The sequence below is a fragment of the Neopelma chrysocephalum genome, unplaced genomic scaffold (assembly GCF_003984885.1).
Source record: "Neopelma chrysocephalum unplaced genomic scaffold, ASM398488v2 Primary Assembly neopelma1_65, whole genome shotgun sequence".
Taxonomy (NCBI): domain Eukaryota; kingdom Metazoa; phylum Chordata; class Aves; order Passeriformes; family Pipridae; genus Neopelma; species Neopelma chrysocephalum.
The window spans coordinates 5,934,852-6,004,422 of record NW_020897722.1 but is presented as its reverse complement, the minus strand read 5'-3'; the positions used below and the strand labels follow the sequence as shown (position 1 = coordinate 6,004,422).

The following is a 69,571-nucleotide window of genomic DNA, read 5'->3' as shown; positions in this document are numbered from 1 at the left end:
CCACTCTCTCTTGCTTATAAAGCAACGGGATAATTTACACACTTCAAAAATCATCCTCATCCCTGTATTTTGCAGAACTACCCTTGTAGAGGGGCACCATCTCTTCTTCTCTGAGGAGCCGGCACCTGCCAGCTCTCACCTTACACTCAACCACACCACCATCCTTCTCTGTGTTTGTACAGTGCTTAGCACAGCATCACCTTGACACCCTCAGACTTTCACCAGGGAAAAGCCAGGAGAGCTGCCTCGGAGTTGGTAGAAATATAAAGAGGAACACTGGACAAGGATGTGGGCTGCACTTGGGGGAAAAAAGAACAACGAAATAATCTTCATGCTGGTCTGCATGAGAGAAGCTGAGATGGCAGCTGGCTACCATCCCGACCACACACATGAGCTGGCTCAAATCCTCCCCAGTGCTAAAAGCAGCTTTTGATTTAGCTGATAACACCTTAGCAAGAATAGAGTTTCGATTCAACTGTTTTACTCAGCATGGGTGTCTTGTGTCTCGCCAGCCAAGATGCCACAGGAAGCACCTATGGCACTTCTCCCCACTCACAAGGAGCTGGTGTCACACAACAGCTGTGTATCACCCTTATCCAGTCACTCCCACAGGGCATCTCCCCACCCACAGCACGATGCTCTGACCGTGGAGCAGCTCCAGTGGGAGGGAGAAGCGTCCCACATTAAGACTTGCAGACAGCATAAACCAGCACAAGCATTGATGGAGCAATGCAGATTCACCCCAGCCAAGGCAGGAATAGGGCAGGGAAAAAAAAAAGCAACAACCTACCCAGGTTCCAATCCAGGAACAACCTGCTGCCCTGACCCTGATACAGCTGCAGTGCCCTGAGCTGAGACTGTGCTCTTTCTTTAAACCTCCTCACCAGCATCCTTGGCCCTTTTGATTCAACTCTCCTTCCCTGCAAGGGAGCTGCAGCCGAGCCCAAGCAGGCTGTATTGCCAGGCAGTGATTTATGGGCACAGGTAAGCCTGTGTATGTGAAAGGCTCCTGCAGAAAACAGCCCCTCCTTGGAGCCAGCACACTCTACCACTACCTTATCCCCACCAGTCTGCAGCATAAAAATCTTACTGACTGCAAGATGCCCTGTTCCCTGAGCCTGTGGGCCCTCTCTGCTCTCACCCTCTCTTCTTGCAAACATCCACAGATCAGAAGACCCCACCTGTCCCCAGCCACCCACCATCCCACCCACACAGTGTCACCTCACGTCCTCTCCCCGTGCCACCTCCACCACCAGGTTTTACTGCATGTGCTTGCAAAGTGAAGCGAGGGGATGGTTCTCATGTGGCTTCACACCCTTCTGCATGAGCATCTCCTTAAAGACCACGTGTGTTAGGGGCTTAGCAAAGGGCACCAGGACCAAGCCGATGCTTTATTTCCCTGCTCGGTGCTTCAGGCTCTCTGAAGTGCAGTAAAACCCGTGCCCTTTTAGGCTGCCATTAGCACTGGTTTGCTCTCTGGGTGTGCTCAGCCCTGTAATTTGCTCATGAGGTTGTGAAAAAACACACTGCAGAGATGGTGTTGCTCTGACACACTCAGCTCCCCACTAGCCAGGTGAAATGGGGTAAGAGACAGCAGAGGATGAGGTCTGTCAGTTAAAATAATTGGGTTTTAGCTGCAACACTGCTCACTGTTTTGTCTGATCAGGCTCAAAATAAACTGCATTACATCACTGCAGGTCAGACTGAGCTAATAAGGGTCTCTTCCTCACACTGAGAAAGGACGTTTTTGTGTCCCGTGCATTTTCCCGAGTGCTTTGCAGTCAGAGCTCCTTCCAACTGTGTGAGTGCAGGGAAAAATTAATTCAGACTGCTGCCCAAATTATGCAAGAGCCTCATGGAATGGAAAATGCCTATTAACAGATTTTTTCTATTTTCGGGTGTTCTTTTATGTCTTGTAATTTATTTTACCACCATATTTACAGACAAATACAAAATAACATATAAGCCAAGAAATCCTTAGGGTGCTGACAAAAGACAGTACAAGCAAATAGGTACCTTCAGAGAAATGCTACCCCTAGTAACTACCCGAATAAACCAGAGCTCATCTGAATAGTGACAATAAGGTTGCAGTAACACCATATTATCTTACTCTGCAGCCCAACAGGCCATCCCACCCAACTATGGAACTACCAGTCAAATAATCAGAGAGTCCTTCAACTTCCACACCAAGGGATATGGTTTAAATCTTTAGCTGGTGTAAATCTGGATTCCTCCACCGTTTTCATGGGACCTACGACAATTTATATCAGCTGAGGAGCTCCAGTTTCCCATGAATAAAGAATGAAAGCAGTGGAGCCAAAGTTCAAGGAGAAAACAATTCCTTTTTGCTCTTTCTTGGCCACATCCACATTCCCATTCTCTCGTTCATGGCCTGGGGTGCGTCAGAGCAGCTACATCTTGATCAGTTTATAATATCATAGTGCTCCAGCCCTGCAAATACTGTTGTCTTTTTCTTCCTCCATGTCTCCCTTGGTTAAAATAAATCCCTTTGATTAAGAGAAATCAAAAATACCCAAATGAACTAACTTTCAGCAGGACTTTTGGAAAGCATTGCCATAACTGCTGTCTGTAAACAGCAGGGGAAAACATCCAAACTTTTTAAAACCGATCAAAATATTTTTAAAATTTATCAAACCTTGCAGTTGCCTTGAGATACAGATCCAGACTTTGATGGCAATTACAGCCATCTCGTTTCTAGGAGAATTCAGCACCTGTGCCCCATTAAACTCTGTTAAAAGGGACAATTAGCTGGAGACTGACAGTAATTTCACCAGTTCATTTACCAGAAGGGATAAAGCCAACCTGAAACACGTTTATGTGAAAGTCTCAAAACTGTTATCATTCTGTGTTGTTGTGCAACAAATGTACTGCTATGGGAAAGGATGTGGCCACGGTGTTAATTGGGATTGCTGGGGTGTAAATAATGTTTTGTTTCATAAAGTCTGGCTAGGGCAAACAAATTATTTAGCTCACACTACAGCTGAATGAAGAGCTCAAATGTATAAATGGGTGTATCTAAGAATCGATAGCGGATCACCGAAACATTTAATCACTGTTTTACTAATCTCTCTGCACTATCTGAACTCAAACTGACTCCTCGCACTAAAATCAATGGTGCTGATATACTCATTAACAATGAAACCATCAGAGTTTGAAACACTAACTGGAGGCAGAGGAGCTGAAAGCCACGAATAGCACATGGGCTTGTGCTCCAAGGCTTCCTGGGGGAGCCAGAAACTCTCTAAAAACTCCCTTACAGGAATTTTTACTGCAATGTCCTACCGAGGGTAAGTGGCTGTGACTACATGTACAACAGCACATCCCCAGGACAGGGCATCTGATTTAGGGACTGAACCCAGGGCCATGGATCCTCTTCCCAAGACTCAGCTCAAGAGCTGGTTCCAATGCTCATCACTGCCCACACTGGGGATTTCTGCACGTGGGAAGTGTCTTGGTCTCCCAATTTTGTTTCCCAATTCTGATTCTGCTACCTTGCATCACTCTGTATCTCATGAGGAAGATGTTTCCCAGTGGTTTGGGGGCTATGCAAGGTGCCTTTTGAGGCATCTGTTGTCTTTGCATCCCACACTGCCTCTTATTTATACCCTTCCCCAGCAGCTGAAGTTTGCTGCATCCTCCTGCCAGGCTTCCCTGAATGACTGTCTCAGCTCTGACCTGCACATCTGACACTCCTGTCCCGAGACTCATTTCTCCTAAGTCTGTCAGTTCGGCTGTGATAGCTTCTGCTTGGCATCTTCAGGCTCCAGACAGTCTCTCCCCAAAGGATATTCTGAAAGACACTGAATTTCTGACTGGGGTTTCATCCGGCTGCCTGGAAAAGGATGTTTCTCAAAACTACTCAAATATAGCATTTTCTTATTTTTTATGCAATTATTGAACAAATATCAGAATGCAAAATAGCCCCTGGGATTGGAAAATGGAATTAAATCTTCCAACAAACATGAGAAAATGGATACTGACATCTCTATTAGCAACAAAATGTTTCATGCTCTGAAACTGGTAATCTAATACTGCTCCAGGGAATTCAGAGCAGTGAGAAAAAATGGTCTGAGACAGCATTAGGAAGAAACAGAGATATACACACACTCCAGTGAGACACTGCTGGGTGTGGGGTGGGCAGGAGGGTGCCCTGGTGTCGGTCCCACCTCACTGTGTTCACAGACAGTTTAGGTCAAGAGTAGAAAGCAACAGCTCAGATTCTCTGCTGTTCCTGCCCATGCTGAGCCCTGCATAACCAGGCACAGGAGGTCCAGCCCACACTGGGGGCATCCTCCAAGCTGCTGGTGTGACCACTGAGATGTATCAACCCCCACAAGCAGTGAGGAGAGCAGAGCCAGGGCGTGTGGTGTGGCTTCTGCAAGCACCGCGCTCCTGCCTGTCTTGGAGGGCTCATGGGTGTCACTGTGATTCAGACTGGCTTTGATGGCACCAGTTTGCACCAGCTGGGCAAACTGGTGGTCCAGCACTGCGAATGACACAATGCCAAAACAGCCCCATTTCACCCAAATGATGCAAGAACTGTACCCACACACAGGGGACATGGTGTAGTGAGTGGTGTCCTTGGCAGTGCTGGGTTAACGTGTGGACTCAATGATATTAAGAGACTTTTAAAACATAAATGATTCTGTGATGTTCGCTGTGCTGCTCTCCTACAGGACACAGGATTTTCCCTGAGCTCCCTTCTCAGGAACAACCCTGGAAAACAACCAACTCCCAGCATAACAGCCCAAGAGCTGAAAACAGCATCATCAACTGAGTTGCACGACAGTGTGGAAGAGGGAGCACTGTTTGGCACAGGGTGAAGTACGGGGGGGCAGCTACACTTGGGGGCTGCTGTGGGGCAGCAGAAGGGAAAAGTTAGCACTGGAAGTTTGGTGTGTATTTCCCCAGCTTTGTTTTGTTGTAACACCAACCTAGTCTCCCTAAGGAGGAACCACATGGACAAAGATCCCCTTGGAATTTACTGTCCAGAAGAATCAATGAATGACATCCCAGATGCACAGGTCATTTGTGCAACTCCTATGCTGGATTTTAGCAATGGTGCAATTCTCAAAGACAAGATACAACCTAAAATCACTCAAACACAACCTACACAATGCCCACGAGCCTGTTTCCCTTCCCCTCCTCCTCACAAGAGCACTGCTCACTGAAAATGGCTTACCCCCTTCTCTTCTATGCTGTATTTAATGGCTTTTGAACTTCAAAGAGAGGGGAGAAAACTCTGTCACTTCACCATGCAGTTAAACATTATGCAGCCACATTACTGAAGAACACCTAGAAAATACACTGCTAAAATAAACTCCCCTTTGAACTCTTCTTATAATATCTTTCAGAATGCTCAGAACACACTGCCCTTCTTCCCACACAGCACTGAAGCACCTACTTCACTTTAACCAGGTACACGCTCTTCTTGGAGTTGAAAGGACTAATCACGTGCTTAAAATTATGCATTTGCCTCAAGCACCTGGTTGAATCTGAGCTTTTGTATCTAGAAGTTGCAGGGTAGAAATTAGAAACATTATTCCTGGGTGAACATTATACACACATTGGCAGATACATTCCAAAATTATCTAAGAAATCAAACTATTTATTTTTATTGTTAACAGAACATGTCCAACTCCAGCAAACTGTTTTGAGAAATCTAAAATAAAGATCTGCATAACATTCTCTATATGAATATGGATACTCCCCACACACTATGTGTGTGCCTCACGTATACAAAATAGCAGAGCAGAAATGCTCTAAACATAAATTGAGAATATACGAGATAAGACTTTAATTGTGGTTTTCATATCAGCAAAATGCTGGAGCTACCTGCATATTATTAGTCTTGAAAAGCATCATGACAATAATATTTTAACCTTTAATCTGTAGCACGGTCTTTGCTAATAAAATTATCCCAGAGTCATCCAAGCACATAGCTGGTGTCAACTACTTATTATGCAGAGTAAATTAAATGCCACTTACATATAGCACAGAAATACCCAGCTAGTTTCAAGCACTTTCATGTGGTCCTGATGCTGGTGCAGCCACACAACAAACACGGTTGAGCCCTGGGTCTCCTCTTCAAATCCTGCCCTTCTGCAAGGAAATCATCCAACCCACTGCTCCACCAACCCCCCAGCAAGGAACCCACTGGCACTTTGTCTGACCTGCTGTTGGTGAACAGCCCTTGAAAGCCAACAGAAAGATTCTGATTCATTTCCGTCAGGTATTGAAATTCCCAATATTCCAAATCAAATACAGGGAATACCAGGAGGGATCTTTTGCAAAAAACCCACACTTACTCCTCCTACTTAATGACATACGAGCAATAATCAATATAAAGAACATATAAACAGAGACAAAGAAAATGGAAGGTGCTGGACATCAAAAATCTTATCTGTCAAAAGTGTCTTTCACTACCTGCAGAGTAAGGCTCCTGCTTCTCGCTGTGAATGAATTCTTTTCGTTCATATTTGGCTCTGATCCACTGTTCCCGCAGCAGTCTGGAAAAGAAAAATATAGAGAAAAGGAAACATGGTCCAAGATACACTAAGGAAGAATCCAGAACCATTATTCTTCAATGAAAATACAAGTGTGATTTAGAAGTCGTCTAAAAATTGCATTGTACAGCCTGGAGTCAAGGGTTTCTTCTTACAGTTGGACAATAATTATTCATTTAATTGTATACCCAATTTTATTGGAAACTTATTTAATAAAATGGACAGATTTAGCAGAATAGTCCACTCTCACCCACCCAATCAGACTGTAGAAAAAACTCCCTCAGTATATGAACTATTTTAAACCTAATTTCCTCAGACCACAACAGGATCAGTAAATGAAAACAAACAAACAAAAAACTACAGACAAAAGAGGGATTATTGCCCTGAAGCCATCAATACAGAAGCAGAAATTGGGGATGCCTGGTGTGATGCATGTATGTGATGGTCTTTTGGCAGTCAAAGATGCAGAGAGAACTTCTCCTTGTCATGCATGGACAGCTATTCCAAGAAATTGTGATGTGTCAGGTTAAAATTACACTTGTAATGACCAGGAGATGCCCAGCCCAGGGACGGGTGACACCTGCTGACTTGGTGAATATGGAGCTTGCTGCAGGGTGTTACACACTTTCCAAACCAGGAACGATACAGAATAGTCATATCCCAGGCCCTGGCCAACCTCTTGGAAGGAACAGGGGTGTGTGAAAAGTGAAAAACCCTCAAAAAGGACCAGGAGAAAATGGATGGGTAAAGATGTAAAGGCTGGAACACAGGATCCAAACACTGGAAGTTGGTGAGAACCCACCTGGCCAAGCTCTTCCAAATTCATAGCCTATAGTGATAAGTCTAAGAAAGCAATTCATAATGCAGAGCAGGAGACATGATGATTAAAAAGTCCTTTATTTTTAATGTTGAAATGATACCAATGATTATACACACCAAGACCTTAACTTCCAAAAACTTAAAAATACTCCAAAGATTATAAATACATTTTATGCTATTTTATTTTAGTATGAATGCTGGAACAAATTAAGTAGTTTTGATCTAGAATATGCTAGAAACTCCTTCAAGAACTAAGTGCAGTTAAAAATGGTTTAATTGCCCTAGAACCCTAAATAGCCCAAGCAGGCAGGAATCACACACAGAAATAAAGGCATGTGTTAGCCCAGCTTCACAGCAGACATTTCAGAGCAGCCTACACCAGTAGGCAGTAAATGATCCCCCATCATTGAGTGTGTTCTATAAAACCATTGCACTTCAACACATCAACTTCTCTGCCAATGAAAACTGTTCATATGTTTAATCACCTTTTCTTTTTTGCTGATGCAAACTCAATGGTATCTTTCAGCAGACACATCCCAGAAATGCTCAAAGAAGATAAACATACCAACAGTGCTTATGAAAATTCACCTGCAGGTACAGCAACTGCATTCAACAAATCTTCAAGGCACTATCCAGTGAGAACTGTGGCTGTGATTGGTTTCTTGGCAATAAAGGAGGAAATAATTACATAGACTTTGTTCCACCCACTGTGTCATCTCCTTGGTTGGGGCACCAGCCTTCTACCCCAAGGCTCAAGGAGCATCATCACTTCCCTGCACCCAAATCCCAACTGTGAGCCTCTGCTCTAATAGAAATAATGCACCAACTCTGCCTTTCCCCTTTCTGTTTCTGTTTTCATTACTGCTCTTTAGTTGTTACACACACATCTGCAAGTTTAACAGTGAGCTCTGAAGATGAAGACCCATCTCCTTTCTGTTGCCACCCTGTGCTGTGCTCTGGTTTTGAGTACAACCCATTTTCAGTTCATCTCAGGAGGTGCAGGTAAGCTTTGTAGAATCCTAGAATGGTTTGTTTTGGAAGGGACCTTAAAGGTCATCTACCTCCAACCCCCCTGCCATGGGGTTGCTCAAACCCCATCCAGCATCCAAGGGGGCTATTCTGAGTCAAGCAGGATGCCCCTTCTGGATCTGATTTCCACAATATGGTAGCCTGCAAACATAGGTGGCTGATGACTCAAAAGTTGGCACCAAAATTCCTGTTTCCATACAGTTGCAACTCATCAGCAAAGCTACCAAAATTTAATCATAAAATCAACACAAATACTTAAATTTGCTACCCTTCTTGCAATTTTTCCAGCCCAGCTGCTGTGGACAGCTTGTTATCACCGAATCCAAACTTGGACCTTTTCAACAGGATGATTAGAGACTGAGCTAGGGGGATGAAAATTCACACCACCCTCGGCTCCCGTTGACGTCAGTGGATTCAGCAGGAGCTGCAGCTGCTCCGAGTCTCTGAGAGTCAGCCTTCCAGCACGGATGTTTAAATACAGTATAAATTAAGATTCATGTGCGGCAGTGGGAAAACACTCCTGCTGTATGATGCAGATCTTACAACACACACACCCTGCCGGGCTCACGCCTTGGGGAACACTGCTCTGCAGGGACTGACTTCCCACAGCGCTGCCAACAGTGGTGGTTCAACGTCTCCAGAGCTTTTGTGCAAGACAGCACACATGGGGCATTCTCAGAAGCTGCAAAACGCTCTTGATAACCTCTCCCAGCATCTGGCCCTGAACACAAGTGGCCCCAATGGCAACTCTCACGGCCGCGCCACTTTCCCAGCGCGCAGAAAGTGCTTTCTGACAGTTCACACACCCTTCCCCTTTCCTGATCGACACAAGCCCAAGCTCTTTAGCAATAATTTCCCAAAACCCAAGAAACACCAAGAGCAGCCCACAGTTAGGACAACTCAGTGCAGGGCCAGTAGCTGCAGCTTCTGCTCCAGTGGTTATTTATAGAAAGCAGAACAACTCCAGCAAAAGAAACCAAAACAAAACCCCAACTAGGACGGTGTGGAGTCCACCAGCTCCCTTCACTGCAACAGAGAAGCTGAGCACAGCCTTGACCACGCTCACTCTCATGGACTAGATGCAATGCTGCCATAAAAAGTTGCTTATGATCCTGAGGTTAAACCCCAGCTTCACTAGCACAGCTTTGATGAATCCAAACAGAAGCAGGAATTTGTCCTGATATCTACAGGATTTGAGAGCAATTGGAGGGCAGGGACCATCGAGAAGACCCTCAAACAATACAGGGATTGTATGAAAACAGTCACTGTTTCAGTGGACTGCAGACCTGATCTTAATGTCATTTTAAGTATGCCTTCAGGGTCTTTTTAAAATATCTGTTGCTATGTTTTAGTGGAAATGTACTTTTTGAGATGTGAATATGTGTGTAAATAACCCAGAGCAGACATCACATGCCGAATACAGGACCCTCCATCCAAATCCATCTTTGATTCCAAAAGGAGTTCTGTGAACAGAAAGGACTGTAGTAACAGCCTCCCAGTATTTTACTGCATTTCTGGTTATAGGATAATGTAGCAAATAAGCAAATATGCCATTTGTGTTTGTCACATCATTCCTAAACTGCAGAGATGCGCAGCTCTTGGGATTGACTCCAAAAGATTTAACAGCCCACCTAAAGTCTGTCAGGCTGCTGGTTACAGGGAACATGTCATTTTTTGGCAATTAGAACAGAAAAGTCCTGCTAATCATCAAGATAAAAACCTGGGAGCAAAGAAAAAAACCCCCACCAACAACACAAATCACTAAGGAAATCCACATTTCCAACAGAATAAGGGAAAATTCGCTCCTCCAGGTGGAATGGGATTGGGCTTCACTGAGGAGGCAGTAGGTCCAGAGGCCAACAAAGCACCGCCAACACCAAGAGCTCCAAATCTCACTGTAGGCACTTGTTTGCTTGCCTGACCACCCACATGAAAACAAGGGCTCTCTACCCAGGGGCCAGCAAGGAAGGTTCCAGAACAAGCCACTGGAGCAGCTTCATCTTGGTCCCACCTACTCAAAGCCTTTCACTCACAGCAAAAAGCACCACAGGAAAAGCTTCTCAAGCAGTTAATTATCAAACTGTGGCTGCGTGGCTTCAGTGTGCTCTGTGGAGGAGCTCTGGGCAGCCAAATTCTGAGTCTCCAATTTATTATTTCCCAAGACTCTCAGTTGGCCTGGCTGATGCACTACAGAACACACACCACACAGGCAGCATAGCTGCTGTGGCTTTTTGGAGACTTATGACAGACTAGAAACCTCAGCCAGAGGTGAAAGTGGCCCAAAAGACATCAAACACCATACACCACCTCTTTCTAATTGCATCCTTGTGAGGCACCATCAAGTCCAAGAAAGACAAAAGAAATGAATGTCATCCAGGAACGCCATTTCCAAAAGCCAAATTTGTAGCTTCTGGAATTTGTCAGAGGTTTTTCCAGCAAAAAACAATCTGCTTTCCACAGGCAGCTTGGTGGATGCAGCCATGCCAATTTTCTGTCAAACAACTGCTTTAATGAAATTTTAAGCCCGAGTCCAAATTTTTTGCTCAGACTGCAAGGAGAGCCACGGCAGCACAGACTAAAAGCCTGTCTAGCTTCACACTCTTTTTCTATCTAGTAAGTCCTTGCTGTGAGAACTTGCTTTTAAATGGCTTTGTGAGGCATGAGGCAGCTGGGGGGCTTCTTCCAGGTGCTCTGTGCATCACCTCAGCTTGCAGAGCCCCAGGGAGTGATGTGCCATCCCCCAACCAAGAGCAGTGCCCAACAGCAAGCTTCCAGAGGAGAGCAGAACTTGTTAGCAGTTTTGGCTAACAAGGCATAAAACCCTTGCATTATGTATTTGGAGAAGTTAAAGCTGAATTTGAGTATGCAAAATCACAACATCCTCAATTAAAACGCTAACTGGTTCCTTTTCTGTTTGGTTGTTTTACACGCACGGTCCAGTTCACCCTGATGCTACTTTTCAGAACAGTTAAACACCAATTAAAAACATGTAGGAAACAGCCTGTGTCGGTACTACCTTAACTTTGTAGCAATTTCCTTTGGAAATTAAAGGAATCTATATGATTTAACAGGCTTAGGAGCTAACAGCAAAGAGAAAATGAACAACAAGGAAAAAACCCTGTGGCCGGTCAGGACTGAAGGAGTGGGCAGCTCTGAGCACTCAGCTGACTGCAGGACAATGCTCAGACAAAGAATTCCCGAGGCTGAGTGCCCAGTTTGAGCCACCACAGGAGGTTCTACCACTTTGGAATTGATCACCAGCCATTTGGACAGGCCACACAGCAGCACCTCAAATTTACACCCAAGAAATCAGGTACTTTTGAAAGCCATGGATGTAAAATCTGAAGACCCTCATTAATAAGTAGGAGCCTGAGCAAAACTCAGTTTTACCCCTCTGGACATTAGGCAATGAAGTTTATTATGTATAAAGGACCAGGAAAAGGAGGTGACAGAGGAAGAGAAAATCTGGTTTGCATCTCTGACTATCCTTATGCCCCGTTCATAGAAGAGGAGGGGGCCACACTGACCTTCAGACACCAGACTGAGGTGTCCTCTACCAAATGAACCAAACTTCAAATGACAAAGAAAAAAATCCAGAGATTTACCAGGCAATTTTCTCCCTGCACACTTCAATCAATACAATAAGGCACTTCAGCTAATAACTGTTTTTCTTTAGATGACTACATGGGTGACTCTTCCAAGATGTGATCCTCACCAGGATACATCCTCTGACTGATATCTCAGCTCGTTCCAGATAAGACAACCACTCAGTACAACTCATGCCATTGCAGTCTGCCCCATTTTTCCTACCAAGGTGCTCAAATGTGCTGGCAGTCAGTACACTGAAGTGTTCTGCATGAGGAGCAGATGTAGCTCCCACTTATCTAAGCACAGAGAGAGGAGCAGAGCAGAACAGTGCACTGCAGCTCATACCCAGTTCTGCAGGATGATGATCTGCATTCCCAAATCAAACAAAAAGGCAACAGAAAATAACAGTAAGTATTAGGCAGGGACATGGATGTACTTCCAGTTGTGCAAAAGCCCAATAAGAGATCATGTCCACTTCCTTCTTTGAGTTTTCAGCCAGCAAAAGACTGAACAAAGCTTTTTTCCTTTGTTTTCGCTCAAGAGTGATGCTGTTACTCACTGGTGACTCAAAACTTGACCATGTGCTTGCAATGTGTCTGCCCCAGGAAAGGCTGTTTTACAGCTCTTGGTCTGCTGCTGTGGTGTACAAAGCTGGGCCATGACACTGGTGACCATCCAAAGAGGGTTTTTGTGGTTTAAGTTTCTCACCCAAGGCTCTTGGGGCCAACACTGCTGTGGTGTAGGAACACCCCAGAGTCTGGGGTGCACTTCACCCTCAGGGACTCCCCAGAGGTACAGAAGTGGGCTCTGTTCATTGCTTCCAAGGCACAGGTTGAGGTGTAGCAATCAGAAGGTGAGAGAAAAGGACAGAAGGGGATTTTTTTTTTTTTTTAGGCTGGTAAATTTTCCCTGGGCAATTCCAGAGCACCCTGCAATTTCTCTAACCTTTGCCACGTGTCATACAGGACCAGGAAGCCACAATGGGGTTTCTGAAGGATATAGGCACCAATTGCAGCAGGCAAACACCATGGACTTCTCAAGGAGTCAAATACAACATTGTAGGGTAGAAGAAAAAAGGACAAGCTGGTGCTGCAGCACTTCTTCCCTCTTGCTCTGAACTTCACAATTCTTCATGTGACCAAAGCAGAGGAATTCCAGAAGGAGCATTATTAAATTAAGAAGCTTCAAACGAACCAACAGCCTGTCCTTGTTATGGCTCATACATCAGCATCCTGCTGTGCTGAGGGCAGCTCCCAGAGCCTGCCCAGCCACTGCAGCTGCCCAGCAGCACATGCTGTTGTGGGAATTAGAAGCATCCAAACCTCTTGATGCTGCAGAACGTGGGTTGGGACACAAGGGCTTGGTGCCAGCACTGGATGGAGGTGTCATCCATGGCGATGCCACCCCGGGCTGGGAGCTGGGAACAGCTCATGCTATTGCAGTGACTGGACTGCAGCGAGGCGGGGAAACAGCTAAATATATATTCCTGTAAAAAGCAGCACTCCCCTGCACTTGTTTAGCATGCATCTGTGCAAAGGCACAGAGAGCCTCTAACTAGGGAAAGAAAAATACAGCCTGGCACACCATCCTTGAGACACCCCCAACGTGTAAAGTGCCCACAGCTGCTGATACTGCAGCAGCGTCAGGAGATCTGCTACTGGGAGAGGTCACATCCCTCCCAGTGCACCCTGCTGCTATGGCAGAGACTCAGCAGCGCTGGTCTGGAGAACACCTTCATGAGCAGAGCTCCAGGCTGAGTTCAGAAGTCAGGCCATGCAAGGCTGCTAATTGTCCCAGTGCAGAAGAGGCATAAGTTGGGACCAGAAAAGGGCCAAAAATTAGTCTTCCAGCTGCTTGCAGCAAGACTGCCCTTTCCTCATCCTGCCAAAGAAACAACAGCAACAAAAATCCTTTAATTCTCCTGCTCCTGTTTCTCACAGGTTACCAGCCCAGCAGTGTGTCACTCCATCGGGCATCAGGAAGGGCTTTGCATGGAACAGCCACCCCAGCACGGTCCCTGTGTGATCCCAGACAGCTCTGGCAGGGCTGTGGCTGGAGCTCAGCCACCACTTGGCAAAGCTCCCCAGAGTGCAACCGCACCGCAGGATGGAGAGAGGAAAATATCACAGCGGCAAAGGCTGAGCTGCATCATCCAAGGGAGCCAAACCAACCGAGCACAGAACCAGCCACAGACACTGCTGCCAGCCGGACAGCATGGAATGAAAATGCTTATGGTCTCCAAGCTGCCTGAGTGCAGGACCAGCTTTCTCTGTCTCTCAGCCTGACCTGTGTGAGGAGAGTAGGGTGCGATTTGCACCCAGACCTCAGGATGCCCCAAGCTGGAGAGGGAACTGCCCCACTTCCAGCCAGGCTCTTCCAGCACAAGGTCTGCACACCCTCAGGCAGGGATGCAGCAGGGAAAAGAACCAGGACTCTGCTCCTGAACAACCTCAATATCCCATAGACAGCACCTAACTGAACTTAACTGAAACTCAGGAGTAAACAAATAAAATCCCCTAGAATTGTGTTTCTCCTACCAATGACAACAAGGTGGAAAAAAATCTTGCTTGTCCAACCCTAATGTCACAAGCACATACAAGTCTCAAAATGGCACAGCTCAACTGCTGGGATTCTGGAGCTCAGAACATTGCATAAATGGATGGGTTTTTTATTGCCAGGCCAGGCAGTACCACTCACACAAAGATACAAAACCACCTTGGTACTTGGCAGGACCCTGAAAATCAATTTTAGTTCATCTTCTTGTGCCCTGGGTGGTACAGCACATTCTAGCTGCTCAGCTTCTTGGTCTACAAAGTCCACCCCAGCTGACTAGGTAGGTTTACTCTACACTGTAGGGGAGACAATAAGTTTTACCTGTCCTCACAGGGATTATTTGTCATTTAGTTCAAAAAAAAAAGAAAATCCACCCCCTTGGCATAAAACCCCAGCATTTTTGCATTACAGGTAACCCAGCATCTCACACAGCAGATCAGCAAACTCTGTTTTGATGCAGGAGGGGGATTTGAAAAAACCAGAGGAAATCAATGGGTAGAAATCGGCGTTTTTGTAGAAACTTGGAAGAGCCTGGGGAACAGACAAACGACTGACTTCCCTGCATCATCTCAACTGTACTCATTTAATAAGATCCCACACGTAGTATAAACTCTACCATATGTGTGCAGAAGAAAAAAACATTTTCCGGGCCTTTTATAAATGAAACCTCCTTTGTGGCTAAAAAAAAAGAAAAGTATTATGCTAAAACTAAAGTATTACAGAGGCTGCAGCTGCACAAACAAATAAATGCTGTTTACCAGCAGAGGTATTTACTTACTGACAGTCAAGAAACGTTGGCTTATAATAAAACGGTGGCATTTTAGATTCATATTTTGCTTTTGCTACATTGTTTCCATTCGAGGCCATAAACTGTTAAAAGAGAAAAGACAGCAATAATTATAAAATGTTAAGAGCATTTTCCTTTATCCTCTTTTGCTTTTACAGAGTAATAAACTGATTGGGATGGGGCATCTGTTCACTTCGAGAGGTTTCCCCAGGACTGTGCACAGGAGAGATGCTGTAAAGATTGTTCCTGCAAACCAGGGCTCAGAAGTTAATACTGACCATTATTGCCAGGGATCCTACAGTTTAATATGATGCTCAGGACAGGTCCTTGTCACAGTCACACCTACATGTGACCAACCAGTCCCCACAGGAGCAGAAGGCAGGATGCAGTGGCACTTCCTCACTGGCATGGGCATGAGATGGCTCTGACAACGCATCCTTTGCTTGAGATCACATCACTTGTGCCAAAAGGACAATTTTATTTTTGCAAAGTCATGCCAGAAAGGAGTTTAAAGTGATAAATAAATAAATAAATATTCTATCTGCACTGACAGCCCTCCTTTCCAATGAATAAATAAATATATTTCTATCTGCCCTGACAGCCCTCTTCTACTTCTGATCCTGTATACAAATGGATAGTTGAGAAGTCTGCAAAGAGTTCTTATTTTCTTATTCATATATTTTATTTAATGAAAGTCACTTTACAAGTGTAAAAACCCCATTCTTTTCCAGGCAGTCATGCTAAATACATTTTGTTTTGTGTCAAATGCCAAGCATACAAACATAACAAGCAGCTAAGCTTTTTTTTCATTATTGTAATGGTTTTGAGTTTCTCACATTTACATATTCAATCTACTCCCCCCCAAAAAATCAGGGAATTAAAAACCCCTGCAGCATTAAGGTCTATTTTTATCAGGAAAGACGTGACTCCATGAGGTGCAGCTTTCAGAAAAACCTCAACTCTACACATAGAAGATAGAGATCAATGACTGGTAGTGTTCTTCATGCTTTTAAAGACACCAATAGTCAAAGCAGAAAGGTTTCCTGGGTAGGCCTGCCCTTAGCAGCATCACCCAAATCTAGGCAGGTGTGTGGTATAGATAATTTATACTGTGAAGGTTTGGTTTTTCAAGATGTGAGTTTAAGAATCTTCAACATTAAGGGGAACGAAGCCAGAAATAGCTGAGCTGGGCAGGGGTGGTAGGCTAGAGGTCTAGTCTAGACTAGAGATAATGCAAGAAACAGAAGACAACTCATTAAAAATTAGTAATCTCTACACACTCTATTTCACTGACGTTTTTATACGGGTAGGGGAAACCCTCACAAATTCTTCGCAAAATGTCTATTCTATCTCAATCAGCATCACGGACCTCATTCCCACATTCGGGAATTATCCAGACGTGTTTTCTGAAATCACATTTGTTGTGGCGTCTTTAGAAAGGACTCTAAAGGGAAGAACCCAAACTCACTGGTACTGCCAGCCTCGGGTGCACGTACCTCCACTTGAGCATCATCCCAGTCATCCAAGCGGACTGACTTCACTTTGCTGACCTGGGGAATATTGCGATGGATTCCTGAACAATTCAGACAGATGAAGATCCCTAGGCTGTGGGATGCCCAGTCTGGGTCTGAAAGCAAGAAGGAAAGAGAGAATTGCACTTGACTGATCTTTTGGATTCAGGGCAGAACAGGGCGTGGCAGGGGAGTTCAGGAGTCACCAGGTCCAAGTTCCCTGATTCTAAAGGCATCAAATAAATATACAAGCAAAATAGGATATGTGCTTGTTTATATTAATAGTAATAAATTAAACTAACAACTAACAGATTTGCAATCTCCAGTGCAGATGTTATTCACAAATCCCCAATATACAGACAACTACATGTGCCCAAGACCTCCCAAACTCACTCCATGCTCACGCGAAGAGGGGAATATCCATCTTTCATCAGCAAATCCCACCCAAAAACTGCATAGAACAAAAACATAAACCCCAGAAAATTAAAACAAACAGCTCAGGGAAACCACTATGCTGCTCCCTTGCCTTATTTTTATTTATTTATTATCATTTATTTATTATATGCGCTCCACAGAGAGACTTTCCTCCCACAGCTGCAGCTCCCAGCAGCCCAGCCCGCCAGCCAGGAGGTTTCCAGCCCCTTCCTTAATGGAAAAAGGCTGCCAGTGGCAGCTCTGTACTTTCTCTGAGCAAAACCACACGCTGTTTACAGCCCCGAGCTGACATCTCACACAAAGCACTTTAAACACGAGTCCCCTCCAAATTCCTCCTCGGGAGAGGCACCGCCTGAAGCAGGAAGACAGAGAGGAACCGGAGCAGGGCAGGGGCCGGGGGCAGGACACATCCACCAGTGTCCGTGGCGCTGCCTCGCCAATAAAGCCAATACAGGGATCTTTGTTTGAACTCCCACTGGCAAATGTCAGCGCCTGCGAGTCCAGCTGCGCCCCAGCAGAAAGAGCTTCATTGCAAGTCACCAAGTCAGCCACTAAATCCTCCCGACGGACGTCCCCTGGCGCCCTCCTTCCCAAACCTGCAGGGGCGGGAGTCCCTCGGCCGCCCCATCACATCGGGTTGCCGAGGGGCAAGGGCAGGTCTTCCCTTCTCACAAACCCTCATCATCTGTTTATTCCCCGCAGTGATCACATTAAACACTCGCTCCTCACAGCGCAGCAATTATTTATAAAAGGCGAGGGAATGTGCTCTCTCCTCTCCATACATGTTTAATGCCCGGGCTGTGTCGGTGCAGGCTGGCATGGGGCAGCAGAGCTCCTCTGACGAGGTACCGAGGGCTGCCACCAGCCCTGCCCGCAGGGACGGCCACCAGCCTCCCCCAGCACACCCTAGGGAAGACCAATTCAGTTCTCCAGAGGTGGCTCTGCTCAAATATAAACCCCAGAGCTAAACGAGCAGCCTCATCAGTCATGGCTGAGTGCCCCACCCAGGAGAGGGGAGCAAATTCCCAAGCTGTTACAAGTCCCATCAGTCGCAGCTCCCTGGGCTCCCAGGGCTGGCACCAGCAGACTACAAATAAAGGTGTCTTTTTTCTGTTTCACATGGTCTCCTATCCTCATGCCAGGCCCCAATGACTGCAGCTCAGGCCTGGCAAATATTAAACCAGTCAGGTGGATCTAAGGGCACCTCAGCAGCAGCCAGGTGCTGCCCACATCCAGCCATGCCAGTGAGAACACAGGGTGCTCTGCCCCACCAGCCCCAATCCTCACATCCTCACCCTGCTCCTCCCTCAAGCACTGGGTGACTCGGCTTCACACACCATCCCAGGTCAGGCACCCTCACTTACTCCGACCACAAAGGTTGTGGCCAGTTATTGGGTTGTAGGCAGGCAACAAGAACCAAGAGTTTTGAACACTCATGCATGTTTCTGTTTCTGTGCTCTAACTCCTCATGTTGCCCTTTCCCATCTCCAAACACATGGCTCTAATCAAAGTCTGAGACTTGCCAAAAGTCCTCTCACAAACAGTCCAAGGTACAGCACTGCTGCCTCGTGGCAGCCCAGGGGACCAAATGATGCAAGTCGGGCAAGGTGAAAGCACCGGGATCTCTTGTTTAAACATCCGTCACCGACTTCCACACACAGCATCAGGTACAAGGAATGGTGAAAGTGTCCAGAGGGTGAAGCAGCCACAGAGCAGTGATGACAAAGCCACTGCACCAAAGTCTGGAGCTGGAAGCTAAATGGTCAGCAGCTCTCTGTGCTCAGCACAGCCGCTCCAGGATAACTGTGCTCCAAACCTTCCCAGTGAAATGGAATCTGATCAAAGCATTGCCCGACCCAGGGAAACGGGTGTTAAAGAATGTACTGGCCAATAAAACAGGTTTTACTGGGAGTCCCAATGCCTGTTTTATGTTAACAGGTTTATCTTGGGCATGCAGGTGGATTTCTTCACGTCATCTGCAACTTCCTGGACTCAGGCTTCCAAAGTCCTCTCGAAGAGGTAACCCCTCCACTGCCTGCACTGCTGCGTGTGACAGGACCAGGAGACATCACACCTTCCTTCATGAGGACACATTTGGGTAGAGAAGGATCCTGGAGGAGACTCCAGCTGAAGTGGACACCAAGTTAGCTCACACCCAAGCTGTCTCTCCTTGACATGAGTAAACAGCACCTCAAGCAACAGGTTTGAAGCACAATATGGCTTTAAAGCAATCTCCTCACATCAACACTGTCTTCTTCAGACCAGACTCTTAAACATGCTCCCCCCAGCTCTACACTATGTCAAGCCTTGTCTAATTAAGAAAACAAAAGCTGGATTATATTACAGGGTATATATGCACAAACAATGTGAATAATTCTCAGATCAGGAACACAGTGGATAACACCAGTGATCTTAGACCTTGGCATTATCACAGACTCCCACCTTTCAAATGACTGCACCATTGCTTTGAGATAAGACATCTTATCAAACATGCAAATAAATTTTCACAAGTGTCTTCACACGAAACAAGTGAATTTTGGGGTGGCACCATTATCTTAGTGAACTAGTGACCCCAGGCTGCTCAGCTGGCAAGCTGAGCTCTCCATGGCTGGGTGAAGCCCACCTTGCTGTTAGACACTTCAACAGCTGGAACACATTCTCCATGCTGGACATTACTGAGAGTTCAGTAATTTTATTTAAGATATTCTGTCTGGGTATGGAGAAAAAAGGTGCACTGAAATGGCAATATGTTATAATCTGGAACATTCGGGCATTGCTTAAAAAAGATGATTTTTTTCCTAAGCCTCCAGAGTTTTAAGCAAACACCAGTGAAGCCTAATGAAAACTCTCCAACATGCCTAAGTTCCACACAAATTACTTTATTCCATTATTTCAAGCCAAAAGTAATAAAGATGAACAGGAGCAAGGGGAATATTAAACCAAATACACTGTTTTAAGTGCAGAAAGTCTCTTATCCTGAACAACCGATTCCAGCTCTTAAAGGCTTTCACTACCCAATGTGCTAGAGATTCCTGGTCACTTATAAACAGATTATAATGACTTTCAAAATAAAGACTTGAGTCAACTTCCTTTTAAAAATTAAACAAACAAGCAAAGCTAAACTAAACTCAGAAGAAGGGCATTGGGCTGGTATTTTCCCACCTCATTCACCTGAAAGGGAAGGCACAGCCAGAGATTAGAGAAGCATCTGAAACAAAACTAAAACCCTTGGGCAACACAGTTAAATTCAAAAATGAACTTCCCCACCCAGCCCTTTTGCCTCCATGAGCCCCAGGAAAACCCAGCACAGAGAGCAGTGAACTCTGCAGCTTGAACTCAGTGTTACTGAACAAAAGAAAGAAAGGGAAAAAAAAAGGCTGGACCCAGAGAAATATTAAGGAAGAAAAACCAACGGAAGACACAGGACAATTCACACAAACCAAAAAGACTGGAAGTGCAGTGGCAATGGAATTTAATTTTTTTAAGAAATAATCGATATTTCCTGTATCCAGAATATAAACATAAGGTTCCAGTTTGAAAATCCCTAGATGTCATCAATCCAAGAAAAATCCCATGAAGTAGAGCAGGCTACAAAGTGGACACAAGACACAAGACAAGAGCAAGAACTCGAGTCCCAAAACTTACTTGGATGCCCCTGCTCCACCTTTTGCCTTAAGCTACAGTTATCACTAGGTATAGCACAATATTGATGACCAAGGCAAACATCTGTTAGAATGCACAGCAACACGCCCTTAACACATTTTCCAGCACATAAACGATGGCCTGACCCTTAATGAGCTGCCTGGCTGCACCTCAGCCACCCCAGCTGGATGGGAGCTGGACTTTGGTTGGGATGGAGATTCGAAGGATTTTCCTGATCTCTCTCCTGTTTGAGGTGATAAAGGCTGATCAAAAGGAAGAGAAGGACCCCTCCAGGTAGGCAAAACCTTTTTTACCCTGCACTAGAAAGGTAAATCATCGGTACGGGATAGAATCACAGGGATTTTGATGTGACCCACACAAGCACAAAGCCTTTGCTGCTCAGCTGCTGCTGATTTCCTACATGGCCCAGTCAGAGAACCTCGTGTTCAGCACTAAAGTTCTGTAGCTATTTACTTTGGGGAAAGATTAGGAGGCTAATAAACAGACCCCGGTCATGCACACTGAAAAATAACAATGAAAGACATTAACACTGAAGCCAAACAGCCTCCCACCAACTCTCCTCTTTAAGTAGGAAAATTTTTCAGTGAAGGCACTAAACTTGCCAAGGTCTTTTAATTCAACTGGCAGGTCCCAGCAGCCCCCTCTCACTGTCTTCAGCCCACGACTGTGCTGCAGCCCAGGCACCAGGACCAGACAGAAAACACCATCACATTAAATCTCCTTTGTTCCAAAAAGTCCTTTCTCCTGCATAAAGTGGTATCGAGTTAAACTGCTGTGAGACTCTTTTTTTTTTCTTCTTACCCCTCCAATCTGCTTATGGCCAGGGAGAAGGGCTGGCAAACTCCCAGGGAACAAAAAAAAATTAAAAAAAAAAAAAATAAAATCACTACTTAAGTGAGAGGACAATGGAGGTGCGGGAACAAGTTTCCACTTTCAGCTCGAACATGAAAAGCCTGTTTCACGCCATTAGAGCGGCGAAGCTCCGGAACAGCTTTGCAGTGGGAGGTAGTGGGGGCAAGAGAGAGAATGAGCTGCGAGGCAGAGCCCCATCACTCCCCTGAGGGGATGGGGAGAGTCACTGCAGATGGCAACACAAGGCAGGACCCAATGACTCAGTTGTTTTCCTGATCTGGGTTGGATAGAGGAAGGGAGAGGGTTGAGATCAAATCCGTTCAGCGCCTTCTTAATCCTGAGCAAATCAAGCAATCCCCAGCACTCATGTGTTTCCCTCTAATCACCACTCTCACTTGGTGACATCAAGGGAATGGAAAAGCTTCACCTGTCTTAGAACTGAGAAGATGCTGGGTCTGCAGGAAAGCTGTTTACAACCACCTCAGCCATGCCCCACACACCCTCAGGCTTTCATATGAACTGTTACACCAAGACACCAGATCTGCACGGCTCTGCAGCACAAAGCTCGGATACCAGACTCCCCTCCAGCATGTGCCTTCTGCTCTTCCTCCGTCCCTCATCCCCTCTGAGCCTCGGGCACAGAGGCCGATGTTACCCAGGATCTGTGTCCCAGTAATCCATCCCAAATAAGAAAGATGAAAATGATAACAAGCCATGTAAACTGCTGCTGGAGGGTTTAAACTGCAGGATTGCTTTGATGGGATTTCCATTTCTGTCTTCAGAGCCTCCCTGTCCTCCTACAATGTAAAATGATTCTCACTCCATGGAGACACAAGCCTAAGTCATAGAAAAACGGAGTAGAGAGAGAAATACTCAAGGTCTTGTTATGCCCTGAGATAACCATCCGTCTCATGATGCGAGGAAAGATTGCCTCAGACAAAGAATCATTTAGGAAAAAAAAAAGGTTGAACTGCCACACTAGTCTTGAAGAAAAAAAGATTATTCTAATGCACAGAGAGCCATTACACACCAGCAATTCAGCAACATTGCTCAGTTTGCACTTAGGACGGCATTTACCATGCTGTCTTCACTGTGAAAGCACAGCTTTAAACCCACGAAACAAACATGCTGCAAACCGACACCCAGGACACAGAAGTATGTAGTGACAGGGGACCCGAAGCCCCATCTAATGACTTTATTACAGTGGCTTCTACCCCAGAATTCAGTTCCAAAGATGTAACCAAGGCAATCTCATTACTCATTACAGACAGATGACATTTTTGGAACTGAAATATCTTTTATCCAAAACAATCTTTTGTTGCAATTTAAAGTTTTGTAAAGATACAATTAATAAAAACCTAACTTATAAAAGACCCACAAAACCCCTGCAAGTGAAAAATGTAACCTCTCAGGTTATTTTCCACTCTGATTTTCACATTCTGCTTTAGCATCCCTTCTGCATTCCCAGCTGCCATGGCCACTGTGAGACTGTTCTCCCCATCTGAGACATGTCCTCAAAACCTGGGAGGAATCTTTGGAAACTCTGCTTTTCGCACAAGAGATTTTGCAGCCAGGCACATACACTGGTCCTGGGGAAGACCCAGATCTGACCTTCCTGAACATCACGCTCAATACCCCATTCCACCCAGCTGCAAGTGTTCATATCCTGTGTGCAGACCAGAGGAACACACAGACCAGAGGAACACACATCTTGAACTCAGCAGCCTTGCTTGCAGGGCTTGGCCACTTAAATAATCCTCAGTCACGATTAAGTGGCAAATTCTGGCCCAGACCCAGGTAAGCAGCAGGTTCTGCTTGGATCCCCCCAAGGAGATGCGATGACCCTGTGGGGGATGAAGTTATTTACACAGCCCAGGAGGAGAAGCACTGCCTCCCTCCATGTTCCCTCTCCATCCTCAGCTTTGATTTTTGCATGGTCACAGCTTAGTCCAACGATGCCAAGCTGTGAGTTTCTTTGCATCAGAAACCCAGGGATTTGTTACAGACACAGAACACCTGGGACAAGCAGTGACTTCAGGGCTCTGGCTACTGAGCCTCTCCCAAATGCCAAAACAGTAACAAAAGAAAATAACCCTTTTTGACAGCGGGGAAGGGAAAAGAAACAAACAAACTTTCACTAGCTGGCTGATTTCTAAAACAAATATTTCCAAGAGAAAAAGAAAACCCAGCTGGCTTCCAAATACACAAATTAAAGTGACTAACAGAGAATTATATTTCTGATCCATCCTGTTCTTTGTTATCAGGATTCCTGAGCTAAATGGCTGTCTCTTAAAGTGGATTCTGTTCTAACTGAGGATTTCAGGGAAAGGCACACACCCACCTGAGAAGTAGAAATAATAAAAGAGGGATCCTGACTTTTGGCTTCCCCCTCAGCTGTACCAGATCAGCCTTATGATGATACTCACATGTGGGAAAGCATAAGTCCACCCTGCTTTCCTTATCTTCTGTTCATTCCCCACCCTCCCACTTCCTTCCTTCTCACTTTATTTTCTTGCTTTGGTACTTTTCCAGGGTCAGCTGCACACCTGGTTCCAGCTCTCACCTTTATCTCTCTGTGCATCTCACTTCTCAGCAAAGAATATACTTGCACTCCATTCTGGAGGCTCTCTTAACCCCCATCCTGCCTATCTGCATTACCTCATCCCCAGAGGGACCTGGCCTGCCACACCTGCCCAGGATGAATAACAGAATTCAGGGTGATATTTTCTATATCACCTCCAGATGCGAGATAATATCTTAAGTAACCCAGAGCATCTCAAGTTTATTGTCACTCCCAGGCAGACGAGCACACTCCAGCACCACGAGTAACTCTTGTTTGCCAAAGGAACTGAATCAAAGTAGTCACTAAAGAAATTGGGTTGATGAACAAGGAGCTGGTCCCAGGGAAGCAATGCCACAAGAGTTCAGAAGAGGCTGAATGGTATTAATATAGCACACCTTGTGTTACAAAAGCCACTGGCCCAAATTCTCCTCTCCGAGTTTCAGATTCACTAAGACATCTCTGTATGCAAACGTCACCAAAAGCAAATATGGTTTTGTTGTTTTACAAGCCCTTTGGAGCCTTTACCACCAACCCCTTTTCCCTGACGTGAGCTATTTTACTGTCCTGCAGCCTCATCTCCACCCTGATAGTGCTGAGAAACTTCCCATTTTGCAGAGGGCTCGGGAGAATCATCCCACAGACCTGAATGGTTTGTAAAGACCCAGGTTTGTAAAGTTTTCTCCAGGAAGGAATAATTTAGGCAGACGCCTACTCGGTGAGCCCAAGCTGTGCTCAGCAAGGCACCTCAAAGGTGGGCTGGTACAGTCAGGCAGCAGCACCAGGCAGCAGATGGGTGGGAGCAGACAGAGCAGCGCGGCGCTGCAAAGCCATTCACGCTGTGCTGAAAGTTCTTTGTCCTTTCCAGCTGGGTACCGGGGGACACAACACGTCTGAAAGTGAACTGCAGTGTCCTGAGATGCAGGTTAGGGATATAAAACCATTGGTAATGGTATGAGCTGGATAGTGGTATCCAACAGATCTTGAAATCCTAAGCAAATCAATATCTGGGAAAATAAGATTCAGCTGAAGTGTTGGGTTTTCTTTAACCTATAGAATGACATAGGCTGAGAAGGACATCCTTTCTATACACCTCTTCAGAGCCATCCTGCTCAAGCTAATACAAATTTAGGTGTTTCTATATGGGGATTTTTTTTTAAAGGAAAGCTACTTGCTCTGCAATTTTTCTAAGGTTGTTCTCAAAGGCGGGTCCCACGGCCTCGTGCAGACCCTGCTCAGCAAGAGCATCACACCCCGACCCCAACAATTCACCATCCAAAGGGCTAGAAAGACGTTCCGAGCCCAGATTTTCTCCCGTCTGCGCACGAAGACGACTACGGACATTCCAGCCCCGCTCCCTGCACAGCTTAGGCACCCATCGATGGCAGCCGGGCAAAGGTTGGTCGGCAGGGTGGCCGCAGCGATGCCTCTGGTTGTCCGCTCTGTTTGCTCGCTGACAGGGCAGTAGCAGCCGAGGGGACACGGAGGACACGCCGCCCCCGCAGCACCGGGTACCCCCGGCAGAGCCCCCGCCGCCCGGGCTACCGGCCCCGGCCGCGCTGCAGCCCGCGGGGACCCGCCGGGATGACATCAGCGCTCACAGCCGGGCGAGGAGCCGGGCCGGGCCGGGGGGGACCGGGGAAACCTCGGCCGGGGCCGGCCCGCGGGGACCGCGGCAGCGCAGCGCATCCCCGCACCGGCCGCGGAGCATCCCCGCCGCATCCCCCCGGGGTGGGAAAGGGGGGTCGGGCACCCCCTCGGCGGGGCACAACCCCCGCCGCTTCCGCAGAGGGTAGAGCCCCCCGCGCCGTCGCTGCCTCTGCGCGGTGCTGTGCCGTTCTATGCCGTGCTGTGCGGGGCTGTGCGGGGCGGACAGGTGCAGGTGCGGCCGCCGCCCGCGCCCCCCGCCTCTCCTCCCCTTGCCCTGCCCTGCCCTTACCCGGGGCGGCGCAGTCGGCGCACGCCGCGTTCCCCGGCCGCTGGAGCAGCTCCACCAGCGCCTTCCTGCTCCTCTCCTTCGCCATGGGGGCGGCGGGCGGCTCCGCGGGGCTCCGCTCGCTCCGCCGCGCTACCGCAGCCTCATGGTGCGGGCGGGGGGCGCTGGCGAGGCGGGCGGCGCCCGGGCGGCTCCATTCGGCCCCGCACGCTGAACGCGCCTCTCCGGCCGCCGGGACGCGCCGCTGCCGGGGCGGTGCTGCTGCTGCCCTGGGAGCCTCTGGCCCCGCCGCTGCCGGGGCCGCCCGGCCGGGCACGCCGCCGGTTCCGCCTTCTCGCCGGGCCCCGGGGGGCTGGTGGCTCCCCCGCGCCGCTCGCCCGCGACCTCCAGCGGCTGCTTGTGGCCCGGGCGCCCCGTCCCCCCCGGGGAGAGGGGGATGTCCCCGAGCTTCAGGGCGTCCCATCCCTCCGGCTGTCCCCAGCACTCAGTGGTCCCTTCCCTGGTTTAACTCGGGGTGACGGTGACGGGAGGGGATGCTCTCTCTCATGGGGTGGGAGCCGGCGGGGAAGGGGGAGGTGGGTGCCGGGGGTCTTTGCCTGGGGGAGGTGGCAGCTCACAGCATCCCCCACCCCTCACTGGCCGTGGCCTCACCACTCAAGCACCTTGGCAGGTTCACGGGCAGCACTTTTGGGGAGCGTTTTCAACATCAACGTCTTTAGGGGGTACTTGTGAACGTTTTGCTAGTAGCCACACGTGCTCCAAAACACTCCTCCTTCACTGCTGTCCTTCCACACATCACCACCACCTTCCATGTCTGTGTCTTGGCAGGACCGTCCTCCAAGCATCTTCCCACACTTTTCACACCCTCCATAGTGTCAAGGGAGTATCAGGAGAGAAAACGCCCCTGGGGAAGAACCACAGCTTCCTTATGTCATCATGTCTGTGTTGCTGGGACCAAGGGCTGCAGCCCCTCGTGCATGTCATGTCACCTACAGGCAAGGCTCCTGTCCTTGTTTTACCAGCTAAGGACTAGGGAGTGACCGTGGGTGGCGACGTGGGAAGCCTTTGGCCAAGGAGAGGTTCAGAGCTGTGTCTTGAGGCTGCTGCCCGAACTCCTGCTGAAACCTTCCTCTCAGATATGGGTCACCTGCAATGCTGATATGTCCTGTTTGTGGTTCATACATCTCTGCTTACAGAAACAATTTTGGTTCTGCAAAGCAAGTCCCCCATTCAAGCTGTCGCTCTCAACTTCCTCCAACAAAGCAGAGCCCTCCTGCAAGCTCAGCTCATGTCGTTCATGCTGCCCATGAGGTTCAGGGTGTGCAGGAACACCTGCAGGAGGAGCTTGCCAGTATATCCTGGAAGACTTCCACAACCGAATCACCATCTTGATCCTGCAAACCTACACAGATGTGAGCAGGTTCCAGAGGACACTTTGTGGGAGGAAAATAGCATAACACTCTTAAATACAGATAAAATCAGGGCCTGGTACATTTATGTTTGCCCCACTTGCCTGGAATACGTTTTTCTGAATGACCTTTGCATTTGTGCTGCCAGGCAAGCAACTGTAACCAGGTTGATTTCTGACTGCTTTAAACTGATATTGGATTGTTCCTTGCTGACTCTGCCCAGTGTCCTGCATCGTGCTGGGTTTGCTGGTTTTACACACATAGGCTGATAACACCTGGAAACTCATTCCCATGCTAACCAAAGGCACAATCCCACACACAGGCCTTTGGTGGGCAAGTTGAGCTACTGCATCCAGACCCTCACCTTCTTCAGCCTCTGAGTCACTAATACTTACCTAGAGCAGAGCACTGACTTCTAACATCCTCTGAGACAAACCAGCTCAGCACATTATCTCAGCCCTTATCCTCCACACTTGTGATATGCTCAAGCTTGAAGTGTAAATGCTTACAGGATCAGAGCTTTCCCTAAGCCCAAGTTAGGTCAGGTTTTCATTTGCACTCTGGTTTTTCCAGAAGAGGCACTTGCTGAAGGCTTCATGTGATAGCCAGGATGCTGCATCATGAACTTACCACGGGCCGGGGTTGGGAGGAGGGAGGGGGTTTGGTTTGAAAGTCGCTGTTTAGCTTTCCATTAAGACTTATTGATTCTCTTAATTTTTTGTTCTCCTGGTTGCTAGGCAATCCCTCTCTCTCCTCTGTGTGTTGGAAGCCAGGGCTGCAGACAGAAATTTATATCTTGTAATAAAATCAAATAAAACAGAGCCTGTTGTCAATGATGAAAGGGGAGCATTTCATAAAGGACAGACAGAGCAGGAGAGCAGGGCCAGCAAGGGTCAATCAGCAGCATCCTCAGAATTTAAGCTTCATCAGAATGACTCCAGACTTCACATGGGGAAACAAACGACCCATATGGGTGAAGGGAACATGGAGAGACAGGGAGAAAAGTTGGAACTTAATGATCCAGAATTGAAGATAAACTTTTGTTCAGTGGAAAATCAAAGGCTTCAACCAATCTCACATATAAAAGAGTACCTCTGTAAATTTACTCCTGGTTTATCCAAGGTTAAGAGGCTGGGTATTGTCCCAGTATCGATTGGCACAATGTTGATCCAGGGCAGGCAGTGAGGCTTTCCTGATGGACATTGGCTCCCAAGGATTGTGATTCCTGGTGTAGAGCAGGAATCTGAGTTTATGGTCTCACAAGGGTTAAAGGGCGAAGTTTGCCCCATCAGAGGCTCTCAGAGGCTGCTGAGCCTTGTCCATGTCAGACTGTTCCCTCCTGCCTCTACCCACAGGAGCCGACACCTCCTCTGAGCTTTGCCCCACACTTTGCCCGTGGGTATGGCCTGTCAGGGAATGCTAAATGAATTTGCTCCTACTTCTTGCAAAGTCTCTGGCCAAACTCTCTGGAGACGCGTTGTCACTGTCAGCACATCACCATCATTCAGGTGCTTTCTGTCTCTCCACTGCTAAGTGACTTGTAGGTCTGATATAAATTTATATACATATGTATGTACATACTTACATATTTATGTGTAAGATGTGTTTGTTTGTAAACACACACACTTTTAACTCAGTCTTTTCTAAATCACAAGGTTGTTGCCTTAGAAACGGACATTATTAATGGGATCTCTTGAGGTGGTAAGCACAGTGGCAACAAGGGCAGCTTCTGGAAATGCCAGATACTGAGGTCAGGGCAAAGAATGCTCAGAAATTTCAGGAAACCTTTCCATCATCTTTGTGGTGACGCCCCGATAATGGACAGACATAACTATACCTTCTCCTTGCCCTTCCACATTAGCTCCTTTTACCCCCGAGACTGCCTTGTTTTGTCAGGAAAGAGCTCTTTACACTGGTTTTTAGCTAATTTTGCAGCCCCAGCCCTGAAATGGCTAAATCAATGTCACAACCATGCAAGTGAAAGGGTGTTGAACACAACCCTTTATGTGACCCGGGAGCGCATTCACAGCATAAGGTGGGGAAGCATTACAAATTCCTGCGTGAACAGCAAACCTGAACAGAGATATCAATAATTCATGCCACTGCAACTGCATTCAAGCAAAACTCTGGAGTAGCAGATACACCAGGCTGGATCCTTTAGGCTTCCTCAGCACCACAGGGGAGGCAGCTTTTGCAGCTAGAGGTTTGCGTGAACAAGCTACAGCACTGGCCAGCTGCACCTATGCTACAGCAGCTCATTTCCGTTGCAGTTTTGGTTTCCTGTTCAAAACAAAAAAAGAAAAAGAAAAAAAAAAAAAAGGAAGAAACTTAGATCCTAGAGGTTTTTCTTTAAAAAATTATATATCTTGTTTTCTGGGTTATCCAGTTAAATCAAGAGTGGCTACAGCTGAGAGGGAGGAATGCCACAGAGGAGAGGGCTCAGATCAGGGGAATTAAAAAGTCTTGAACTGAAAATCCAATACTGATGCCAACTTTCTCTGGTTTTGAGCAAATTGCCGTGTGGATCCTGTGGGATTGTTCTTCTGTGGAACAGGGAAAAGCACACTCGCTGCATCTGCATGGTTAGGATGTGTTGGTCAAGTTGAAGAGAAAGTGATGTGAGGGTGCAGAAATAACAGTGAAGTCCTGTGTCTGCAGAGCTGCTCTGCACCTGCACCAGCCCTCAAAGAAGACAAAGTGTTGTGCAGCTTTAAAAGTACCTCACTGCAGAGTGATTTGCAGGTCAGGGTTTCATTTCATTTGCATAGTGGTTAACTCTGTTGCAGCCCAGTGTTACCAGCGTGAAAGATGGGGAGTCCTTTGCTCCGGTGATTTAATAGTTGTGCAGGTAACATCATGCACACAGAGATCCTCTGTAAGGCAACAGAAACAGGGAGAATGAGGACAAGAAGGGGGTTCAGAGTAAAATCTCTGCTGATTTCCTTAAACGCCTTTTTTTTTTGGTTTCTGCAACACCCTAGAGCTGATCATTGATCTCTCAAAGCCACACTGCCAACAAAAAGGAAAGTTCTCCGATCACCAGCCCGTCACATGCTCAGGATATCCTTTCAGCTTCCATTCTGCCTGCCACTGGTCAGCTCACTGCAGCAATGGGCTGTTTTGGGTGTTGATATGTGGTTGCAAGGGCTGCTTAATTGCTCAGAGAGTGTTGTTGGGAGCCAAGAGACCTCTGAGAGAGAGAGTAAGGGGGTAATTGATAGCTTGAAGATGTTGGATATTTGTATGTCTGCTCCACAGCACACAGGGAAATCTCAACACAGGAAAAACAGCTCTGTAACAGACATGTTGCTTTGGTACCAAACCCATTTCATATGACATAAAAGATGACATGGAGGGGGCAGCTGAGGGAATTGGCTCCATGGCAGCTATGAGGCACCTGTCTGGAGCTGTGCTAATTTCTATGGCCTAATGCTCTCAGAGAAGACGAAATTAGGCCAATGAAATCAATAATTCAACTACGTCACTGGTAGACCACTGCTTTCAGCATTATTCCCCATTTATTCTAATTAAAAGATTTAGGCCTGTGGAATCTCAGTATGGAGAAAGCCAACATATGTGTGAAGACACTCATATGTCAGGGTATCAGCTCCTCCAAGAAAAGTCAAAGTGATTATTCAGAGCAGGACGTCATCAACTCAGTCTGAGTCAGAGGCACGGCAGGACAGGTTCGATGTGCCAACCACAGGGCAAGCACTTTTCATGGAAATTGCTTTTGCTCAATTCCAATAATTTAATCTCTTCCTGGCTCAAATGGCTCATTCTTCCAGGAACAGCTTGGAGACATTCAAGCAAGAGACAGGGCTGCATGATGTCCCATTCCAGGGTGGGGACAGAAGTGGCCCAGCCAGCTGCTGCCAGCTCTGGGTTCCTGGGAAGCAGTGGCTGATCCTGCCAGGAGCCCAGTGCAAAGCGAACGATGGAGATGATACAGGCATGACCATGGGTCAGAGGGGCTGAAGCCCAACACTTCACTTCTGGTCTGAAAGCCCCTCAGAAAAAAAAGAACACATCATTTTAAAAGGGCACAGAAAAGAAAATGGTGCAGTTATTGGCCCCAGCAGTCAGTCTCTTATCACAGGCTGCTGCCTTCAGCTGCTGGTCCAGCTCAGAGAGCTGAGACCACATCATTTTCTGTAACATTGCTCAACTGTGATTTGAATAAAGCATTAGATGGAAACAAGGCTGTGGTTTTTCTCTAGAAAGAGATTAAAAATGATGGCCTGAAGGAAGCTGCCAAACAGCTGGAGATGGTAATTCAGCCTTCCCCCAATTAACTTTGTCCACAGAAAGTTGAGGACTGTGTCCTACTCTTCCTCTGGCTGCTGATGGCATTGTTTGGATGTCACTGCATGCCTCCTAAAAGCTCCCACAATATCAAAATACAAAGCATGCTGCTCAGTTCTCTGTTTATTTCAGTATGCTTTGCCAAAGAAAAATCAGCAAAGAATTAATTAACAGCAATTATTTCTAGCAACAACAGAGCAGCCCTGCTCCAGAAGCCATGAAAACAACATCATGAGACCCCTGTGGCCAAAAAGCCTTTCTAAACAGGTGCAAAAATAAACAATTTTATAGCAGGCTATAAAAAGAGCCAAAGCCAGGTTGGGGAATGGCAGGAGAACAGCCATTTCAATGGCTGAGTCAGAGCAGCCACCCAGGTGACTTTTGTGAAGGAGCTTTAATAAACAAACCAGAGCAGAAGCACTAACCTGAGTGAAAGAACCAGCAGGACCAGGTTATTGCTGCAATAGAAGGTTTAGTACACCTGTCACTCTGTGTTATTAGTGCTGCTGAAGTGATTTACTGTCCAAGTCAGTCTAACCGATTAGAGCTGTGATCTAAAGTACAGCCAGCTCCAGTTTCAGTGATAAACATCACCCCCCCTGCCTATTACTTGCTAAAATAAGCTGAAATAAAGCCATCAATCCAGACATCTCTGTGTTCAAATGAGTCCTTCTGGCTGGCACCACCACACCTGCAAGCCTCCTGCCATGCACGCTGGAAGGATGGAGGTAGATGTTCCAGACATGCTCTCATTTTTCACCTACCTGGTTCTTTTTCACCAGCCAGTGAACTCAGTATCTCTGTCCCTTTGACCAGAACTCATACGCCTCCTGTCACCAGAGCCCTGCAGTGACCTGGTTCCTTTAACATCTCTGTGCTGCCCTTGCACATGCTGAGCATCTCTCACACAGAGGTCAGGATGCATCTCCTGTCAGGATGTTCACCTCCATGCTGTGTCATTCTAGGTGGCAGTGGATAGTCCCTCTTTCCCACCAGACTCTGCAGCACAGTTTGAGGAGGGGGAGAGCTAAACTGAAGCCCACACTCCACCCTCCTGTACCGCTCACACTGATGTCTGTGCACATAGACTGTTAACACCTGACCCGTGGTATTGCCTCTGCTCTCCCATGTGGATACTGCTCTGGGATGGGGCTGCACGGACACAGCACACCTATACCTCTAGATCACACAGACATTTGAAGGCATAGAGAAAGGGGACAGACTTATGCTGCCTTAGCAACCACTCTGAGCATGCACAGAGATGTGCCAAACAACAGACACACCCTGGACTGTGTGCTCTCTATGGGCTGGGCCACAGTGACGGGTGGTGAGGACGAGGGGTTAAAGACAACCTGCTAAATCCAGGGGTTTATAGCACAGCATAACTCCCACCTTCACACTGAAGAGCAAAAGCCAAGAGAGGCAATCCCAGAGTTGCAAGCAGCCAGCCTCATTACACCCCTGGGATTTCCTGCTTGGTTCTTTTTCATGGGGCTGTGAAGGCTCATTTATCAGTGGGGGGCTTTGCTCCTGCCTGGTTTGGCATCCTGAGTTACCAGTAATTTTCTCAGCACTGAGCTGATCCGCAGCTTCTCTGCAATCCTGAGTGGCAGCAGGATTTCTTTTCCCCTTTGAGTCTGCCTGCCCCAAAACTGGCTTCCTCAGTGGGATGAAATGCTTTTGACCATCCATCCAGCCATGCTACCTGGGGCTGCCGGTGCAACCCAGAGGGGAAAGGCCCTTGGTAGATTGGCAGCAGATGGCTCCATCACAGCATCACATCAAATCCTCAGGGCTATCCTGGTGTCCCAGATTCTGTAGTGCTATCATTCTCCTACTTTGTCCACTAAGGAGAGATTCAGTGCTTACAAACCCTGCTGAAAACCAGAACATGGTTTAATAACAGAGAAATGTAAATTGAGCAAACAAAACTGGGCCTTACTCCCTTGCAGAGCACACCCTCCCATGTGGCTGCCTTCCCACATGCTATCCTTGATTAGCAGCTCTGCAAGCAGGAGCAGAACTGGGGGTGTGAGCAGGTTCTTGCTGAGCAGGACTTGCTAGCAGTGAGAAAACTAGAAATCCTCCAGAAATCAGAGCTGTCAACTCCTTGAAGGTTACTAAAATAGACAAAGGACTCAGTTGCCCAAAGGGGCTGCAGAAGCACCTCCACTACCTGATTTTTAAACCTACCAAGGTGAATTGAAAAGCCTGGATCATTCTGGGTAGTCTCCTCGCTTTCTTTCCTGCTCTGCTCTCTTCTTTCAAGGCAACTTCCCAGCACTGCTCCTATCAGAGTTTGTCATAATTCATAAGGACCAGAACAGAAAAGCATCCACAATACTGGCTGGTCTAAGGTGTTGCTCATTACCAGGAAACAGGGCACACAGCCAGATGGACCCCCAACATCCCTCCCACATCAGTAGGAACCTACCTCACTCTGTGTGGGAGCTGGGACAGACTGCTTGTGGAGGCATCCCACTGGAGGTGGGAAATATGGAGCACCAAGGGCTGGATTCAGCCCACCAGATTTGATCAACTGAACTGTTTTACACTCACAGATACAACTGTGGCCTTTGTTGGGCTGTATGTTGAATGCCAGGCTTGTCTGGGGTGTTTTTCATCCAGCCAAGCCCAGCAGGGATCAGCAAGCATAAGACTGATGCACCTGCTAATGCAACTCCCAAGATCTCCTGGAATAATGAGAGAGCACAAGCATCAGAACCTCTAAGAGGAGGCATAAAAACCTGTCCCTATATCATCATCAGTCTCAGGAAACAAAAAATGCATCAAGGTCTATTAAGTCCCCTGCACACATGCATTGGACTTCTAGGTGACTTTCTATGAAGCTTCTATTTTGAGCAGTGATCAATTATGCATTTCAAGCCATATGGCACCTTCATTCCAGAAGGAAGGCATTTTGTCTTGAAATTTGTAAGCTAGAAAATCTGCAAGCTAGAAAATCTGCTGCATCCTGAAAAAAATGCAACACTGCCAGTTATTCACAGCAGCAGGATCATTAAGGAGGGGGAAAAAAAAGGGAACCAGGATAAGATTAATCAGACATCCAATTTTCATAGAAATACTCTGGAAGGGGAAATGGGCCCTTGCATGTGCACTTCCAAATAGGTGGTTTTTCTTAATTAATCTGAATCAGAGCTTTGATTTTTGTGGGAAACCTGATGCTTTACACAACATTCCCAATTTAGCAGAAGGATCTCTTCCAGAATGGATCTCCTCCAGGCACAAAAGCAACCAAGTCCTCTGGGGTCACTGAATATGCTACCAGAAATGACCACACTCCTGCATTCTAGCAGAAGCATCATTCCCATCCCAGGAATTACGGATGAGAAATGTAGAAAAATACTGCTCTCCAGTGGAACCAGAACATCCAAGGCACTTTGAGAGCCTACAGCAACAAGTGATGCTACAGACACTTTTTGTATGGGAGCAGGCTGCTGCTTCTCTCATAGCCTCACACAACATACGTTTCATTCCAGAGGCTCAGTGAAAATAGTGTTGCCTCTCAGTGCTCTCCAGGCCTGCTTGCAGTGAGACAACAAGGTGAAATTTAAGAGGTGCTTTAACTCCTTACCCCTCACTCACTATTAGTGCTGGTTAAGCCAAAACCACAAAGGCAGCAGTAAGGGAAAGCTGTTTTGATTGCTGCCCCAAAGGGCAACTAATCATCAGCAAAAGCCAGCAACTCCATGGTCTCCAAAGGAAACCAAGTGGGTGACTACTAGACATAAGTGTAATGCCCAGCCACAAGGAACTCCTTGGATTTGAAGCAGGCAGGACAAACTGGGGAGAAGGCCTTGGAAAAGGACCAAACGTAAAGGTCAGCAGCTACACCCCCTGCCTGCCTCTAACTGTGCACAACCCCAAATATTCACTTCACAGGTGCTGACAGATGCAACCCTCCTGCTACACCAGGCACGCCATTGCAGGTGGCAGATGGAGCAACAATCCCTCCTCAGCAGAGGCACGGGCTCATTGTGCTCCCACAAAGGACTTTGGACCATGGCCCACTTCCAGAGCAAGCACAGGAGGCTCTCTTTGTGTAGGATTTTCTGTGAAAGCACACCCAGAGCTTTGGAAATGTTTATTAAACCCTTTCTTCCTTGTTCTGCAGGTCACTGCAGTTGTTTGGAGAGATACACCTAGAGCTCAAGGTCTCCCAGGAAGACATAACGAGAGTTGGCTCACAGCAATGTTCCCTCTGTAAATAACTGCCGTGATCAAGGTTAAGCTCTTTGTGGTTGAGTGGATTTTAATATGAGCAAAGAAAGAGGGAATGCACGGGCAAGGCTCTCCCCAGTGCCAACAGCAAAGCTCTGCTGTTCCAGAGTCCTCTGGGGACTCCCTAAGGACTGATCCCAAGCAGCAGAGTGCCTCCTTAGGGTGTGAATGAGGCTCTGCTGAAGGAAAGCTACAGAAAAGACAATTACAGCCCCCTCACTTATTGATTCTATTGCTGTGGTAACAGCTCAAATAGATCTTCACTTCAACACAGTCAACACTTCCTCCTGCTTCGGGCTATCCCTTCCACATCTGCACATCCAGGCTGGCTGTCCGTGCATCCAGCCCAGCCCAACCTCATTTCCCAGTCATTTGCCTGTCTCCAGCTCACGGGATCCGTCAGCAGGTGGAGCTTTTCAGCAGCTTAGGCAGCACCTGGCAGGCTTCTCACAGGAAGATTAATGTACTTGCGTGGGACCACTCCCGCAGCAGAGCAGCTCATCAGCTCCAAACAGCTCCACGAAGGAAGCAGTGCCCCTGACAAACTGCCTCCCCTGTAGCACACGCACCTCAGCTCAGCGTTTCCAGAATACAGATTTTTCCCAGCTTGGTGACAGGCTTCTGGAGAGGTTCCTCCTTGGTATGGGCACAGGAAAGATGGCTGTGAATTTACAGCTTTCCTTTGCCTTTCATTTTAAAGGAGCACACACCTGGATACCACAAGCAAAGCTAAAATAAAGAGGTTTTAAATGGAGAGGCTTTAATTAATGATCTGTATGTTGGGATGAGTTAATTGAAGAGCATTCTGGGAATTCTCCCCGATGACTCTGGTGTCGCAGGGGCTTGTCCCATAGAGCAAGTTGGGAAAACTGTTTGACCCAGGTTTGGCACTGATTAATGGCTTTTTTCCCCACCACCTCTCAGTTGCATTAGATCTCAACTGTCTGATGTCCCTCACCAGCTCTGAGCTTACCTTGCAGCTCCACTGAACATATTCTCTTCTCCAGCTAATGCTTACAGGAAATATGTGCTTCTGCCAATTCTCCAAGTTTTCAACTATCCACTCACAGCTCTTTTCTTGCCCTGGCATGAGGGGACAGTGCTGTGCCGCTGACTCACAGTGCTGGGAAGCACAATGAAAGGTGTCTATGGATCTGGACAGGACGAGGATGTGATCTTAGGGTTGGTGAAAGGTGCAAACCTCTCACCTCCGTGGTCCCTTTTAGAGCGGCAACCACTCAACACCTCAAAAACTTTACCCCTTTTACTCTAGAACAATGCAGAGGACAGAGCCGGTATCAATGTCTCAGAAAAACATGGACTGAACTCGTCAAGGAACTGTTTCGCCAAACGACAGCGCAGAGTAACACCCAAAAAATGAAACCAGCATTGATAACAGCCCAGATTACTCCCCCACCACTGGTGGGTTCTTTCACATCTACCATGAATTCACTTCACCTTATAATATTCAAGGAGCACAGAAGCATGAAATTTGATTTCTTTCTTCTGCAGATGCCAGAGATTATTTTAATTCTAACTTGGTATCACTGAAAGAAAGCTCTTGTTCAGTGGTTTAATATAAAGTCTTTTAATATCTGTTGCAGAAATACAATCTCTGCTTTCTTTTCTATAAATGTACTAATCTCACCAAAGGATATAATTTGAACAGTAGAATGAAGTAGAATAAAAATATGCAGCAGGCGGCGAATGTTCTTTTCAAACAGGAACCTGCTCTGAGCTGTGTGCGCTCTGTTCCATCAGATTAGACCTGAGCAACAATTTAAATCTCAGCTCCAATGATCAATATGAAAAGCAGAAAATGTTCTTCCACCCTTTCCTGGAGCTCAGTATGAGCAGATGCACAGTGGAGAGAAGCAGAAGCAGAAGCAAAAGCAGACAGCAGGGAAGGGGAGATATATCAAAGAGAGGACACCAAATAAAGAGGAAAGTGTTGGAGAATTGCCTTGACAAACAGATCACTGTTTGTATCACTGTCTGCAGGCCCTGACCCTAAAGCTTAACGTTCAAGAACCAGATAGGCAGAGAAATGAGTCACAGGGTTAAAAACAAAAACAAAAGAAGCAGGGGTGACAGGGCAGAAAATACAGCAGAAAATACATCCAAAGGATTTACAAATTTATTGCCTGCTTGAAACACATTTCTAAGGGGCTAACAGGCCAAACTATTTCTGCCTGAACTCAACATTAATTAAGAAAGACTCAATTGCATTACTACATGCAAGAGAATGGCTTTGGTAATTCATGGTTAAATTATACAAACACACTCAGAGCTGATTTCTCACCTGCTGCATGGCCTTCTCAATGTCTGGGCTGTAGCTACGTGTTTTGGAAGAAACATTGGATTTCTTAGACAGCTAACTCCTGATCTACCCTGTTTTTTAATATAAAACATTTGATTTTAAAAGAATAAAACTGTCCAATCACATTAGGTATATTTGGTAACTTAGAGCACAAATAAACACCATTTCTGTCTCCACATTGATTTCACCATTAAGATATTAAAACCCCAAAAGATATGGCAGCTCTATTTGGATAAGTGAATGTATTCAGAATGAAAGATTCCCAGTTAAATGATAAAATGAAGTTAGGTGAACACTGCTGGCATGGTAACTAAAAGCAGAATCACTACCTGACTGGTGTCTGGAACTAGAAATACTCTCCTGAAAATGATGGAAGATTTTAAGACTGAAAAAAACCCCCCACCCCAAGTGTCTTCCATAGCAGGGTGAGAAGGAGATCACCCCAAAGATGAGCACTAATACCAGTATTTAATGAAAAGCAATTTGCAAGTACCACAACAGCTTTATTTCCACCTAACAAGCAACTCCTGTGAGCATATTAGTACTGCCCACACAAGATTAATCAGTAGTTCAAGATCTACACAATAAAGGGTTGTTTGGTTTGGGGGTTTTGTCCTTTTAAAATAAGACTTCACTGTTCTTACAGAGACATGGAGAACACTTCAGGCAGTAAATGTTTTCCCTCTAGAGAAATTAAAAGAAAGAAGTTAAGAAATACTTGAGCAAAGCAGACAAAGGCAGTACTTTTGCTCATTTAAAAAAAAAATCTTGTTTTAGGAAAATTAAACTCTGGAAAAAATGTTCCTTTAGGAAACATTTCCTACTGCAATATGAATAGAAGGTACAATATGTACTACATTTAGAGTTATGCTTTCCATACATGAGGAGCAAAGTCATCTGTCTTCATCACAACTTTTCAGGTTTTTCTTCTGATTTCTCATTTATCAGGTCTTTAAATCCCAATTTTTCCAGTGGTTCATTAGCCATAAGCTGCCTAAGTTAAAAAGAAGAAAACAAACAAAAAGCTTTTTAGAGAACACAGTCTATAAACAAAAGAACAGCAGCATTCTTTACTTCATTTAGTATCATTTACCCTAAAGAAATCCAAGACATCTATAGAGAGATATTGCTGCTTGGCAAGATCTCAGAAATTTCAGTTTTCAGAAAGCAACATTCTGGGATCATTTTTTTTCTCCTTAACAGTGGTTTTCCAATTAAATGTGTTGTTTCCTGATTTTGGATACTGAGTAAGAGTTTCCTCAGAAACTGACCTGACTCTTGGTTTATCTTTAACTAACAGACTGCATAAGAGCTTTCTAAAATTCTACCTGTGCCATTTATGATAGTGAATTACCACTTTTAATTACCACTATCCTTTGCTGCAGTGATTTTCAAACAAGTTTTTGATTTGCAGCCCTCCTTGACACCAGCCCATGAAAGTGTATTTTCCTTTAATACAGTGAAATTCGTTTATTTCCCAGAGTTCCCTGACTCACCGTTGTGCAGGAAGCATTGCAAAGCAATGCACTAATGGAAACATCCCTGGAAAACCAAACATCAACACTTTTTTCACTTTACCTGAGGAACAAGTTAAACTTTTAACTTGCCTGCTTGAAACATATTTCTAAGGGGCTAATAGGCCAAAGTATTTCTGCTTGAACTATACCTGAATTATACTAGGATGTATTATATAGGCAAATATATTATATACTTGAATATGTATTATATAGTTGAATATGTATTATATACTTGAATATATATACTATATGGGAATATATATTATATAATTGAATTATACGAAGATGTATTTTGAACTCAGCATTAATTAAGACTCAATTGCATTAGTATACACAAAGAAATACCACTGGCTCTGATAATTCATGGTTAAGTTATACAAATACATATTGGGGGTCCTAAAGACATACTAGGAGCTGATTAGGAAGGTCAGGCAGGAGGTGAGCAAAATACGTGCAAGGTAAAAGTTTAACTTGTAACCAGTTGGGAAAAAAAAATAAGCTTCACATCGAGAAATGCGGTTGTGCAGGATGGAAGCTGCCCGAATCCCACTGTGATCCCACCGTACGGGCTGGATAACGTGGAAACATGAGCCAAGTGATGCTGATGCCACACGGGGCACCTTCAAGGACGCCTTCCTGTGTGACTGCGGGCTGCCTTCCCCTCCCGTGCCCGCAAAGGGATCCCCGCCCCAGGGACCACCGGGCTGGCCCCCAGGTCCCCAGCGTGTCCCGGGGCCGCCCGGGCTGGGGCAGTGCCGGTGTCGGGGGCACACTCGCCTGTCCATGCGGCACTCCAGGTAGGCCATGGCGCGCTGCCGGCAGGCCGCGCTCTCATAGCCGCTGTGCCGGAGACACTCCATGAACTGCTCCTTGAAGGCGCTGCACTCCCCTGCAACACACAGCGAGGGGCCGTCATACCCACCGGGGCCGCGATACCCACCGGGCCCGCGGCACGGGCGGGGGGGGCAGGCCCGGCGCGGGGCCGCCCGGCAGCGGTACCGCACCGAAGTGATCCAGCGGGAAGGCGCCCTTGTCCGGCGGCCGCGGCGTGAAGCTCTTGGCGCTGAAGTTCATGGCGGTGGACATGTCGCCGGTGTTGGGTGGGGGGGTGGGCACGGCCGGTCCTGCGGTCCCTCGGTCCCTGCCCCGGTCCGTCGGTCCGTCCCGCCACCGGGGGGAGCCGCGCGCCGAACGCATCGAGCGGCCACGTGACCGGGGCGGGGCCGCCCGCCATGGTCGCGGCGTCCCTGTGACCATGGCAACCGTCGCCATGGAGACGCCGCCGACGCCGCCCGCCATGTTGGGCCGGGCCCCAGCGGGAGGGTCGGGCCGGGGGCGTTCGCGTCCCTGCATTCAGAGCTTCGTCAGCTTCTGCGAAATAAACAGGTTCCTCCTCATAAAAACCCGTGGTTTGTCCTCATTCCGCTCTGAACGCTCCGAATGATTCTTGGGGTTGTCCTGGGCAGGGCCAGGAGTTGGACTTTGATGATCCTTGTGGGTCCCTTCCAACGCAGGATATCCCGTGATTCTATGATTCTGTGAATGGGTGGGGGAGAGCGATCGCCACCGGCCTCCTGTCTGTGGAGGGGCCTGGAAAAACGGTCTGTCTCTGCCACTTGTTCAGCTGGAAATGGAGGGGGAAAGAGCCAAACCTGGATCCTGGTGTCAGCAAATGGCTTCATACAGGATCCAACCTTAGCGAGTCTCTCCCATTTCTATCCAGGGACCAGGCTGAGGCCGCGCTCCTCCTTCCCCTCTGCCATGAAGAACCTCATGCCATGAAGAACCATGAGTTCCTCACCCGACACTGCTGACAGTGCTGGGTCTTGACTTAAAAGCACATTTTTCAGGACCCAGCCCTGGCTGGTGTGATGCCAGAGCCCTGGGGATAACAGTTGCAGGGAGGCAGTATGAACTTCCCTCAGAAACCCAGCAGGATTTTGGAGGAGCCATCCCCATCCTGCTGCAGTGACATGAACTCTTCCATCAGCTGTCCATGGTGGTGATAACATGATTGCTTATCCCTCATTAATCCCCATGGTTTAATGCCGTGCACAAACCTGATGGACAGCACCGAGTTATTTTATGCCTCCTACAAATGATGGGTGAGCAGGAGGGTTCCCATCACATGGCATGAACACTGGTGAGGCTGGTAAAACCAAGCTGGTTTTGGCAGATGCTTGGGAAATGGTGAAATTCCAGATCCTCAAGATGGATAATCAAGAAAAACACCCCTATTGCCTGCAGGTTTACAGCATATGCTCTGCAGATCCACAATCTCCTCCTGAAAGGAGGATGAGAAATGGCTTTAATTTAACCTGCCCAAGTGTTAACAGTGGATTACAGTAGTATTTTTTCTTCTTTGCTAATAGCTGCAATTGGTTTCAGACAGTCTTTCATCTGTTTTAAGTTGATTTTTCTTTTAATTAAATGACTGAGCTAAGTGGAAAGAATTCGAGGCTGGGAAAAAAAGGAGAAAGAGCTTCAATTTTTAAGGACAGTCATTATGGAAATACTACCTGCAGCTCTGTTTAAAGTGTGTTTTGTTTATGCCTTGATTGCTTTCTTATTACAGTATTGAAATTCTAAATGGAAAATTACACCATGTTCTATTACATAAGTAACTGGTTTAAACAGCCTGAAATTTAAGGTTTTATTATTAGGTGTTCAGTGCTATGAACAATAGAGGGTTTTTATTATACGGCAAATGGCACTTTTCCACTTGACTTCATTACAACACTTGGTGGTAAAAGGGAGATACTCTTCTTTCATAAATACATGCAGCAAACTGTCTCCCAGATCTCAGAGAACTGAGCAGCAGAGAAGCAGCTTTGGTTCATCTGGACAAATTTAACTGAAGTGTGAAGGCTCTTGATTTTAGCAAACTGCCCAAATTATGTTCCTTACTTTCTGGCACAGTGGTTGACTTGCTGGTTCTCCATGTGATGAAGGAATAAGTCAAAGGAAAAAGGCACGCAGGAATCCCACAGCAGAATTATTCCCAGACAGACAGTGACAATCCATTCCAGTTCTGTTTAATATCTTTATCAACAATCTGGATGAGGGGATTGAGTGCGCCCTCAGTAAGTTTGTAGATGACACCCAGTTGGGTGGGAGCGTATATATTAAGAAGAATTACTTCCTCAAAAGGGTTGTCAAGCCTTGGAACAGGCTGCCCAGGGCAGTGGTGGAGCCACCATCCCTGGAGGGGTTTAAAAGATGTAGATGTGGTGATGAGAGACATGGTTTAGTGGTGGCCTTGGCAGTGCTGGGGGAACAGTTGGTCTCAATGATCTTAAAGGTCTTTTCCAACCTAAACAATTCCATGATTCTGGGCAAAGGCTATATCAAATTGATATATTTTATTATATCCAAATATTTTTATTACCTATTTATTAACTGTCTGTCTTTGGAGCCTTAAATGTTGTAGTTACCCACCTTCAGGTCAGGTATAGTAGCAGGTGTTTGGTTATGGTTACTTAATGTTTTTATTGCAAATGCCAGTTGTATCTTCTAGAGTTTCCTTTAAAGGTACATGCTGTCATACAACCTAATACACGTGCTTTTGCAGTTAAGGATGTATTTTTCCCAAGGAGATCAAATGAAACCCCTGTTAGATAATCAGTGTGAAGAAAAAAAATCTCATTTGCAGATTAAGCCAACCAATTCCAAAGAAATTCAATAAAAACAAAGCAGTGCCATAAACAGAGAATTAAATGTTTTTTCCATATTATCTTTCAAAGAAGTGAGAGACTGACAGCATCAGGCAAATTTGAAATAGCTGCTTCAGTAAAAAAGTGCCCATTGTACAAGAGAAATCAGATAATTTGTGAAGCATGCAGTGTTTCACAGAGTCTCTAGTCTGGAGTCCTGAGCCCTTTCCAAAAATTAGAAGGCTCAAATTAGAAGGCTTCCCAAACTAGGGAATATCTTGGATCTTCCCCTTTCAAGGTATACAGAGATTGATAGATTTAAAAAAAAATTCTTTGCTTGAATCAGAGCTGTTAGTCATTAGTTGGGGACTAAAGATTCATTAAGTATGGACTAAAGTAACATTTAAAAATTGTTTGCTCTTTTACAATGTTGCCAGTTAGTGCTGAAAACTTATTCCATTATTGGTGTTTATCTGTCAGTTGTACAAATGTCTCTTCAGAAGAAGTTATTACACACTTACCACTACTTTTCAGAAGCACCAAACTGAATAATACGTCAGAGAAGAACATTTATTCTTTTTTATGGGCAGGGTAAAGTCGGTGACTTCCATTATTTTCTCTCTTGCACCATGCTACATCTTTTAAGAGCCTGAAGATTCAAATTATCAGGTAGTTAATTTGAAAATAATTTATTGACAAGCCATGAAAGGCTTTGAGTAAAGTACTCGGGGATTTTGTAGCTTCACTTGGGATAGCTGTAAGAAATTAATGAGATGAACAAGACCAAGCACATTCAGATGCTGGAATTTGTGCCCTTGAGACTGCTGTTCCCAGCCCAGGCACAGAACACACCTCAGAGAAACATCCTTCCAGGATCACTCATTCCTACACCTCACCCTTGCAAGGCGAGCATGCCGCCAGCTCTTACATAAGGTCTCTTGCTACATCACTGCCACAGGCTGTTGTAAACCATTTTTCTCCCTTTTAATTCAGGTTCCTAGACAAGCAAAAATGCAGAATATTGCCAGAATAGTCTGGGGAATGGGGATTTTTGTTGTGGGTGATTAATGAAGTATTATTGTTTTGCACTTACATGGAAATTGTAGTTTCATGCCGTTGAGGTCAGAGCCTTAATATGTTATGTGCTCTGCAAAGATGTACAGAGTGATAGCTCATTTTCTGTTACTGCTGAGCCAAAGCCTCATCAGGTTAGAGAGGAATGTTGTAGAAATAGTAATGCTGCTCTGAGATGCAAAGCAAACCTTTATCTTACACTGCTAGTTGCAATTCTGGTATATCTAAATCCACATCTCTACCTGCGTCCAGACAGGGGCCCAAAAGTGAGATGCTGGGCCCCTGGCTCTGTAGATACCTACCTCTCAATCACCCTTTGTGATATGTCCCAAATTTCTCTTGGATTAATACAATTTCTGCAATACTCTGTTGAGATAGACTGAGGGTAGAAATCCAGAACAAAAAATCCTTGGAGTTATGACAAGGCATTTGGTTTGATTTCTGACTTCCCAGGTCAGGCTGCCGTGACTTGGTGTGAATGCGAGATCTGGAAGAACACGGTTCTGGCTATGGTCACAAGGGATTTTACTGCAAATGTTTTTGTAGATATGCATATTGAAAAGTAACATTACCAGCACCAAACCCGAGGATCTCCCACGTATTTTCTCACTGAATGAGACTAAGGAAGGAATGGCATCCATTCAGTACAAGAAAAAAAGGCTTTTAAAAGCACCAAAGTTCCCAAGAATGGTAAATGCTTAACAGGAGTGGAAAATACTGTCACCTTAGGCTCTGCAAAGGGACAATGAACTAATCCCATACACAGATTTTTTTATTTTCTTCTCCCAGTGACCAGACCCATCACATAAATTCTTTCAGCTCAGAATATGTAAAAAAACCCCCATGAGTCTTTAAAAAAAAATTCTGCAGTGAAATAATGATTTTAAAAAATATTTTTCCAAGAGTCTTTGTTCTCAAAGTAGATTTGCAGCCCACACTGATTTGACAGATTAGTGAAAAGAAACTAACAAGTTATTTGTATGAAAATGAGCACACTGAACACTTGAGATACTGATCACCACCCTGTAGTGATCCTGCAGAAATACAGATTGGCAGGGTGGGAAGAAGTGGGTGTAATCCAATAAAACAATGCAATAATGATGAAAAATTGAAAGAGGTCAAAGTCGGGAAGCTTTTGATTTCTTTTTGCAGTGGCATTTGTCAAGGCAAGCAAAATCCATTAGCGAGGAGCAGCTCGAGTTTTAACACATCTGGGTCTTTAAAAATGTTAATGTTTAATAGGGTGTGCTCAGGCTTTATATATTCCTGATAACAATGCACGGGCTGATAGGCATCTCCAGAGGCTGTAAATCAGTGGCAGAACCTTGCAAGGCACACAAGCACTTGGTGTTCACTCTCTTGGTTTATTATGTTATCAGCAGTCATTGACTGAATTATGGCCTTATAACAACCCTTTCCCTGCATTATCCTACGGTTACTGTAGCATTGTTAACCTGTGTCCCATTAGAAGATGATATGACCTTCTCCAGATGAGCACACAGAAATTACTGCGGCTGTTTAATGTACAGGCTCATTTTCTAGGAGGAACTGAGCTGTGCCCACAAGGTCTGCTTACCTTAAGATGGTATCAGTTCTGGCTTGGGCTGGTCAAAAGACAAAGACACGTGAGCAGGGAGCAACGTCTTCTCCCCAGTCCTGTGTGGGATGTCTCACCTGCAAGCCAGCAACTCAGTTGTAGGCTGTGTTTGGAGTTGCATACTGGAAACCAAGGAATATGAGGAAGAAGTGGAGGTGAGGACATCAGATTGGCTGTATTTTAAGACTGCAATCATTCCCTCCCGCTGGAGAGCTCCTCCATTATTTCCCACAGTGCATACACCAGCCCAGCAGGTTGCAAGTCCATGGGCTCACTATTTGAGAAAGGGTTTCACCCTATATTGTCAGCAGGTACAACCTGAAGCTTGAAACAGATTGGAAGCCCTTGGGAAGGTGCTCTTGCTTGCTATGGCGGCAGCCAGGTCCATTCCAACAGACCTGTATGTAAACAGAAGCAACAGATTTCCTCCACTGGTACCCAAATGCCCCCATATAGGGTTTTTTCCTCCCTTTTACTGTGTATGACAGTGTCAGGAGTCTCAGTGGTCACACCATTTTCTCAGAGAAGGATCTGATATTCTTGGAAATATCTGGGAGAACAGAGTGCAGAAAAAGACCTCATAGTTTTGCAATAAATCTTGAGACTGGCGTGACCATCCATTCCCCTCTTTTCTTTGCCCATCCTGCACAGGAAAGTTCCCCCTTGTGAAAAACTCCACTCCTGATAACAAGCCTTGGAGAACAGGCAGATGTGCAGGCACCTTTTTCATGTCAATCTCGTTAGAGTTTATTGATTCCCCTTGCCTTCGGCTAATGTACTTTTATTATTATTAATAAATAATCATCATTTTTCCATCAGTGGAGCCTGCACCCGGGAGCCTTGGAGAATTATATTAAAAGTATTATTAAAGCTAAAGATTTCTAAAGGGGTGAACAGCAGCACAGCCCGGTAATCTGACAGAATCTGCAACTGGGGAACAAAATATCCCCACTTGAGAATATGTGATAGAGCATCAAATTGACTCTTTCCCCCAGAGTTACCATTTCAACAATGGCCTCCTGTTCATAATCACTTCAGCTTTGTTGTCATCCCTCCAGGATGCAGAGGGTGTAGGTGGCTCTTGGGGAGCTGTCTCCTGGGCACGCAGGCTCTTGCAGGCCCCTGCCCTGGCATGGTGCATGACTCAGTGCACCTGGAGGGCCAAAAAACTGCTGCTCCTGCCTGGCACCCCCTCTGCAACAGCTGCCCAGGCAGCCTCCATCCTCTGCCTGGCCAGCTGCACTCTGATCCTGGCTCCTCCCAGGTTACAAAGGTTCAGGATCTCTTTTCCAATCTAGGCAGAAGGATTGCCTGGAGGGGACGGTTTCTCCTGGAGGATTACAAGCATCTGCCCATAAACAGAAAGAGTCATCACCAAACACAGAGCCAGACATGGACACCCAGTCCTCTGGACAGTAAACTGCGAAATAACGACTGAAGTGGTTTCAGGAGCGGTTTGGGATTGCTGGGAGAAAACTTTTGGGCCAAAGATCAATAACTATGCTAGCAATGAAAACACTGTATTGCTCAAGGAGGTGGTTTCACTGGGGTGGAAGGAAAGCGAAGAGAATCAGAGCTGTCACCTGTAAATAGATCTACTCCCATTGGCAATCCTGAATTAGCACATCTTCGTGCAACCACTGTTCCGACTCCTCCATGGTCAGTCTTGTCTTTCCTGAGGGCTTGATTGCCAGCTGCACCCTGGGCCATGTGTTCTTGAGGGCTTTCCTGTGTCCTGCTTCCTCCATTGCATCACCAGTGGTCCAGCTGAGTCCTGTGACTCGGCACCATGGCAGCAATCCAGCTTGGGTCCTGTCCTTGAGTTCTGCCCCTGAAATAATGCAGAGAACAACATGCCCATAACACAGATTTTCACTGGAAAACAAACACCTTGTCCCAGTGTTATAGATGAAATAGGAGCTCCTGATTACGATAATCCATGGTTCAGAATAAAACAGGGTGGTTTATTTGTCAGCATAATGAAGTACATCTGGTCTAAATGGATGTTAACATGACCACAGAGTCCTTTTCTCTGCACAAAGCCACTTCTCCAGAAGGTGTGTTCAGGAAATGACAGAAGGGCTATAAAGGGACCCCAAGACGCTCATGCCCACACCTGGATTTGGACATGGCCCTGCAGAGTTTCCTGCAGTACGTGGGCTCCAGCTCACTGCTCTGTTTGGCAGCAGGGCTGTTTGCTCTCCTTTACTTTCTCACCAGCTCGAAGAAGTCAGTTTGCAGTTTGCCTCCTGGGCCACAGCCTCTTCCTCTGATTGGAAACTTGAACGTGGTGGACCTGAAAAAGCCGTTCCAGTCACTGACAGAGGTAGGGGCTGGATGAGCAGAGAGGGGGAAAATGTGCAATTCCCGAAGTGAGAAATGCAACTAGGAAAATGGAGATGCAATTGTGTTTGCTTTGCATGGAGGGCAGAAATGAGATATTTGGCATATAGGCCGACTGGCAGAATGACTTTATCTTCGAGGTATACACACACAAACATGTGTTTATATATATAAATATAATACACACACTCCTTTCTTTTTAGGCACTTCAGTGTAGACCCCCATCCCTTGCAATCAGCTCCATATTGTTGGTGTTTCAAGCCCTTCAGAGGCTGCAGGTAGAAGACTCAATTTGGGCCAGTCTGCTGACAGATCAGTACTATTTGCCATCAAAATATGTCTCACTGCAGCCAGACCTCTAGGAAGGATGGATGGATGGATGGATGGAAGGAAGGAAGGAAGGAAGGAAGGAAGAAATGGTATCATCCCCACAGCAGAGGGAAGGAGGTCCTATGCACACATTTCCAAAGCTAATTATATCCCTGCAATGCAAAGCACAACTCTGCCTCTCCAGCCATTCCCCTGCACACACACACTGGCCAGGGTTATTAAGGACTTGATACGTGGCTTTTATATGTCTAGCTAAAAAATTTGCTTTTTCTTACACAGTTCTATGGATACTTTTATTTCTAAAAGAAAGAAAAAACCCCTTAAATATTCTAAAGCCAGGGGCAATGTTTGTTTCCGAAAGTGTCTGCTGTGTTCCCGTAGGGAGGTGGGGACAAGTCAGTGTGAATTCCAATATCATCTGGTTGCTGTAGAGACAGTTGAGGTGCTGTGAGTGACCTGCTACATGCCCTGTGTGTGCTTACTGGACACTGTGATGGAGGAAAGACAGTCCACAGTGCACTCCTTCAGCCATTTGAACATCTGCAGTGAGAGGGCAGTGCAGACACTGAAATCCTCCAGTTCATTGTAGAAAAAAGGGCATCCTGGGCTGCAAAAGAATGGAATTCCTATAGCAGGCATGGAGTGCTCATCTGCCCTGATTTACAGTGCAGAGGATTGTGCAGAGACCAGTTTTGATGGGCTTCTGGTTCTGAGCTCCCTTCTGATCCTAGGCATGTTTGAGAGTGTCAGTATGAAAGTGCAACTATTTTTGGCAGTACTGGGGGATTTTATAATACAAATGTCATGTGATGGCACCAGACTCGTTTACTATAATCTACTAAGCGGCTTTATTTAGGATTTCAGGCCTTCCACATTCAATACTTGTGTTTCTGAGTAAAAACAGAGTAGATGCCAAGAAGCACTACTGCAAAGAAATGACCAAAGGAAGGCTCGGAGGCAGCTGTGATTCCCTGCCCCTGGCTCTGCTCACTCTGTGAGCTGCCAGGGATGAAAGAACCAGTGCTAATGTTATCTCCCAAGCCGTCAAACCACCATTTGATGAAAACAAATTCAATTTGTCTGGTGTAATAACAGGAGCTGCTTCTAATCTGAAATTCAATTTGTGGAATGTATCTAATGCATAGCAAATGGTAACCCAGGCACATCAGAAACAAGAAGACATTTGGAGCTGGTAGCTTGAAGTGTATTTAAACGAAGTCTAAAATACCAAGTGAATGATTAGCTTGTCAAAGCTACCTTTCTGTGTAACAGATGATCCATATTTAATTTGCTGTAAAAGCCTAGTGCTCCTGTGACATTATCTACAAGAACAGGCTTCCTAGTTTCTGGTGGCCAGCAAATAATTTTGCAATGACTGCAACACTATGCACCTTGCCATAATTGGAGACAAGTGCTGTCCTGAAAGAAAGAGTTATTGTCTAGCTTTGTTTTTGCAGTGTTTGTGGCTTCAGCCTCAAAGGTGTGTGCACGCCCACTTGCCTCAGGTCAACAGCATTACAATAAACAGGCCTGCCTGCCACAGCATTCTCCAAACAGCCTCCCAGTGTGGTATCACTGCACTGGCCTGTTACTACAGAACACCACAGGAATGCAATGGCATTTTATTGACTCCTCTGATAAGAGCAGTGATAGCAGACACCTTGTTGTGCAAACAGGGTGCAAGCTGAGATGCTGGCAATCGATAGCTGTTGCTCATTACTTGAATTACAGCAGCACCTGGAGACTTCAGGCAGGGCTAGGAGGATCCTTTTAGTCTAAAATCCATCTAGGGTGGCTGGTACTAGTGTTTGAGTCCAGATCTGGTTTTGAATGAACATATTTATTCACCTTGTCAGCTATCCAAGACATATGGCAACGTCTTCACCGTGCATTTTGGACCCAGGAAAGCCGTGGTACTGGCTGGATATGAAACCATCAAGGACGCCCTTTTAAATCATGCTGAAGAATTTGGAGAGAGGGCAGAAATACCCATATTTAGGAAAATGACACAAGGAAATGGTAATTGACATTTTGATTGGGTAGTTTTTGTAGTTTTTTTCAGTACCTTCTTACAGCAGAGGGTATCGCCATCTTACAGATCCATTTTTGTGATCTGAAAGAGGTACCAGTGTGTAGGAAAGCCTTAAAATATTTATAAACAACGGGTGACATAGGATTTACATCTTTATTTTAGGCATAGCATTCAGCCATGGAGAACTATGGAAAACTATGAGAAGATTTACCTTGTCTACACTGCGAGATTTCGGAATGGGAAAGAGAACCCTTGAGATCCGAATCCTGGAGGAAGTAAATTCCCTTATCAAATATTTTGAATCCTATCATGGTGAGTGTCAAGTCTTTCTTCCAGAGACAGAAAACAGGTCTAGCAGAACAATAAAAATTAATGAAAGTTTAACTCTGAGCAAATGGTGTCTTGTGGTTAAAGTTCAGCATATGCTGCAGTAGGTTATTGAACCGAGGCCTTAAAACACTGAAACTCAGTTCCTTGCTGTGCATTCTGGGTGGGGAATGAGTTTTCTTTGGGAGCTCAGGACTATATTTCCATAGGAAATCAGACTGAAAAAAGCACAATCACATTGTCCTTTCTTTTAATTGCTTGAAACCACAGGGAAACCATTTGATACGAAAATGATACTCAACAATGCTGTATCCAATGTCATCTGCTCGATATTGTTTGGAGAGAGGTTTGAATATGATGATCCTGTATTTCTAACTTTGCTGGAGCTGATAAATCAAAATGCTAAGCTGTTGGGCTCCCCTATGGTGCTGGTAAGAGCTCTATTTTATGTTTTAACTTTCAGATTTTTTGGGGATATCAAGTTGTCCATGTTTGTTCTCCTGGCCTCCCACAACTTGCTTCTTGAAAACAAGAACATTATCAGCCAGCTAGCCCATAGAGAACATACCTGTGGTTCTGTATCTGAAACAGATTCCCAGGCCCCTGTGCTTAATCAGTGAAGCTCCTTAGTAAAAGAAAAAAACCTCCAAAATCTTCACAAAAGGAACAACTTTACCCTCTTTGAAGAACAGAAGCACAATCTCAAACCTACCTCCTTGTATTTCACATTCAGTAACTGTCTTAGTTCTGCTTCCCCTAGTACCAAGTTTGACAAACTTCTTTTTCTTTTATTTTGGCCACTGAAATTCAACCTTAGCAAACTAACAGCCTGATAAAAACCTGTTCTTTCCTGACACAAAGCTTCTGCTTTGACCACCAGTGGAGTGAGCCACACTGAGGTCTGTGTCTGCCTGTAACCCCAGACTAGCTAAGCCTAAAAAGCACCACTCAAGCACAGGTCAGAGCAATGTTGTCTGTCTGTGAAGGTGGCCAGTTCAAGTCCCTTCTGCTGCCATAGGAGTGTGGCACACCTGAGGATCTTCCCTGGAATAAGTACAATGCTCACATTCCAATCTTTCACATCTGAAACCCTCTGTCCCACCATCTGCACAGCTAGAAGACCTGAAAGAAGATTTAAGCTGGTGAATCTCCCAAAAGTCATGGCAAGGACTCATGCAGAGGCATAACAGAACACTCTGTTTCTGCAGGAATCCATTGCTGCTTAGACAGTACATGTGAATGTGGGGAAATTACAGCCTGAAATGTCAGGGCATGGGACAAAGGACAAGCAGTGTGATTTGAGATACCAGTATGTGTTCAAAATGTCAATTAAATAAGAATTCTCTTGCTCCACAGTTATATAACTTCTACCCATACCTTGGATTTCTCTCTGGAGCTTCCAAGACTGTGCTACAAAATATCAGTGAATTGAACGCTTTCCTCCAGAAGCTCTTCCAGCAACACAAAGAGGAGCTTAATGAAAATGACTTAACAGGCTTTGTTGATGCCTTTCTGGTAAAGCAACAAAAGGTACTTTAAAGCTGAGTCTCAGAGTCTTTCTCTTCTCTTAGCTATGACTTATTCTTAGGACTGGCCATCTGTCAGGGACTGGGAGCGTGTGGAGACAGAAGTACTGCAGTGAGCAGGATGTATCAAACCTTATACTCACAGTGAGCTGTGCTGGACTTACTCCATGGCTCCACTGAGTTAAAAGGTTGTCGTGATGTCCCATGTGTGTGACATAAGTTACCACTCAGCACACATAAAGAGGAGATCATCCCAAACCTTCCTGCAAGAATGGTACAGTTATAAACTGCATTACAATAAATAAATCCCAACTAATCTAATATCTAGACCTGGGTATTGCCCATATGCTTGGGACCAGACAAATTCCACACAGCACAGGCTGTATTGCTGAAATGCTAAATGTTTAGTTTTCCAGCATGTTTAGAGTCACAGAGACCTAAAATGCAGATAAAAATGGTGGCAACACAGTCACATATAGGTGTCACTTGCTGTAGAACTTATGGCCATTACCCAAATGTTTTGAAGGAGTCAAAGAAACCCCACACTATGTTCGACAATGGAAACCTGATGTTTTCAACCCTGGACCTCTTTGCTGCTGGGACTGAAACTACATCTACAACTGTGCGCTGGGGGCTCCTTCTGATGATGAAATACCCAGAAATTCAGAGTAAGGCTGACAAGTCCCTTGTACAATTCCTCGTTGCATGCTTAAGGCTTTGGTTGTGGAAGGGAGTGGAACTCATTCAGTGCTGCCTAGAGTAATGATTCTGAGTGCTCTGAGAGTGATAACAACCGTTGACTTCATAAAGGAATTTTTTTCAGCTGGATTGCAATAAACCAGCCCAGCCAAGTGGGAGAGGCTGAGGGGCAGTCTGCAGTTACAGTAAAGCTCCCCCATGATTATTCACCTGCAGGCTATGGGCTTACGTCACTAAAGGTCTCCTCAGGAGCTGATTCTGATCTGGTTTCTGTTGAAGGTTATGGGGTAACAAAGGTGTGTAGTCAGAATCAGGCATGGGATGGACTGTAGTGACTCTGTTCAAGTTCCCTTGGCTCAACAACAAACCCGAAAGAGCCATATCATGCCCCAGCTTACCCACTTCTGCTCTTCCCAAATATTCACAGTTTTCCCTTTTCTTCATCTTTGCCAAACTGGAAGTCATTTCAGTTGCAAGGTAAGATTGTTATCAGCTTCTTAATCCTTTCCTCCCTCCAAGGAAAAATTCAAGAAGAAATGAACCGTGTCATTGAACCAGGAGAGCTGCCCAAGTTGGAGGACCGGAAAAAAATGCCTTATACAGAAGCAGTGATACATGAAATACAAAGGTTTGCCAATATTGTCCCTATGGGTGTATCACGATCAACTCCCAGAGATGTGAATTTCCGAGGCTATGTGATTCCTAAGGTGAGCTTTGAGGACAGCAGCTTATGTTGTGCAGATTCCTTACACTTTTCTTTGAAGCAGACAAAGAAAAATACAAATAATTAAAGACACCATGATGCATGTTTTCATGTGACCCTTTGTCTTGGATCCAGGATAACTTGCAGCATACGATGGACTGTGGTCTGTTACAGCTGTTTGAATCTTGAATAACCATAATTAAATCGCACTGGTTTGAATCTTTTATGTCAAATGTGGAGCATCTACTTCAGCACCTTTCTTGAAAGATCTAACTCTGTAAGAAACCAATGTTTTGTGATCCAAAAAATAAAACAGCAGCTACTGATAACAGGCAGAACCACAATGGGGCAGGGAAACATCCCCAGTTCTATTTGTCATGGCTCAATCTTACTTGCCTCTTCACATTAGAAACAAGAAAGCAGTCTGGCTCAACTAGGAGAGTGATCTCCTCTTCCATGTGTTTCTTTGATCCCTTTCAGGGTACTGAGATTATTCCACTGCTGACCTCTGCTCTGAATGATGAGTTACACTGGAAAACCCCGGATCAGTTCAACCCTTCCCATTTCCTGGATGCCAACGGGAACTTCATTAAGAGAGAAGCATTTATTCCATTCTCCATAGGTGAGATGGGGTTGTGTGTGTGTACAACCTGGGGCTGGGCTAATGGCAGTTCCCCCAGATTCAGGAAAGTATGAAAGCCAGGGGTACAGAACAGAGGATGAGGGATTTCTAGTCATTTTTTCTGTCCACCATTGCTGTCGGTAACCACCTCTTCTTTGGGAGATCTAGGAGTCACTGATTTACTCACAGTCACTGAATAATTTCGTATACCTACAGCCCTCTGTGTAGCTTGAGACCAAGCCAGTAGCACCTTCAATACACAAAGAGAAGGAAGGGAAAATTTCCTACCTCAGCAGTCTGCTCTTACAGACTGTATCTCCAGTGTAGGTATCAGAGCTCAACACTAACAGTTACAGTGCTGATCATTAACTTCTCTCCTGGTTGCTTTCAGGACGAAGGGCTTGCCTTGGTGAAGGACTGGCCAAAATGGAGCTGTTCCTCTTTTTTGGGGGCTTGCTCCGCAAATTTGTTTTTCGTCCCCCTCCCGGAGTGGATAAGTCAGACCTGGATCTCACTGCTGATGTCGGCTTTACCTTGAACCCCATGCCTCACCTGGTTTGTGCTGTGCCCTGTGAATGACCAAACAACATGGCAGTAGAGTAGTGAACACTTCAAGCTTGAAAGCAAGTCTAGTTACAGAGGGGAAAACCATCTGTACCTGAGCTTTAGGGCAAGGAAGACATCAGGCACTGCTATTTTTCTCATTCACGCCATCCTCTCCAACAGCTCTTGTGGCATCTCTAATGCAAACCCTTCAGACAGCCCTGAATACTGCTCTCAGAAACAGTGTGATTCATTCCTGGAACAGCACACCAGAGATGCTGTTTTCAGGACTGTTTGAAAGAATGAAATGCCTTCAAGCCTCCTCTATAGATGTAACCCATCAGAGGCTCTCCCCTGACAGCCTCCAAGGGGAATTTCTCAGCCCAAAGTCCAAGCTCTACAGCAGAGCTAATTACTGATGGCCCAGCTGGAGACAACAGACACTTAATGGATCTGGAAATCTCCTCAGGACAGTTGTTCAGCTGAGCCTCAGACTGAGCTTCCATTGTGCCATACAACCTGCCTTATCTTTATTACAGAGTCCCAGACATGAGGGTGTAACGTGGGCTGATGCCAAGACCCAGGCACAGGACGGTTATCAGAAAACATCTAAGTGGTTTGGGAAGTGGGTTCATTCCAACTCACACCGGGCACTTCATGCTGAACAGCTTATTTATGATGGGGCCAATTTAGCAGCTTGCTGCTGCTGCTAAGAAAGGCATTTCTACCACTCCCTCACCTCTCCTGGCTTCATCCTGGCTCTGGCACTTGTCCAATCCCTTACTGGGCCATCATAGATCCCTAAACTGGCAGAAAATGACCAGCCATGGCAAGTAAAGAGTTTCTGACTCAGTGTGGCTAAAGTGACACAAGTCCATGGCAGTGGGAGGGTGATGCAGCCTGGGGCTGGGCAGCAGGACTGCCACGCTCCATCAGAGAGCTGGGAGAGACTCAACCCTCTTCTCCACTTGTCATTGTGAAAACAGATGTAAAACTGATAACAGTCTGGAAGGAGAAGCAGGTTAGACTTTGTTACCAACTTGGTCACTTGTACCATTAACTTGTTGTATGGGGGTCTCTGTGGAAAGCTGGGGACACTCCAGAGACTGTGGCTGTCCTAGAGCAGCTGTTTGATTACTAGAATTGATGATTTATTTCATGTAGCATCCCTTAGGAGTAGGAAGAAGTTGCTGTACCTACAAGGCTACAGTCATTGAGGGAAGCATGATACATGAATGAAATCTGGATGGGGGTGCAGGTACAAGAGAGGAGGCTGCTTTGTGTGCTGTGAAACACGCAGGAAACCACACGTGGGTTAGGAAGAAGTGAGTCACTAGAGATGCTTCTGTGTTGGCTTGGAAGTAAGAAAGGAAGGTTAGGATGAAACAAAAAAAGGGAGAAACAAAGTTATAGAGACTGAGGGGGCAGTTACAGCAAATCTACAACATAACAATAAAGTTGCTGTCATCTAAAGCTGATCTGTGCTGCAAATGGAAGGAAAGAAAGGAGAAAGAATATGAAGGGATGACAAAGTAGGGTGGCTTCTGGCCAAGACACTGACTCTTCTCACTAGCTTTAGTTCACACAACTAAAGGCAGCACTCTAGCATTTATACTGTACCTTGTACTTGTATTGGTATTGCACTTGTACACGTGCTGTACCACAGGGCCAGCTCCAGCTCCTGGTTACAGCTCAAGGAGTCTGCTGGGCAAGCTGTGCAACAAGGAAGCCTTCGCTGCTGTGCTTGCGTACATTTGTTTTGCTGTTGCTCTATTTGCAGTCTAACTACTGCAAGCCTGACCTTATCACCCACTTAATCATTAAATATTTTGTTCTGTTGCTGTTGATCTATCTGGTGTTACAGTATGAAGTTGATTTTGGGTCAAACTGATAAAGTTGGACTGCACCACCTTTAATACACCCACACTAGAGAGGTGAGCACAGGGATCCTTGGGCAGCACATGTAGCCAGGACATGTTTAGCAACACAAAGAATGAGCAGTACTCATAACCACAAACAGCTCAAAGGAAATAATTGAATTTCTAATTCTAGAAAATCACAACTGCTGTGTGAGTCAGGATGTGGCTCTGTGTGGCTCTATGATGTGGCCCCTTACAGTGGTCCCTGTGTCTCTTGCCCTTGCTTACAAGGAACTCATCACAGTAAAAGCCATCAGGAGTTATCTGAGCCTGCAGTCCTGGGTGCACTGCTGGTCAAGAATGGGACTGGCAGGGGAGGCATAGAAATTTGGGAGGATTTAAGTTAAAGGACGCAGGGCTGGTGTTTCACTGGCTGGCTCTCCCCAGGCTGGCTGTCTGGCAGGGCAGTGGTTGCACTTTAGGAGGCCGATGCCCCGTGCTCCACGTCCTCACCGGCACCACCCAGTTCACATGGGGTGGCAGAGTGCCACGTGGGCAAAAGGGATGGAGGACAACCCGGCCAGGAGCACCCCGAGGGGCCCGGCTGCCCCAGGAATGCACCCGGAGCAGTGTCAGCGCCTGGCAGGTGTTCCATGCTCGGCTCTGTGTGCTCAGGCAGGGCAGCACGTAGCAGCGCGGCTCCGGAGCGAAACACGTACCAGACACATTATTGAGACAGGAATTTCTTGTCATCGCAAGAGTTTTACTTACCTTTGTCATTTTAATGCATTGCACTCAGAGCCTGGTTTGGAAAAAAAACCACAATACACTCCCCTTGGCTTTTCAGAGATAATTTAAGTCTCTGAAAGACCTTTTTAGGATTTCAGAGGTTCCCAGGGCAAGGATGAAATACCAGGAGAGCTCCAGCAACATGTAGCTTTTGCACTACAGGGTGCTTCCGATCAGAGAAAACCCTGCAGGAACAAGCATTTTGCCCAGGGTGCAGAGCATGTGGAAGTTCTCATCACAGTGCCCACGTTCTATGTCCTGTGCCAGCCTGATCTTTCCTGCCCGTCTTCACAGCCCCTCTGCCTCTTCACTCACTGAGGCAGGCAGGGTTGAGTCATCCCAGGCATGCTCTGGGGGAAACCGTTGCCTCCAGCCCATTTCTTGGAAACTAATAAAAAAATAAATCCCAGAAATGTTGCAACACACTCGCTGCTTCTGCTTCTGGGTGGCTGTTGTGCTGTAACATCTCCACACCACACAGAGAGCTCCAGTGTGCAACACAGCACCGTTTGCTCTGGGACCCTACTCACCATAGCTATGCCCCACTCTGGATCAGGTCCTCTTCCTTCCCTGTCTTCTTTGCATTTGGAAGGCTGAGGGACCATATTTGCTGAATAATGGCCTTTATATCATCTAACCTTTGGACAAACGTACCTTTAGCCTTGCGCTTCCTCATCATGTAAGAGAGCTCTTTCTTTCCCGAACGATCTTATTCCTTTGGCTGTTTATTTCCAACTTCCTCCTGAAAACCACTATTCAACCAGGTAGACTTCAATTATTTTCTACAAGATTTAAACCTTTATGAGGGATACAAGCTCCAGATGTTTAGCATTTTTGACTTAAAATCATTCCTTTCTCCTGTCTTGTTCCCCTTCTGGAGCCTGCCAGGTCATCTGGCTTCATTAACTTCCCTAATATCTTCTCTCTATCTCTTAGAAGCTGCTCTTGCAAAATGAAGAGTCCTCCCAGAAGCTTCGAATCTAATTTTGTCTTTCCATTCCACTCGTGAATCCACTCATGATCACTTGATCCAAGCTAATTTTCCATGGCTAGCTATTACATGTCCTCTACTTCAGACACAAAGTCTGAAATCACATCCCTTCTGGGCAGTTCAGAGCTGACTTTATGAAGAAATTTATGGGCTACAAGCCCCCAGGGATACATGGGCTTTACCATTATTAACAACCTTTGATCTCCACTTGACATCAAGAAAGCCAAAGTCTCCCATAACAATACTATTTTTTCTCTCTAGTAACACAGAGATCTCAAATCCTATCTCAATCTGAATCTGGACGTTCTAATAGGTTTCATAAAAAACCTTTATATTTCCTTGTGTCAGCAGAGTGCTTGGAGGGTCATAGTACTGCTAATGAAGGACCTTGAGGTCTCGGGGAGGAGGAGGTTATAGAGGAATGCCAAGCACCTTTTCCCATGTATATGTTCTTGCACACACATGCATGGGTTTGTAATTTGAAACTCTCTTTACTTCTGGACAGGCTTTGCAAACTGCTTAGACCACATTCTCTGAGGTGTTTAAAGAGGGTGGAGTATGCAGTATTTATTTAGGTACTCTACAAACCTTAATAAGAATCGAGTGCTTGTAGCAATCGCAGAGAGCAAACAGAAAGCCAGCTGGCAGAAACTGAACAGTGCCACTGCATTTTTATTGCTTATAACCCCCAAAAAACAGATTATTACTAAAAAAAAATGTCTTTTTTAATTTCGTTTCTCTCTGATCCTGCATTAATTTGTCTGCTCTGTGCAACAGTATTATTAGCCGTAGTCTATTTTTCAAATGGCTATAAAAATTCAGCTTTCAAATTACCTCCTGGTCCAACTCCTCTTCCGATCATTGGTAACCTGCACTTGGTGGATCTTAGAAGGCAAGATAAATCACTAATGAAGGTAGGACAAAAACCCCCTAACCCAGACCCTCATAGATTTTAAAGCTGCCTGGGATGTATCAGTGAGAACTTTTTTGTCTTTTTAAATTCAAACTAAATTATAAAGGTGTGAAAATTGCTTTATAATATCTTTCTGGGCTTCTTCTACTCAATTCTTTGTTGATGCAATGTAATTTAGGAGCAATCAACCATTAAAAAAAAGACCTCTGGGTAATATGGGATTTCTTCATGTAATTGTGATGATGTACATGAAGTCTATAATGCTTGTGGGATTTGAAATATTAATTTGACAGCTTGGACACCCAGAAATCTTTTAAAGCGTTAGGACATAACTAACGTGAAATGAAATTGCTTCGCTCCCGTACGCCCTGGAGATCTGGCAAGAGGAATTCCACAATGCAGTGACCCCAAAACTGCTGCGGAGAGGGCCAGATCCAGATGCTCCACTGCAAAATCCCCCTGATGAATTGGATACGCATTAAAATCTGGATGGCAGTACAGGACAGGGATGGGAAAGTTGTGCTAAGGAACCGGAATGAATAGCCTGTAAGCTCTTCTACTAACCTGTAATTATGACAACTTACCCCACTTACGGTGGTAAAGTGTCCTTCGGTGCAAGATGAGGCTGGCACAGCCCGGGGTGGATCTGTGGGCTGCTGAGCCCGGCTTTAGCAGACGGCACCCGCAGGGACCGACCCGCGCCAGGGTCACGGAGAGAGTGAGCAAACAGACAGCGCCGGTTCACGGCTCCCGTCACACCGGTGCTCAGCAAACACGGGCTGTGTTGTGGGAGCAGACCTTGGGGGGTTAGTGCTGCCGTGGGGTGAGGCCCCAGCACCTGGTGTTGTTATGGGCAGTGTCAGGGTTGGGGTCAGTTTACCCAGCAGGGCTGGGCAGATGCTGCTGCAGCCTCTGAACGGCAGTTCAGAATTACCTCCGCGTGCTTTTGTCCCTTGCTACTCTGTATTTGGTATTGCTTGTGTTTGCCTTTGCTTTGGGATTACTCCAGAGGGGTTATCCCTCCATCTCACCCCACAGAAAGCAAAAAATGGTGCTTGCACTGAGCAGCAGGCACCGACTGGCGTGTGTTGGTTGGGCACTGATGGGTGTCCCCTCTTCCCTGCGAAAGCTGCCACTGGCCCAGCACAGGCTAAGGCTGCACATATACACCTTGTGTTTGCTTAGGCAGCAGATTTGGACTGTGGCTTCCCATCACCTTGCTTCAGCTCAGCCCAAACTCTTCTTGGCTGTCCCCAAGTGCTGTTTTCAGGTTGCCAGGAAGCAAGATACAGAGGCAGTGATGGGCTAGAGGTGGGCAAGCCTCCCACAGTCCCCAGTGCAGTGCCAAGGAGATACGCAGCTTCTCTGGTCTAGTAGCAGGGATGCAGGAGTGTTACCAGAATTTTCCTGTGCAACAGCATCATTATTTGTACTGAATTGTCTTCTCTCTTTTCATCTTTCTCCGGTTTGCCAACTTTTGTTGCCATTTGAGGTCCAGTCTTTAACTCTAGGTGGGTTTTATCATTTTTAATTTATTTCCTCCTTAACAGCAAAACCAGATTAATAATGAACTGATGGGGGTGGGGATCCCTTCATGGTAAGAGGCCTGAATTCCATATGGATGCCAGCAAGGCATCCATATGAGATGCCTGGTGTTTGACTGTGATGAGCTCCAGCTCTTGGGTGCCATTCTGCAGGTAGTGGCTCTGCAGCCATTCCCAGCAGGATGCCAGGATGGAATATGTCCTTTCAGAAAGCAACGGGTGCTTGCTGCAAGCACGCTCCCTCCCTTCCTGACCATCACAGCTCGCCTCTTTTTCAGCTTGCGGAAAAATACGGCCCCATCTTCACCCTCCACTTTGGGTTCCAGAAAGTTGTGGTCCTGACCGGGTACGAAGTTGTGCGGGAGGCGCTTGTGAACTACACAGAGGAGTTTGTAGACAGACCATCCATCCCAATATTTGACCAAATTCAGAACGGAAACGGTACTAGAGCAATGATGGGGGTGGGTGGGAGGGACGACACCATCGCTTAGTGCCAGCCTAGCTGTGCATCCCCGGAGCCCGGCTTTTAAACATCCCCCTTGGGCCCTTCTGAAGCCAAGCTGACAGAAGACATTTGGCTTTCCTCACTTGCGCTCAGTGACTCCTGGCTTTCCATCATTTTTGCTAATGCACTTGCAGCTGATCCGTATCCTAAAAGTTCAAGGGTGAGGAGTGGGATTTTTAAAGGCACTGTGGTGATTCTGGGGTTAATTTCCATAAGGTGTCGATGTGAGTGGCTCACTGCCACCACCACGTTTATGAACCTTCCTCATGTTTTCAGGGGACTTTGGACTAAGTGGCTTGGCTGTTTGGAGCTGTAGGATTTTTCCCTTTCTCCCACTGCCAGGTGCCTCAATTTTGGACATTATCAGTCCCCACACCTTTGCCTTCCCACGAAGGCTCTTGGGTGCATGAACATGAAGTAGGTTCGGGGAAAAACAATAGACTGAGGCTGGAAAGTCACCCCCACAAACAATCCCATAATTTTTCCAAGGCAACTCTACATCCCTGAGTATTTCGGAGGACTTTTTGCCTTGTTCATCCTCTGCTTCACCTGAGGCTTTAGCTTTAAATCCAAAATGAAGCTTTGTATGGTGGTCACAAGCTGAAGTTGGGATTAGAATTAGAAATAAAATTACCCAGCCATAATATCAATAGATGAATTTATTGCTACATATATGAAAGGAATCGATGAGGAGAAAAGTATTTTTTAGAGCTAATTTACATGTAAAATATCCCTGTGGGAGACTGCCAGTATTGCACCGTAAGTCCTTTCACACTTATCTTCTCAGCCCAAGTCTGAGGCACTTAGAGGTGACCCAAAGATGGAAGTTCTCATTGTTAAGTAACAATGGTCACAAATTTTCCCCATGAAACATTTTTGCTCCAGAAAATGCCAATTTGTTGACTGTGAAGCTGTTCTCAGAAAAGGAATGATCCAGATGAAATTAGAGAAAAATTAAAAATTGAAGTTTAGAAATTTGCTTTGAGATTTTTAGAGAAAAAAGTTTTGCTTTCCAAATTAAAACTACACTGTTTTAAAACAGAGATTGCTCTAGAAAAAGCAAACACATATAAAAACCTCACAGCCAAGATGAAGATGTGGAGTGCTGGAATCCAGCTTTTCAACTGACACAATCTGAGATAGTTTTTTGATTATTCACCCAATTTTTTCTTTGCAGCACTCTGACGGGATGAAACACCCGTCCCTGCTTGAAGGTTTTAGAGATCATCGAAGCATGAGCTCAGAAACCTCCACAAAAATATCAGTATTTTTGCCACTGCTGAAAATACAGCATTGCTGGGAATCTCAGTAAGACAGTTTAGCACTGACCAGGGTTGAGAAGACTGAATTATTCCATCCCACACACAGATAAAACACCTTTATGACTGGAATAGGACAAAGGGAGAAGCTTCAGAGATACAAGGTTGTCGCTTGAGGCCTTAGACCTGTAAACAGTAGGGTTGGAAAGGTTGCATGATTGACTTAAACCAACATCTCCCTCCAGCTCTACAGCCAACCCGTACTGGTCTGAAAGCCATCCCTGCTTATCTGCCACTCAGGAGAGGGCTGGGGTAACTGGCTTGGGAGGGAGCTTGTTTTCCCCAAATGACAGGCTCAGTGAGACTGGGAGAATGCAGCTGAGAGGACATAGGGATGGGACCCACAGAAATGGGAGACCCTTAGTCCTTAAATCCATGGGAAACCGGGCAGCAGCAACACTTGTGGAGATCCCGCCTCATCCAGTCCTGTTTTGTTTGGTGTGGTGGGGCTCCTCTGTGCCTGAGCCCAGCACCATGTCTCACGGCCTCTCCAGGTCTGTTCTTCTCCATCGGGGAGCTGTGGAGAACAACTCGGAGATTCACCGTGTCCAGCATGCGCAACCTCGGCATGGGGAAACAGATGATAGAAGGGAGAATTTTTGAGGAGCTTCACTTCCTCATTGAGAGGATCAAATCCTTCAAAGGTGAGCTGGAAACCATCACTGTACAGCTGTGCAGCCTCATACGTGTCACAGCTGCTCAACATCTCACAGCATTCCCGTCCTCCTCCCGTTGCAGGGGAACCTTTTACCCTGCCGTCCTTCAACTGTGCTCCCATCAACATCACCTTTGTCATGCTGTTTGGGGACAGGTTTGACTATAAGGACCCAACATTTCTCACTCTCTTAAGACTCATAGATGAAGTTATGATTCTTCTGGGATCTCCATATTTAAACGTGAGTGACCTGTCCCACAGATTAACAGTTTTTTGCACTGGCACATCATGTCTGTGAGCCACACAAACCATAGGATTTGCTGATGCTGGAAAAAACTAACTAGTCTCAAAATGACCTAATCTGGCTGGTGGCCTGGCACACTGCAACCCCAACTCTGTTGGGAGGCTGATCAGGCTGTTACCAGTAGAGGATCTGTTCCCACAGAACAGCACAAGTGCTTAAAATTTGGTCATACTAAATAGAGGCTCAAATGGTTGCAAAGCCCTCCCTGATGAAAATCTACCCAGGAAGTCCTGGGATGCTGAGATATTGCTACTGAAGACAAAATTCAACTGATATGTTGTGCCTTGGGAAGAAGCTGTTTTAGCACCCACCAAGGTCATGGGTTTGTTCTCTCTACCGGCCATTCACTTAAGAGTTGGACTCAATGATCCTTGTGGGTCCCTTCCAGCTCCGAATATTCTGTGATTCTGTGTGATATTTCTGCAGGCCTAATGTTTCTCCTTTTTAATTCCTCGTTAGTATTTCAATTTCTACCCGTTCCTTGGATTTCTTTTCAAAACCCACAAGATTATGCTTAAGAAAATAGAAGATGTGCGTGCCATTTTAAGGCAATACATGAAGGCGAGCAGGGAGGATATCAATGAGAACAGTGTGAGAAGCTACATCGATGCACTGATATTCAAGCAACAAGAGGTATTTGACTGCTTAGCTCTATTGACTGTTTCTAATGCCTCCTTTGGATTTTCTAGCTAAAACAGTTGCTAAGTCTTGATTTCAGCCATGTCATGTAAATCTGTTGAAATCCATGCTGTCATTCTAGTGGCGTTGAAATCGGGCGTCAGCCTCTTATAGTTGGTGCATTTTACTGCAGGGATTTTTCTATCAAAATTAAGATACAAAAGCTACAGTCTCAGTCCACTCCTGAAATAGGAGCACTAATAATGTGAGATCAGCTTCTTGTTCCTAGTAGAAAATGCATGAATTCACATGAAAGCTGACGCTGCCTTTCTTTTTACGACAACAAATCAATTAATCGTTGATACTGTTGCTCTAAGATAAATGATCTGCTTAAAGTACTTGAATGATAAATCATCAGTACAAGTCCTAACCCTGCCCTGCATCTTACTTAGTAGAGATTTGGCAGTTTCACGCATCAGTTGATTTCATTCAACATAAAATGCTTGGGCTCTGAGGTTTTTTCTTCTTTCCATCTGGATCCGGGCTGGCCTTAGGCACCAAGTATTCTACTCAGTTCTGTGGAGGAAAAGTTAGCACAATTCTAAAGCCCAGGTAAAAAATGGCCTGAAAGGTGACTTTGGACATTATTGGGGATTCAAACCTGCCCTTGGGGATTCAATCCTACCCTCAGAGGTAGGATTAGCTGAATCTCCTTCTGTACAGGGCTCCTTCCAAACCTGCGAGGCTGAGCCTGTGAACAGCACCTGGCTCTGGGCTTTTTCCTGCTTCTGGGTGGAGATGGATATTGAACCCAAACCCTACTCCAAACTTTCCATCTGTGGTGCTCCCATCTTTGGTGAGTGCTGTGCATTCAAGATCAGGTATACTGTCTTAGCACCCAGTTCACAAACACGAGGCCATAGTGAGCAGTGTCGTAGGCTCTGCAGTCTTCCCTCAGCTTGCTGAATACTACGACTGATGTTTTTAAGACCTTTCTTACCTCTTGTGTTTTTCAAGGAGAAAAACAAGAAAGACAGCCTCTTTCATGATGACAACTTAATGGCATCCATCCTCGACCTGGTCATGGCAGGAACAGAGACCATAGCCACCACGCTCCAGTGGTCCATCCTGCTCATGATGAAATACCCAGAGATTCAAAGTGAGCAACTTTTACCTACACTCCATCCATGGCAAGGCTGAAATGGGGAAGGGAGAGGCCTGGCCTCAGATCCACAGAAGCTCTTTTGCCTTAAGAGCTGAATCCTACCTCTTCATTGTGATGAACTCCTGATGTAACTAGATGCTGACTTATAGTCCCTTTGCTAGTCTCTTGCTAGGAGAGAGGATGAGTGGAGATCAAAGTATGATGCTGAGGAAACAACCTATCCATGTGCCTGAACAAGGCATAGAGCAGGGAAACCCACGCTGGAGTTTTGAGAATCCTCTCCCTCCAAACTCTGGAATAATGGGGTCCCAAAACCAAATCCAAGGAGGGAGTTGGCTTCCTTTCTGAGGCAAATATCCCTTTTGTTTTTTCCTTCCAGCAAAGGTACAGGAGGAGATTGGGAGAACAGTCAAAGCTGGAAGCTGGGCCACGTATGAGGACAGGAAGAACATGCCGTACACAAATGCGGTGCTACACGAAGTGCAGAGGTTTATCACCCTCCTGCCCCATGTTCCACGGTGCACTGCTGTTGATACTCACTTCAGGGGCTACTTCCTCCCCAAGGTAGGTACCTGCTCTATCCCAGGAACAAAATACCCTCGTCAGATTTGCCAGTGTCACTAGAGAATGGTTTCTTTATAGGCAATTATGGGATAGAGTCCAAAATCATCCCCAGAAGAGTTTCTATACTGCATCCAGAGAGACTGGTATCATAGGACTCAATCCATTCCCTCTCATACTCAGGACTTCCTTACTCCATGAGTGACCCTGGTTTACCTCCTTGCTGCCATCTGCACAGTGAAGTAGCTGCCAGAGAATGTGCAGGATCTTACCTTCTACTTGAGGTTTTCACATGGGGTTTGGCTTCAATCCTTGGCACTGGTGGGAAAATATCACTGATCTCTCTCTACTGGATGATGGGATAAAACCATCAGGGTCTCCACCTATTCCAGGTGGAGCAAATCTCCTGGGACACCAAAGTCTGTGTGACAAAAATGAACCCAAACAGAGCACTTTGTTTTCTTTTGTTCCTTTGTGTACCTTTCTTTCAGGGTATAATTGTAATCCCATCGCTTACCTCAGTGCTGCTGGATAAGACACAATGGGAGACACCACATGAGTTCAACCCCAACCATTTCCTTGATGCTGAAGGGAATTTTGTAAAGAAAGGAGCTTTCCTGCCCTTCTCCACAGGTAACTAAAGGGCTGATCTGCACAGAGCTGAGGCTATGGCAGGACCAATTCATTACAATATACACTAAAGAGGTTTCATGGCTAAGTACTGCCCTTAACTCTGTCAATAAGCAAGCAACCAACAATTCTGCATCTGGGCAAATGGATGCTTTCAGAGCCCAGCTCTCCCACCACTGAATCTAGCACAAAGAGGGGTAGGAAAGAAGAAACACACTCATTTAGATAAGTGGAACGTTAGGATAAAGTCCACAGGAAAAGTGAGTTTCAAACCATTCCACTTTGGAAGGAGATGGCATTTATCTGTCAGGCTTTTCAAAGCCCTTCTCAAAGAGAAAGGGTTAAAGATGCTGAGAGTGTTGGAAGAGCTAAGGAGAGGAAAGGGTACACCATTAATGTGTAATAACCCCGTTACATTGCTGTGCCCTGCTGCTGCAGGTGGCTGTGTGATGAAGGACTAGGCAGGCGCACTGTGCCAGCTATCTTTAACAACACAGGCTCCTCTATTCCAAAATGGTTTAGTGCATTTCAAGGTTTCACTCCTGCTCCCATTGCAACATCTCAGATGCTAATGCATCCATGGCAAACATTCCAGTTTGATTTTTCCATCAGGTTAACTCTTTGCTTTCCTCTGCAGGGCGAAGGAACTGCATCGGAGAAAGCCTGGCCAAGATGGAGCTGTTTGTCTTCTTTGTAGGGTTGCTTCAGACATTTACTTTTCGACCCCAGCCGGGAGTTTCAGAGTCTGACTTGGACCTTACTGTCCCCCAAACAACTTTCACATTGAGGCCTCAGCCTCAGGCGACCTGTGCTGTCCTGCGTGAATAACCACAGCCTTGTTCAAGAGCACCCCAAAAACCAGGAGGCTGTTTAGACCCAGCTTTGCTCAAACTCGCCATCCCCCCGTCCTGCCACATCACCCTCTTTCATGTCCCTTTCCCGTTGTCTCCATCCACTCCCACTCCACTGCTCCATCCGGCCCATAGGTTGCTCTTTGCTCCCGTACTTTGGGGCTGTGTGGGATCAATCACAAGCCGTGATGGTGCTGACAATCACACCCCACTTCTCAAGACAGACTGTGCATGGAGCCGATGAAGGGACCGACCAGCTGGCCTGGTGACGGGGATGCAGCCCATGAGGGTGTAACACCCAGGCTCCCACAGTTCATAATGTCACAGAAATCTGCCCAAAATCCTGAGGAAAGTGACACCATGGTTTGCTGGAAGCCACAGAAATACACCGTGGGTCACACACTTGAACTATCCATAGGTACCTCCTGAACTTTTAGCTTCTGGCAAAATCCCACTAGGATTTTGCCCACCTGGCAGCCAAGTCAAACACCAAGAGTAAAAAAACAGATCAATTCATGTGACTTGAGGACAAAGTTATTTCCGCCCTGGAATAGTGTCCTGGAAGATGTCCAGAGTCTGGAAACCTTTTCAGATGAGGAAGTGCTGCTACCACCAAGTTCAACACTGCTTCACAGTCTGAATGAAACAGGAGCTACATTTCTAAGTTGCAATTTAAATCACAAGGCCACATGAGATTTGCACCAGCATCCCATCATAAGATGCTAATAATACAGAAAAATAAACTATACCCACCACTAGTTTTATGCATCTCTGTCTTTCCTGACCTTGTTAAATAGGAGCAAAGACTGTTCCTCGCTTCAGACCTCCTGCCCACGTCAGCAGTTATTCCAGTGTTTGGGATGGTCTGGCCTTTGGAACCAGCCATGCAATTTTCCTGCAAATGGCATCTAATTTCACAGTGCTCATTTTGCACACAGACATGCACAGGCAATGGGGATCAGGGATTAAACAAGAGCTGGTTTTTGGTTGACTTCCTTTCCTCTGGAGCTCTGTCTGGCTGTCTGTAGCTCTGTTGTCCCTATCTCTAGCACTCTTGTCTGCCATCATATTCCACAATCTTATCCCAGTTGATGTATAACTCACACAGTTTTTCATCCATTTGTCTGCCTGTGACTTCCCGTTTCTACATATGCATTTTCTTATCATGTGCTTTATCATATTGTTTGTTTCTTCCTTCATGGGAACCCAATAAACTTTTAATCCCACGTCTTCATTACATTTCCTATGCCTGGCACCCAACTTTGCAGTACACAGAAATGAAAATGCCATGAAAGGTTGATCCTGAGCCCAGAGTGACAATGAATATTATAATGTCAGATGTATCTCATGGATGAGAGGTTCTGC

General features: G+C 46.0%; 4 protein-coding genes and 3 long non-coding RNA genes across 13 annotated transcripts in view; 2 read left to right on the top strand and 5 right to left on the bottom strand.

Annotated features, from left to right (window-relative positions):
- The window catches only part of ADAP1 (ArfGAP with dual PH domains 1), a 51,058-nt gene extending 24,586 nt beyond the window's left edge, over positions 1-26,472 (bottom strand). The window contains exons 1-4 of the mRNA XM_027683591.1: positions 26,264-26,472; positions 16,800-16,930; positions 15,295-15,386; positions 6,448-6,530 (exon numbers count right to left, since the gene is read on the bottom strand). Coding sequence (XP_027539392.1) covers positions 6,448-6,530; positions 15,295-15,386; positions 16,800-16,930; positions 26,264-26,348 — 391 coding nt within the window. The 5' untranslated portion in view covers positions 26,349-26,472. The remainder of the gene's footprint in view (positions 1-6,447; positions 6,531-15,294; positions 15,387-16,799; positions 16,931-26,263) is intronic.
- A 3,180-nt stretch (positions 26,473-29,652) lies between these two features.
- Positions 29,653-31,361, bottom strand: LOC113967664. The gene is made up of 2 exons (XR_003534264.1): positions 30,390-31,361; positions 29,653-29,949 (listed from the first exon to the last, which is right to left on the bottom strand). It is a non-coding gene; the product is annotated as an uncharacterized LOC113967664 (long non-coding RNA).
- Positions 31,362-39,003: 7,642 nt separating this feature from the next.
- On the bottom strand, positions 39,004-41,246 carry LOC113967661 (cytochrome c oxidase assembly protein COX19). 4 transcript variants are annotated; one of them, XM_027683434.1, is made up of 4 exons: positions 41,058-41,246; positions 40,831-40,942; positions 39,417-39,530; positions 39,004-39,220 (listed from the first exon to the last, which is right to left on the bottom strand). In XM_027683434.1, the coding sequence occupies exons 1-3, from the start codon at positions 41,137-41,139 to the stop codon at positions 39,443-39,445; spliced, it is 282 nt and encodes a 93-aa protein (XP_027539235.1). In that variant the 5' UTR covers positions 41,140-41,246; the 3' UTR covers positions 39,004-39,220; positions 39,417-39,442. The 4 variants fall into 4 exon arrangements, with proteins under 4 accessions (XP_027539235.1, XP_027539234.1, XP_027539237.1 ...); XM_027683436.1 differs by lacking the exon at positions 39,004-39,220 and adding an exon at positions 40,033-40,078 and having other exon boundaries at positions 39,422-39,530; XM_027683435.1 differs by lacking the exon at positions 39,004-39,220 and adding an exon at positions 40,438-40,534 and having other exon boundaries at positions 39,434-39,530.
- A 398-nt stretch (positions 41,247-41,644) lies between these two features.
- Positions 41,645-55,538, top strand: LOC113967655 (cytochrome P450 2K1-like). Of its 2 annotated transcripts, XM_027683417.1 has the most exons (9): positions 48,349-48,703; positions 50,907-51,069; positions 51,245-51,394; positions 51,680-51,840; positions 52,766-52,939; positions 53,462-53,603; positions 54,154-54,341; positions 54,818-54,959; positions 55,351-55,538. In XM_027683417.1, the coding sequence occupies exons 1-9, from the start codon at positions 48,506-48,508 to the stop codon at positions 55,536-55,538; spliced, it is 1,506 nt and encodes a 501-aa protein (XP_027539218.1). In that variant the 5' UTR covers positions 48,349-48,505. The 2 variants fall into 2 exon arrangements, with proteins under 2 accessions (XP_027539219.1, XP_027539218.1); XM_027683418.1 differs by lacking the exon at positions 55,351-55,538 and adding an exon at positions 41,645-41,751 and having other exon boundaries at positions 48,598-48,703; positions 54,154-54,902.
- LOC113967663 lies at positions 42,693-45,450 on the bottom strand. The gene is made up of 2 exons (XR_003534263.1): positions 44,228-45,450; positions 42,693-43,255 (listed from the first exon to the last, which is right to left on the bottom strand). It is a non-coding gene; the product is annotated as an uncharacterized LOC113967663 (long non-coding RNA).
- Positions 45,489-54,196, bottom strand: LOC113967662. 3 transcript variants are annotated; one of them, XR_003534260.1, is made up of 6 exons: positions 54,033-54,196; positions 53,079-53,198; positions 51,294-51,991; positions 51,116-51,163; positions 50,899-51,009; positions 49,351-49,657 (listed from the first exon to the last, which is right to left on the bottom strand). It is a non-coding gene; the product is annotated as an uncharacterized LOC113967662 (long non-coding RNA). The 3 variants fall into 3 exon arrangements; XR_003534261.1 differs by lacking the exons at positions 49,351-49,657; positions 50,899-51,009; positions 51,116-51,163 and adding an exon at positions 45,489-48,208 and having other exon boundaries at positions 51,294-51,348; XR_003534262.1 differs by lacking the exons at positions 49,351-49,657; positions 50,899-51,009; positions 51,116-51,163; positions 51,294-51,991 and adding an exon at positions 45,489-48,208.
- Positions 55,539-59,699: 4,161 nt separating the features above from the next.
- Positions 59,700-68,964, top strand: LOC113967654 (cytochrome P450 2W1). Its single transcript, XM_027683416.1, is given in 10 exon segments — positions 59,700-59,849; positions 59,852-60,055; positions 61,877-62,039; positions 63,917-64,066; positions 64,161-64,318; positions 64,841-65,014; positions 66,017-66,158; positions 66,544-66,728; positions 67,217-67,358; positions 67,993-68,964. Coding segments are annotated over 10 exon segments (1,659 nt in total). The 3' UTR covers positions 68,184-68,964.
- Positions 68,965-69,571: the final 607 nt, after the last annotated feature.

Bases quoted from the DNA above. Each gene is read 5' to 3' on its own strand.
- LOC113967661 (XM_027683433.1), bottom strand. From the start codon at position 41,139: ATGTCCACCGCCATGAACTTCAGCGCCAAGAGCTTCACGCCGCGGCCG. The intron at 40,943-41,057 runs GTGCGGTACCGC...TGTGTGTTGCAG, and splicing joins CTTCCCGCTGGATCACTTCG to GGGAGTGCAGCGCCTTCAAG. The intron at 39,531-40,830 runs GCGAGTGTGCCC...TTTTTAACTTAG, and splicing joins CTGGAGTGCCGCATGGACAG to GCAGCTTATGGCTAATGAAC.
- LOC113967655 (XM_027683417.1), top strand. From the start codon at position 48,506: ATGGCCCTGCAGAGTTTCCTGCAGTACGTGGGCTCCAGCTCACTGCTC. The intron at 53,604-54,153 runs GTAAGGCTGACA...CCTCCCTCCAAG, and splicing joins GAAATACCCAGAAATTCAGA to GAAAAATTCAAGAAGAAATG. The intron at 54,342-54,817 runs GTGAGCTTTGAG...GATCCCTTTCAG, and splicing joins GAGGCTATGTGATTCCTAAG to GGTACTGAGATTATTCCACT.